Below are 72,089 nucleotides of genomic sequence, written 5' to 3' on the forward strand. Positions count from 1 at the left end.
TTCGAGCGTTTTTGTGTGAGAATGTGTATCGTAGCATATTTCGGTTTCTCAGCGCACGAAAGTACACTTTAAATAGATGGCCAGCACCAAAATGCGATCCCGAAACTCGATTTTGAGCATTAGAATGTTCAACGACAGCTTGTAGTGCGCTGCAAACATGCTAATGCGGACTCTCAATTTGCTAGAATTTCAGTGTTCTTTGGACGAATTAATTGCGTATTTACGGAAGTACACTTCAAATACATTGACGACACGCAAATGCCATTTCCCGAAACGCGATTTCGAGCACTCGACTGTTCAACGGCAGCTAGAAGTGTGCAAAGACGTTTAAAAGTACTGCCCGTTTGTTAGAATTGAAGTATATTTCGGATGAATTAATTTCATATTTACGAAAGTTCACTTTTAATACATTGACAAGATGCTAAAACTACATACATATACGTTTACAAGGGCTGCCCGTTTTCTAGAATTGAAGTATACTTTCGATGAATTAATTTCATATTCCTGAAAATACACTTTTAATACACTGACAAGATGCTAAAACTGCATACATATTTTTTCACGTATTTGAAAAGTGCTCGAAGTATGCTTTAAGTGAGGTATTTTTGGCACATTTTAAAAATATATTTCGAATACCAAGCATGAAATTTCAGGAACGTATTTTCTGCATATTTTTAGTGAATTCATGAATACAAAATATGTTTCAAATACAATTTAAATAGCCCACCGTATATTCGAAACGTATTAGTTTTTGCTAAGGGTGGGTCCGGAGAAATTTTCAGTGTGAGCTTTTCCCCAAGAGCTATAGTAACGAGATTGTAGCAATTCCTGTTTTGAACAGCTTTACTCGGAGGGAAGTTGAGTGCTTGCTTGGGCATGTGGCTTAAGTTTTAGAGACGCCTCAAAAAATTTGGCCGATGTCAAAGAAGACAAAGTTGCGAGTGGCAGAGGGCTTCTGGTCAATCCCGCGCCATGGATATGTGCCATAAAGCCTGAGGACATCATCATCATCATCATCATCTGGCATACTTCTGCAAGCAATTAGCCTAAGTCGTCTCTTCGTGCAGCAGCGGCGACTGCTACCCGCCGAGACACGTCTGGCGGGAGGAAGCTGCCATGACACAGCTTGCGACCCGCGTTTGACCAGACGACGACACTAAAGACGCATGCCGCGCTGAGAAAGTGCCTGCGGTATTTTCTCACGCTTCGCTCGTTGGGGATGAGCATTTCCGGCGAAGGACGCCCGGAGGCAGCGACCGACGACGGACGGAATCAAGGGCGTCCGTTCGGGGAAATAAAGGGACGGAGCCGAAGGGATTGCCTGTTTCCGTCAAGCGCCGACCACCCCGCAGACAACTCGATGCCGCAGTTGAGGCCCGCGGCGTCCCAACGACCACATGTGTTTTCGGTGACACGGAGTCGCTTGCAACCCTGTTGCTGCACTGCCCGAATTCGCAGCGGACTCTCAGTTCTCCTCTCCCGTTGCCACGGGCTGACTCTGCAACGAGTGACTCCACGTGCTACAGTGCTGTGCAAATTTGACTGGTGCCCAAGTTGGGGAAATGTGCCTCGCGTTTGATTGGCCCCGCCTGATGGAGGGGCGGAACGTTAGGGGATTTAAGGACGGTGCTGAGTGCGAAAGGACGCTCTGGGCCTTGCCAAAAAGGCTCATCCAGACGCTCAACGTTATGAACTCTTAATTTTTGATTCTTTTCTCTTCTGATCTTCATTATGTAAACAAGTTTCTTAAAAGTGCGATTAAACCCCCCTGTCTTTCGTTTCCCAAACTCCGAACCTTCAGATTTTCCTCAGGCCGACGACTCAACACGCTACCAAACGGAGCCCGGGTTCTAGTTATCCTGTGCGCTTCGACAACTGGTGGCAGCGGTGGGTTGCTGCTACACGCCTTGTAACAAATGGTTGCCAGCGGTGGGATCTGGAGCCTGGGCGACCCAACAACACAGACAGGGCATGCAATGCGAAGGCAAGAGCATTGCAAAAGCAAGAAAGTGAATGGTTCTTAAGGATAGCAATATAGGTTCCAAAGAAAGGCAAATGGAGTAGTGGATGGAAGAGAGAAGAGAACTTTGTCGAGGAGGTAAAGTGGCCGCAGTTGGCACCTGACAGGGTTATTTGCTTAGGTTTCGTAAAGGTCTTTGTCCACCAGTGGATGTAGTTAGCATTATGATCGCAATAATCTTTTAAGGGGCTTTGTTTCTTAACACTATTGCGACGTCTGGAGGAAAACTATGGTCCTAACTTGTAATACAACAAAGGGAAAGGAATTTAACGTACCATCCGTTAAATGCTGTTACGATCAAGTTGGTCTGCGAGTTGGTCGTTGTCGTCGTCCGTGGTTCAGAATTTCCGCGCACGTTAAAGAACCATAGGTAATCCAAATTATTCATCAGACCTCTAATAGGCGTATTCTACCGTTCATGGCGTTGGAAATCACATATTCAAGAGCCCCACACTTCGTCCAATGAGCAAATGTTTTGCAGCTTGTGCAGGTATTTTAGCTTGTAAGTTTAACGCAAACATACAATGATCATTGTTCTGTGGCAAGCTGCCACAGCAGACAAAGCAGTTGGATGACAAAATGCGCTTAATAAACATACACAAGTCGAGCTTCATTCAGAACGCTTCCATGAAGCTGCCTAATCTCATAAGCAGGTCTCATGATCACTTGTGCAGGCGAATACGGGCTATAGCTTCGAAGCGCTGTTTATATTAGTTGGGCACAACGGGCTTTCCCTGTGTGATTAGGTCTGCATTTAGTTCTTTCCCGCCGTAATCTCTTTGTTGAAGGTAATTCTATTAGCATAACCAAATCCGATGCCCCTAAACAGTGCTCCGAGTTGATTGCCTGGCAAGCATTCAAACGCGTCAGCTACTTCAAGTTTAAGCCCCGCTGCGCATGCTGTGACGTTCCATCTAACTTGGGTCGTATCTGTGAGATCAGGACTCGGCGGCACTTGTGAAGTGGGTGAAAATGTTTGCAACTAAGCTTGCTAGATTCACCTCGGCGGTGGTAACCCGCCTCATGTGCTAGAGGCGGGGGTTTGATGCCAAGTGTCTCCGGATGCCCACCGGTGAGAGAGTGGGTGGAACCTGGTCTGGATATCAGGTTCTCTTGGGTAGAATGCTTATAAAAAGGGCCTATGATATCTCTTGATATTTTTATAAAATTATCTGTTGCGATAAAGTTCTTTGGCACAAGCCGTCCTTGCGGGAAGAAAATTAATCATCGTTATCATCCGTAGCACCACAGCATCCGCGTGCGTGACACACACGCGCTCCCTCTCTCACTCTCTCTCGTTCTCTCTCTCACACACACACACACGCGCACACACACACACACACACACACACACACACACACACACACACACACACACACACAAGCACACGCGCGCACGCACATGCACTACAGGCGCACACACACACGTACGCGCAAGCGCGCGCGCACACACACATGCACACACCCACACACACGCACTACAGGCGCGCACACACACGTACGCGCAAGCAAGCGCGCACACACACACGCACGAACGCGCGCACACACACACACACACACACACAAGCACACGCACGCACGCACACGCACTACAGGCGCACACACACACGTACGCGCAAGCGCGCGCGCACACACACATGCACACACCCACGCACACGCACTACAGGCGCGCACACACACGTACGCGCAAGCAAGCGCGCACACACACACGCACGCACGCGCGCACACACACACAAGCACACGCGCGCTCGCACACGCACTACAGGCGCACACACACACGTACGCGCAAGCGCGCGCGCACACACACATGCACACACCCACGCACACGCACTACAGGCGCGCACACACACGTACGCGCAAGCAAGCGCGCACACACACACACACGCACGCGCGCGCGCTCGCGCACACGGTCTTTCGCTGATTGGGCAAGCAAGCCTTACGCCTTAAAAGGCCGAGTCCACAGCCTTCTGCAACCTGCTGCATTCGGCGTTCGATTTCAAGCCCTTCCTAAACCTGGCAAGCCGTTCTTAGCAGTAGAGCGGCCTTGTTTGACCCATCCTGGTCTTTAATTTTAATTATAAAACTATGAAAATACTGTAAATCCTGAAGAAAAAAGCGAAACACGAAGTCTCTATGCCATTTCTACAAATGGGGTCAAGTTCAACTAAGCGGAAATTTCCCGTAAGGTAGGGACGATCGATGGCTAGAAAGATTAATAGTAGAAGCTTACCGCTGCGCAATTAGCCACTGTGCACGGAAAAGTTTTCGAAGAGGAAGACAGGGGAAGCGAGAAGTGAGTGCTGAATTCGTGATAATCAATTGCAGGCTTCACTTAGAGCTATAGGCTTTACTACACTGGAGACGGGGAGGAGCATCACTTAAGGCTTGGCCGTGCGCAACCAAACCTTCTACCCTGTTACCCATCGTCACTTTCACCCTATTGGCACACTTTGTTTTTTGAGTGAGTGCAGGTGTTATTAGGGCATCAAGCTCAAAAAACTGAACAGGCCAAAAGAGGGAGGGAGTGAGTGAGTGAAAACCATTTATTGTCCAACAGAATAAGACTACCTCATCCAGACCTACCCTCAGTTGAGGGAGGAGGGTCAGGAGAGATCCGGACGCATGGGGTAGTCGCGTCAGATGCTGGCCAGGATCTCTTGTATCCCGGGGGCCTCTTCAGCCAGTGGGACGGCGGTGAGCTGGAGCTCAGGGTCCGAGCTCCGAAGCAAGGTCTCCCAGGCGTCTCTACAAAACTATAAGGAGGAGTAAGGTTTGTCTTTAAGAGTAGAACACGTAAACGCATTTCAATAATTCAATCCAATTAGTCTCCCCAACATGCACACATAACATGCACTCCAATTTTGTTTCTTACTAATTATCGTACATAATAAAAAAAGGATACTATAATGGCAACTTACACACCAATATATCATTCAAACGCACGCATTGGATTGTACAAGTACAATGAACAACCCCAGCAGATGCCTTTAATATCACATGATTTAATTTACCATAGCATATACTCAAAATTAAGAATATACTGATCAGCACATGTCTCTAAGACACTTCACTAACTGAAAGATCTCAACACATTCACTATGTCCCCTCCACCTTTATTCATCTTGAACCAACGAGCTTTCGTTAGCTATGGTAGCTATACACATTGCAAACGGAAGTTATTGGTTAGATTCCCACTAAAACACAAACTAGCGCAATTTTCTTTTCACCTAATGTACTTTCTTTGGCAACAGAAACCTCACTTAGAAATTCACGTCAGTCAAGAAAATTTCTGACCGGTTTCTTACTTTCAATATTTTTTTGCTTCCATCGTTATTTTTCCCTTACGGACACTGTCGAAGACGACGCTGGCTTTTTTTGCGACACTGCACCCTTATGGCTATCTGTACCAAATCCTGGCCAATCCTCCAGCGTGGTTATGTGCCATCGTTTTTGAGGTAACAACAACAACGCTATGGCGTTAACAATTGCAATCAGCCGGCAGCATGACAGCTAAATAACAACTTTGAACTCTGTAATACAAGATTTGACGCAGCCTTCGCCATTGAGTATTCTGCTCGGCAGGCATTACTGCGCGTTGTCGCACCATCTCCTGGGTTGGAAGCTATGGTTCTTTATACAGCAATTTTACATCGAACAACCACAGTATGGTGATAATGAGTTGACTGAAGCATCCTTTTCCAGTCACGTGCTTCTTTTCCCAGCACTCAGGAGATCACCAAAAAGAGCCCAGCGTGAAGCTGTTGTATTATGCAAAATTTTTGCGAAAGCTGTATCGCAATCGCCGCCGGTGCTTCTCTTTAATTCGCAGTCTAAAGCCAACTACATTGACTCGCTTTCACTATTGCTCTTCACGTTCACTTAGCTATTGCTCTAGGAGTATAATTTGCCTGCTTTCACTTCTGTTTATTTTTCTTTAGCTACTATGGACTTCCTGTTTCCTGATACAGTTCTTTTAACAAATTTATTACTTTTCTATGCTCTCTTTATCGCAGTTTTCTTTCCCTTGTATTCATTGAAGAATTGAAGCTTGGACAAGTTAGTGACAGTTCACTTGCCACATAGCGCTGAACTGTCTCCCTGTGGCCGTGTATGCTTAGCACTATGTGGTATGCGATTGTAGCGCATGCATCATATTTTATCTTTCAATGTAGAAGCGTATTTCTGGTTTATGGTTAATGGGGCTTAACGTCCCAAAGTGACTCAGGCTATGAGAGACACCGTAGTGAAGGGCTCCGGAAAGTTAGACTACCTGGGGTTCTTTAACATACACATACATCGCACAGCACACGGGCCTCTAGAGTTTCACCTCCATTGAAACTCGACCGCCGCGGCCGGGATCGAACTCGCGTCTTGCGGGTCAGCAGCCGAGCACAATAAACACTGAGCCACCACGGCGGCAGAAGCGTATTTCATTTCAATGCATATGTATTCGAAGTTTCATCTTGCAATGTAGAAACGTATTTTCTTCCAAAGCAAATGTATTCGAAGTTTGAGTTCAAATTGTTAATCATTAGGTTTCGTTTATTGCTGCGTGTTTTGTAGGACGTGTGAATAGCGTGAATGACGAAAAGCGGATACTGTTGGCGCGAATCGTAGAGGGCAAAGACTGGCACGGTCGAGAGGAGATACAGCTGCACAGTTTGCGATGACGTCGGAGTCAAGGTGGGCGTGTTTAAGGCGGTCAAAGGAGATCATGTCTTCCCGGCCGACGACGAGCAAACGAAAGTGCTTGGGAGCACTCCGGAGCACCTGGAACGGACCATCGTATGGTGGCCGTAAGGGTGGGCGTACGGCGTCTTGTCGAACAAAGACGTGAGTGCACCGCTGAAGGTCGGGGGGGGGGGGACGTGGACATGACGAGAATACTGGCGCTGACGTGTTGGAACGACAGTGCTCATAGCCCTACGTAGACGGTAGGCGTAATCTCAGACGTCAGCAGGCGTCGGTGGCGAGGGCTCGCAGAATTTGCCAAGGACACTGAGAGTAGTGCCAAACGTTAGCTCTGCTGCACAGGTAGACGAGTCGCTGCGAAGTACGGTGCAGAGACCAAGCAGGATGAAGGGTAGGCGCTCAATGCGTGGTGAAGGAAAAGCGGACACCATAAGTGAAGCTTTCAACTGCCGGTGAAAACGCTCAATGACACCGTTAGAAATTGTGTGGTAAGAGGTCATCTTGATGTGATTGACGCCGAGGAGTCGAGATAGTTTGGCAAATAACTAGGAGTCAAATTGACGACCGGGATCAGTCGTAGTGATGGAAAGGAAACCGCAGTGGCGTATCCAGAGTATGAGAGCTCTTGCGATCGACTCCGCCGTTATGTCCAGAAGGGGGGTATCGCTTCAGGCCACATCGTGAATCTGTCAATGCAGGTTAACAGATAGCGGTGGTTTCAGAAGGGAGTAAGAGGACCGACAGTATCTCTGAAGCGGGCGTCCACAGACGGAAAGGGGCCAAGCGGAGTCGCAGTGCGTCGATGCACTTTGCTTTCCTGATAGCTGAGGCACGTAGGCGACCAGCGGCGAACGTCGACATTGATTTGAGGCCAGGCATAACGAGCCGTGACGAGGCGTTGTGTTGCGCGAATGCCAGGATGGGTCAAAGAATGTAGGGCACCAAAGACGGTTCGCGGGATGGTGGAGGCACGTAGGGGCGAGGGCAAACGGTGGAGGTATCACAAACGAGGAGAACGGCGCAGTGAGGGAGCAAGACGTCCTCCAACACCAGAGAGGTGTCGCCCGTGCAAAACTGTTGCAGCTCGGAATCGGCTCGTTGAGCAGCAGCCATAGCCGTGAAGCCGACTATATAAGGGGACATGAATGACTTATCCATCATCATCATCATCATCATCAGCCTGACTACACCCACTGCAGGGCAAAGGCCTCTCCCATGTCTCTCCAATTAACCCTCTCCTTTCTCAGTTGCCGCCACTGTATCCCCGTGAACTTCTTAATCTCATACGCCCACCTAACTTTCTGCCGTCCCCTGCTACGTTTGCTTTCTCTTGGAATCCACTCCGTTACCGTTAAGGACCAGCGGTTATCTTGCCTTCGCATTACATGCCCTGCCCAAGCCCATTTCTTCCTCTTGATTTCAACTAAGATGTCATTAACCCGCGTTTGTTCCGTCACCCACTCCGCCGTCTTCTGATCTCTTAACGTTAGACCTATCATTTTCCTTTCCATAGCTCTCTGCGTTGTTTTTAACTTAAGCTGAACCCTCTTTGTTAACCTCCACGTTTCTGCCCCATAGGTGAGTACCGGTAGGATACAGCTGTCGTATAATTTTCTGTTCAGGGATATTCGTTCAGGGATTCTGTTCAGGGATATATAATTTTCTGTTCAGGGAATTCTTAGCCCCACCGTTCTGTTATGCCTAACTGATTGATCATGCTTTGCAGTTCTTGTCCTGAGTGGCTTAGCAAGCCAATATCATCAGCGAATTTCAAATTACTCAGATATTCTCCATTAACTCTTATCCCGAACTGTTCCCATTCCAGTCCCCGGAATACCTCCTGTAAGCAGGCAGTGAAGAGCATTGGCGAGATCGTGTCTTCCTGGCTGACACCTTTCCGTATTGGAATTTTATTGCTGACTTTATGGAGAACAATAGTAGCTGTGCAATCGTTATAAATATCTTCCAATATTTTCACATAACACTCTTCTACACCCTGATTCCGCAATGCCTGCATGACAGCTGAGGATTCCACTGAGTCAAATGCTTTCTTGTAATCAATGAAGGCTATATATAGGGGTTGGTTATATTCTGCGCATTTCTCTCTCACCTGATTGATAGTGTGAATGCGGTCTATTGTCGAGTATCCTTTACGAATGCCTGCCTGATCATTTGGTTTAGTAAAGTCCAAGGTTGTCCTGTTTCTATTAGCCATTACCTTAGTAAATACCTTGTAGGCAACGGACAATAAGCTGATTGGTCTGTAATTCTTCAAGTCCTTGACGTCTCCTTTCTTATGAATTAAGATAATGTTAGCGTTCTTCCAAGCTTCTGGTACTCTCGAGGTCGCAAGGCATTGCGTATACAGGGTGGCTAGTTTTTGTAGCACAATCTCTCCTCCATCCTTCAACAAATCTGTTGTTACCTGATCCTCACCAGCTGCTTTCCCTCTTTACATTGCTCCTAAGGCTTTCTTTACTTCCTCCTTCTTTACTGGCGGGATGTCCCATTGCTGTGCTCGACTGCCTGCCTCAGTAACTTGATGATTACATTCGCTACTGTATAGATTTTTGTAGAACACTTCTGCTAATTCAACTATGTTATCCATATTGCTGATGACATTGCCCTGTTTGTCTTTTAGCGCATACATCTGGTTTTTGCCTATGCCCAGTTTTTTCCTCACTGATTTTAGGCTACCTCCGTTCCTTAGAGCATGTTCGATTTTCTCCATGTTAAACTTTCTTATGTCGGCTACCTTGCGCTTATTTATTAACCTCGATGGCTCGGCTCCTCTGCCGATAGCTCTGCCGATGTCTTATCCGCTAGTAATAAAATCATGCGACCATGAGTCGTGAAGTATACCTCGAATATTTTTTTTTTCTGAGAACATGCGTTCCTCAACTTTTTCTGTCGATGTTTCATGTCCAGATTATTGCGGACTCGAGTGCGACGTCATTTTAAGGAGCACAACATGTTATATTAACACTGTGAGATAGAATACTTTCCTTTTGATTGCCATATTACATTTTGTTAAGTGACCGAAGTTAATATTAGAAGAATCCAGTTAGAATCCTAAACAATCTTGTGAGATTCGGAGACGCCTTTAAGACGCCCAACCGGGCAAAGAATCTATGTTCCCTGTGACACCTGCGGCGCTGGCCGCATTTGTAGGGCCACAAGCCCGAGGGTAACCGCATTTTCGAAAATGTAAATGTTGATACATATATATATCGCTTACGGTGAGCTATGTTGCCTCTCAGTAATTAAGAACCTTAACAGTAATAGCTAAAAATTTAACCATTCAATATTAGTATCATTGTTGTAGATTGTGGGGCTTAAATTGGGGCGATAAATCCGTTCTCCCCTTTTAAGCGCGGCTGACACAGTTCAAAACAGCGCGGCCCCCACCCCGTGGTCTTGAGCGCTACCGAGCGCACGCCGACCACGGCGGGCCTTGCTCTACGGGAACAAAGGAACGACACACTGGCTGACACAAACAAGGCATTTATTGCTATAACAACAATAACGCCAGCTAGCAACAAAATACACTGAGGAATCGAGGATGTCCGACTCACCAGCACGCTTACGAGCGAATGTTCGCCCACTGTAGGACAGAGGGAATATCTCCGAGGCCGGACGGGATGAGCTGAGGGGAACATGTTTCCACACGAGGACGCCCGCGGCGAAGAGCGGAGCTTTGCGCGTGAACGTCCGACACGCTTCCCGGTCCCGAGCAGAAGAGAGAGAGCCTTCCCCCGCGCGCGAGCGGCAAAACACGCCATCCGTGGCGCTGCTGTCGCTGCGACGCGAGCGCCCTCCCCTGTTAGTTAAAAGTAACCCCACTAAAGGGAGTGCGTTGCGGGGAAGCTAACCACAGGGAACTAGTGAGTTGAGGGAAAGCGAACGCAGGGGACGAAGGCGTCCCCACATCCCCCCCCCCCACCTTAAATAGACCAACGCGCCTGCAAGTTACATGCTATGGAGGAGTCTCTTGGTCTTCATGCGCAGTAGGCAGGTCGTGCAGCGGAGGTCGCGCCGACAGCTTGCACGCAGTCTTCCGCGGTATTCCGAAGGCGGCGTGAAGGTGTCCGCTGGGACGGCTCGCACGGCCCGCGGACTACGTGACCGCAGGCCCGCGAAAAGTAGGGCCGGTTGACCACTGCAGGCCAGGATTCTGCAGTAGTCGCCAGGGCAACAGCAGCCAGAGGTGGCTGCTGTGTGGTCTCGCCACGGCTGCCCCGGATGGATGCAGCGAACAGGATACAGGCCGCTCCGTCGCAGCAGGCGGCAGCGAGACGATGTGCACTAGACAGCAAGCCGGAGTGGCTCCGCTGGGTCTGGAAGATTGCCAATACACACTCCGCATGCCTTTAACGTAGGTCACGGGAGGGGAAACGGCGTACACAAGGGCCTCGTGGCTCAATGCTCAACTCGATAGCAAAACGTGTCGGGCGGCTGTGCAACGCAAAGTTCGAGTGAACAAAGTCCTTTCTTGAGTTGAACGAGAATGCTCGGTTCACGCGAGGTTAAAAAAAACGGGTGGGGCAGCAAAGTGCGCCCCCTCTAGCACCACGGTCCAGTGGTCGTGTCACTTTTGACAAGGTGCAGGCAGCTATGAATAGCCTTAGGCCTCACTATCATAGTGACGGTCGACGACCCCCAACAAAAGAAAGACCCGAAACGGGTTTCGTGCGCGCAGCCGCGAGGAGACATCAGCGTTGTGGGATGGTCCTACCCCACTCACTGCACGAAGCAGCTTCTGAGTGATCGGCGCCCACCGTATCGGACGGGTCGGTACGCCCGATACCAAGCTGCAATACCAGCGAGCTCGTAGCGGCACCCGTGGCTCAGGCCACCCGGCTCCCGGAGCCGTGACTCCCAGAGTCGAAAAAGAGACAGCGAGAACATATACAGAAAACTCGGACCACCCACGCGGGTTCCGTACTCACTCGCTTCGGGCTCGGCAACTCCGCGGGCGCTAGGCCTAGCGCTACCTCGATGCGGACCAAGTGGTTCTTGAAGAAACTCCAGGAAGAAAAACTTGAAAAAACAAAAACATGCTGAGCATGTCGAAAAGTTCAAACATGCTGCAGCGCAATACACAGGACAATAGAAAGAACACAGAGACAATAAACAGGCTTAAGTCCACAATTAACATGAAAACAAGGCTCATAAGGCGAATAGCTAACAAAAGACGGGGAGTCAAAGAGAAAGATCTCTGCCGAAAGGTTCAGGCTTTCGTGATAAGCAGAATAGTTTACGCTGTTCCCTACCTCAAGCTAGGGCTGGCGGAACAGAACAAAATAGATGGGATCATAAGGCAGGCATATAAAGCAGCATTGGGGCTGCCCCACTGCACTCCTACGGAAAGACTTCTTAAACTGGGGATCTACAACACCACCACGGAACTATGCGAGGCACATATATTTGCGCAATTAAGGAGGCTTGCGACCTCACCCCCGGGGAGAAAGATCCTGAGCAACCTAGGATTACATGATAGAATTCCGGAAAGAAGCGCGCAGGCAAAATTACAGACCAAAGTTAGAAAATTACTCACTATTAAACCACTTCCAAAAAACATGCACCCTGCTTTTCACGAAGGCAGGAGGAGAGCCAGAGCAAAGGCCCTTGAAGCCAAGCTCGAAGGCTCGGAATACACAACCTATGTAGACGCGGCGGAATACGAAGGAGGCGACTCCTTTGTGGTCGTGGCCGTGAACGACTCGGGTGAAACATTAACGGCCGGTTCGGTCAAAACAAAAAACTCAGGGACAGCGGAGGAGGCGGCTATCGCCATGGCAATGGCCAGCACCAAAGCAGTCACCATAATTAGCGACTCCTAGGTGGCTATCAACAATTTTGCGCGGGGTATGATCTCCCAGGAGGCAGAACGAATATTAAGACATAAAGACTGGGACCAAAGAGAGGTGGAACTAATATGGGTGCCGGCACACTCGGGGAACAGGGGAAACGAGTTGCCTCACAGTATCGCTCGAGGTTATGTCAGCCGAGCAGTGAGCCGGGTTGAGTCCCCAAATTTCACGAGAGATTCATTCATATCATGAATACACCAATCAGTTTAAACTGGAAAGGAGGATCTATCCGCCACCAGACAAAAAGCTCGACAAAAGCCAGGAGGTAACGTGGCGTCGGCTCCAGACGCGAGCCTTCTTTAGCCCGTCGAGACTAGCACACATGTATCCAACACAATACAACGCTACTTGCAAGCAATGCGGCGAGATAGCCGGATATGACCACATTTTATGGAGCTGCAAAAAGGCGCCGCCACCGGCGGACCTACTACCAGTCCCTTCTCTAGAGCGGTGGAAGGCTATACTGGCCAGCTCAGACCCGTTGACGCAAGTCCGGGCCACTGAGTGGGCTCACAAGGTCGCCAAGAGCCATGGGCTCGAAGCCACCTAGTATAATGCCCACTAGGGCTCAGTGCTGACAATAAACGTTTTCCAATCCAATGCCCTTTGAAGGCAAGGCTTTTTGAGGAAAGGAAATGCCGTAGTAATTCTCTGTCATCTCGATGGACATTCGAACAGCATCGTATAGGAAGGTAGGTAGTGGAAGTGAAAGAAGAAAGATGAAGCGTAATGAAGAAAGAGAAAATTGTATTTCAGGAAAGGAAACCGCGCAGTAACTGTCTCACATATATCGGTGGACATTCCTCATCCATTTGTAGAGGAAGGGAGTAAGTGCGGGTGAAAGAAGAAAGAGAAAGAGAGGCCGTAATGAAGAAAATGAAAATTGTATTTGAGGAAAGGAAATTACGCAGTAACTGTCTCACATATCTCGGTGGACACCCGTCATCGACGATGAGTCACCCCAGGGGCTGGATGTAACGCCGTACGAACGGACGGGAGTATGAGCCATTAAAGGCTTTCGCCTTAGTACCCGCCACTGCGCCTTATTCCTTAGGGAGCTCGGCTGTCGAACCACAGAACGCAGCTGTTATCCCGGCCGCTATGGTCGTGTTTCGATCGAGGCGAAAGACGAAGCTTGATTAATAACCGACGAGGATAATCTACGAAAATGGAGAGAGGGTGCGAGAAGTGGTGTGCATGCACCTCTTCCAAAATCTTAGATGGTGCCGGTCTCCACTGCTACACAACTGTATTTAATAGGCAGGCATTTTTATTTTGTTGTATATTTGTTACAAAAATTCCAGTGATTCATAGAAGATATAGGACACTGTCAGGGTTTAAATTAGCTGCGCGTCGGGAAACAAACAATATAATGAGAAAAAAATTGCATGCACTGGTTCCGAGTCAGCCGGTCAGGGTGTACCGTTATACCAACGTATCATAAAAATGGTTCATACGAAAATTTATTTGTCCAACGTCTAACAATCATTTTAATTGTTCCACTTGGCATATCACGAGCCGATGTCCCAATATTGTTTTGACGGTGTCAAGCTGTAGAAAACATGGAGTTGAGATTCCGAATACACAATATTCAGTTCTGTTCAAGGAATGTTCGAGAGATGGTCTCTTGCTGTGAAGCTTCTGGTGATGGGATTTTTGCCGACAGATTCATAACATTCAACTGCTAGCTGAAGATGGCAGCTAGGAGCGCCTGTTTGCAGTAGGTCAAGCGGTCATACGAAATTTTGAAGTAAATGACGATATTTGTTAAGACTGCAGTGGTGAACTTGTACTCCATTCCACCCGCCTTGATAGCTTGGTGACTATGGCGCTCAGCTGCTCACCCCAAGGTCGCGGGGTCGAATCTGGTTGCGTCAGGCGCATTGTTCAATAAAAGAGAAGTATAGAAACGTCCGTGTGCTATCTACGATGTCAATTCATGTTAAAGATCTCTGACTGGTTGAAACTGATCTGTAGTCCTCCACGACCCCTATGTGTAGCTTGGGCACGTAAATCTCACATACCATACCATGCCGTGGCTAGCTTTTGTGTTCGGTTCTTTTTTTCAGGGAGGGGGCGCTAGCGTATTTTAAGATTCTGCCACAGCTAGCAGCCCTACATGATAAAATGACGAGTTCAGGCATTAGTTTTCCACTTACCACAGCTGTTCGCGTAACCGGCGTCCCGAGCACATCGGCAGTTGAATGTGCGCGCTATTGATGGCCCTCCAGTTGTTACGGCTGATGACATGAGTGGGAGCCCGTGTGCTCTTGTTGCTTGGTTGGCCTATAGAGAAAAAGATCGAGGTGAGCTTCGTCATCTTCATTGAAACGTGAACGTGAACATGAAACATTATGTTTCCCGTAGAGATTTCGCCGATGTGCTCTACCAGCCCCAGCCGGTTCCTGTTGACCAAAGGTGAACCTTGTTTCTCGGCCTTTACACATCCTCTACCCTCTCCCTCATACCCAATGCGTTTTTTAAGTGAATAGCTTCACTAGGCTAGCCATAACCGTGTATGGCGTACGCCGTGATGAATTTTAGCCACAACTGCGCATGCGCGAGTTCGCCGCCTGACATCACTGGAGAGGCGCAGGTGCCGGTGGACATTCGCCGTCGTTCGCGCGCTCTGCACGTGTTTACCGAGTGTGCATATGCGCGCGATCGACTTCCTCGTATGACGCTACTTGCAGCCGCGTGTTTACCGCAGTTACTACGCATGCGTAAGGAGGGCTATATAACTCGCTTGCCTACACCGCTATCGTGGTGCTCCCAGTGCATTGTGCGCAAACTGCGACAGCCATGACGTCAAACAAAGCATAACAGCAGCTTTTCGCTTGTAAATCCAAGCCTAACCAGAGCTAAGCCACTGCCATTTTTTTCCGCTCGACTTGGCCATGCATTTGTTGAGTTTCAGAGCAATTTATTCATTGTTCAGTCGACAAAGAGCATTACTAAAGAAGCGGCGACTCATCAATCAACGCCGCTATGGTAACTTTTCCTATTTCTTAAAAATTTACTAATGCGGCGACTCATCATTTCAGGGGTCAGTGGCAGCGGAAATAGCGGCCACAGTCTGTCAGTAAGCCAGTGGCAGGTGGCCCACCTGCCCATCGCGCTACGAACAAATTTACTATACTACATATAAAAACTTAGTATACAGTAAAAGCTCGTTAATTCGACACTGACGGGACCGCGAAAAATTGTCGAATTATCCGAATGTCGAATTATCGAATGAACAACAAAAAACAATGTTTGCCGCAACAAGACGTATACCTTTATTTGGCAAGGAAATCTGTAATCACCGTCCGCTTTTTCGAGCGAATTTGAGCGACTACGATAGCTCTAACAGCTGCCAGGTGCTCCGCGGCACACGCGCCGTCAGGGATTTGTTCACAGAAGTCCTCCCGCACGGACAAGGCTTCTGCGGCTTCTTTCACCGTGCACTTCGGCATTTGGGGCAACTGCTCACAATCGTAAATCGTCGTCGTTGTCAGCGCCTGTCACTTCAATTATTTCATCCTCCGTCAGCTGACAGGACACGAAGGCGAGGCGCGCAGGCCCTGCGCGCTACCCACCGGAAAGCAGCGCAGGGAGGAGGTGAAGGGAGCGCCGCTCCCCGCTTATCTGTTTTTTCAACCAGCGTCCGCGGGGACGGCGTTGTTGCTGGGAGGGGCGTCTTATCTTTCCTCTGATCTTTTAACTCTCCTCTTATCTGCACGGGGACGGGTGTCTTATCTTTTCTCTATCTTTTTCTCTGATCTTTTAACTCTCCTCTATCTGCACATGGCAGCGGTGGTGGCTGAGCCAGTAGGCAATCCCTTGCAATTTCCTTTCACCCTTCTCTCAGTCGCAACAAAACAGCAACAACAAGTAGCGCAGTAAACACGCTGACAAAGCGCGCATTTACCAAAAAAGGCGCCGTAAATAACCGCGATAGCGACTGCTGCGACACAACAAAGCACAAAAAAAAAAAAAGACGCCAGCCGCTTCGGCCGCCGCTAACTCGCTTCCTCGGATGGATGGACAGATGGATGGATGATATGACCATAGGGATGGCCTATCAGCCGTACAGTAGCGCCGCTCGTGGCAGTGTTTTTTTCTTTTTGCTCTCGGCACACCGGCTTGGCGGGCTGCGGAGTGAAGTCGAATTAACCGACGCACGGCAGAATTTGTTCGAATTAACGAGAGTTTCGCCCCATAGACTCCTATGTATAATTGTAGGGACCTCGCGCGCGCGTCGAATTATCCGATTTGCCGAATTAACGGGGGTCGAATTAACGAGCTTTCACTGTACTACACATAAGAACTTAGTATACTACCTGGAATACTCTGGCATACTACCTGGTATCTCTAGTACCTGTATAACTTACCACTTTGCTGCAAACAGCACATAACTACCTCTGAGAGTATATTGCTTTCGATGGCCAATTTAATAACACTTGCACTACATATCCTTCGCGTTCTGCTCAAAACTGGACGGTACCTTTCGTACGAACGATGTTTGGCCAGCAAATGCTCGCACATACTCTGCCCACTCCGTTAAATTATCTTCGCCAAAATAAAGTTAATATTGAAAATGTTAATAAGAAAACAATATATTGATTTTTTCTCTCGCAAATGTAATTTTTTTCTGGTTCCCTGGAGTGTGTTCCCCCTATGTCTTTTCGTATTTTTGTGGGTTGTTGCTATGCAGCATTGCTGTTATTCGCTGATCATGTTTATCATTCACATTGTGGCTTAACCTTTAACACAGACGCAAAAAAAAACAGACCTACGCGTAGTAAGAGCTGCAATGTCTGTAAATGTAGTGGTAAGAATGTTATTGCCGACACCTCGGTAATTCCATGTAATGCGGCCCGAGCGCCGTCAAGTGAATTAACGTTCACTTTTTGTCTCGGGTCCCGCATTTGTTTCTGAAATATAAATAAACTTCAAACTTCATATAATGAACTTGACTACGCCAGATCGGATATAACAAATTTTCGTGTTACCCTCGGATATAAAGAACCTTACTATGACTTCTCGGATATAAAGAACATGAGTATGCAACTCGGAAAAAACGAGCTCTCATGTTTTAACCTCGACCGAACTCTCGTGTGTGGATCTCGGAAATAAGGAACTTTAGTGAGTCATCCTCAGATATAATAAACTTTCACCTGCTAACGCATTCAAGCGGTCAAATAACGAAAGCCTAAGGGTTTTTTTCTTTCGTAACATCTCTGTTCTTTTACAGTTGGCAGTGCAATGCAGAACGTAAATTTAGGAGAGCGCAGCAAGTTATGGGAAGGAAAATGGTAGGTGCAACGTTCAGAGAAAGGAAGAGAGCAAAGTGGGTCAGAAAACAAACCCGGGTTTATGACATCCCAGTTGAAATCAAGAAGAAAAATGGGCTTGGGCTGGGCACGTAATGCAAGGGCAAGATAACCGATAACAAGAGAAGGCAGGCATAGCAGAGTGGCAGAAAGGTGGGTGCGCGGATGAGATTAAGATGTTTGCGGTGATAGGTGGCCGCAGCTGCCACCGGTCAAGGTTAATTGCAAAGATATGGGAGAATCCTTTGTCCTGCAGTGGTCGTAGTAAAGATGATGGTGATGAGGTGGTCATCATCATCAGCCTGATCTTTTTGCACCTAATTCAGGAAAAAAAGTCTCTCGCGTTTATCTCCGATCAGTTCCGTTCTGGTGCACCCTGTCAGCCAACATTTTCTTAACTAACCTGGTCACCAAAGTGTCACCCATACTCTGTTAAAGGTGCGTCGAACTAGGGACATTGACAAAAGTTTTTCACTGCGACCTTCCGGTTATGAGCGAATGCACTGTTGTTGTTACAGTGAAAGCTCGTTAATTCGACCCCCGTTAATTCGGCAAATCGGATAATTCGACGCGCGCGCGAGGTCCCTACAATTATACATAGGAGTCTATGGGGCGAAACTCTCGTTAATTCGAACAAATTCTGCCGTGCGTCGGTTAATTCGACTTCACTCCGCAGCCCGCCAAGCCGGCGTGCCGAGAGCAAAAAGAAAAAAACACTGCCACGAGCGGCGCTACTGTACGGCTGATAGGCCATCCCTATGGTCATATCATCCATCCATCTGTCCATCCATCCGAGGAAGCGAGTTAGCGGCGGCCGAAGCGGCTGGCGTCTTTTTTTTTTTTTTGTGCTTTGTTGTGTCGCAGCAGTCGCTATCGCGGTTATTTACGGCGCCTTTTTTGGTAAATGCGCGCTTTGTCAGCGTGTTTACTGCGCTACTTGTTGTTGCTGTTTTGTTGCGACTGAGAGAAGGGTGAAAGGAAATTGCAAGGGATTGCCTACTGGCTCAGCCACCACCGCTGCCATGTGCAGATAGAGGAGAGTTAAAAGATCAGAGAAAAAGATAGAGAAAAGATAAGACACCCGTCCCCGTGCAGATAAGAGGAGAGTTAAAAGATCAGAGGAAAGATAAGACGCCCCTCCCAGCAACAACGCCGTCCCCGCGGACGCTGGTTGAAAAAACAGATAAGCGGGGAGCGGCGCTCCCTTCACCTCCTCCCTGCGCTGCTTTCCGGTGGGTAGCGCGCAGGGCCTGCGCGCCTCGCCTTCGTGTCCTGTCAGCTGACGGAGGATGAAATAATTGAAGTGACAGGCGCTGACAACGACGACGACTTACGATTGTGAGCAGTTGCCCCAAATGCCGAAGTGCACGGTGAAAGAAGCCGCAGAAGCCTTGTCCGTGCGGGAGGACTTCTGTGAACAAATCCCTGACGGCGCGTGTGCCGCGGAGCACCTGGCAGCTGTTAGAGCTATCGTAGTCGCTCAAATTCGCTCGAAAAAGCGGACGGTGATTACAGATTTCCTTGCCAAATAAAGGTATACGTCTTGTTGCCGCAAACATTGTTTTTTGTTGTTCATTCGATAATTCGACATTCGGATAATTCGACAATTTTTCGCGGTCCCGTCAGTGTCGAATTAACGAGCTTTTACTGTATTGTGACTGTAGGGAGGAGGAAAGGGAAAGTGCACGGGCCAGTCCACTGGCTCAGGCTGAGTCACACTCGCTACCGCGTTTAGACAGAAGAGAGTTGAATGATGTAAGGAAATTGAAAGACGCCCGTCGCAACAACCACGTCCGCCCACGGCCGGTCTCGACGCGCGCGCTTTCTCGCTCGCGCGCGTCGAGACCGGCCTTCTTGTTCTCTTGAAATCCACTTGTTGAGGCTGAGAGAAGGATGAAAAGGAGAGCGCATGGGCCTGCCGGCGGGCTCGAGCCAAGCCACCACCACTGCCACGTGCAGATAGAGGAGAGTTAAAAGGTAAGGAGAAAGAGTGGAAGAAGAGTTGCGCGTCGCAACAACCGCTTCCGCTGAGGAGAAGACACTGGCTGAAACAAGAGATACCCCAGATCTCCCTTTCCTGTATCTAGATGGATGCTCGGTATTACATGCCGTAATATCTCGATTTCTGCATCTTGATTTATGCTAGAACCTCAATAACTCTAGAGTGTTACCTAAGTAACGTTACTATTTTTGTGTTTCTACCCCTACTACTCTTTACTCTCTTTTTGCTCTCATTTCGAACTAAGCCAGCAAAGAGTTGGTCCTTGCATCAGGTGGCGGAGCTTCGTGGATTCCGCCATATCTGGGTCAGCGCGCCGTCAAGCACAGGTCACGTCCTCGGTGAACATCGCAACGCTCTCATTAGGCTTTTGTACGTGAGCGTCCAGGAGGCGCCGCGCACGGTCATGGTGGTCCGTGCTAGCAAAGGTGTCCCGGACCAGCTGGCGGAAAGTATCCCAGCTATGGATGTCGGCCTCCCTGTTCTCGAACCAAGTCTTGGCGCCGTCCTGGAGGGCGAAATACACGTTCCGAAACTTCCGCGCAGGGTGCCATTGGTTGAAATCGGCGACGCGCTCAAACTGGTCAAGCCAGTTCTCAACCTCTTCGAAAATGACGCCATAGAAGCTCGCTGGCACGCGGGGTTGCTGAAGCATCAAGTATGAAGCACTAGCCTGCGCCATGATGGTATGCTCACCAGGTCGATGAGTGCGTGCCCCTTTGTGGAGAAGACCAAACTCTGGGACCAGTCCCAGGAGGCGGCGGCTGCTGCGGTGAACGGGCGTGCAGACAAGTGGTAGCTGGTCGGGACTCGATGAGCGGCTGTCTGGAGGGGTCCTGGACATGGGACGTCGAGCCCGACACCTCCACTAGTGTGACATAGCAGTTGGTACAGGTAGCGCTGCGTCGAGACGGCAGAGGGACGCCACCATCGAGAAGATGCGACAACACACCGAGATGGCCAGGGTGGAACGTCCAGTTTCGTCTTCTTCAAAAGCGTGGCGCACGAGCTGCGTGCCGAACAGCCGCCGAGCGGCTATTGTAGCGCTGCAATATTTGCTGGGTCCAATACTTCGTCAAAAAAAGCTTCATCCGCATCACTGAATCGGTAGAGAGGTGCAACTATTTGCCGAATTTCAAACACGACCTGCAGAAAAAAATCGCAGACCATACGTCGAAACTCCTGTCATCCAAAAAGGCTTTGTCACTTGTATGCATCTGTAAGGGCAAAAACCAAAAGAACACTTGCGTTTTCAATGCATGTCACGCAAATATTCGAGATACACGCAAGCCAGAAGAGCTTCAACAAAGTTACCGCAGAACACGCACGGTGGACATCTTCTAAATGAGAATTCAAATGTTCCCATCAATTAATGTATGCTTCCTTTAGGAAGGCAGTGACGGAAATGCTTTTTTCAAAAGGTAAGAGGAACGCAAATTATTTGTGATTATGTTGTTGAAGCATCAGTAATTTCAGTTAGGGAAAAGTAGCTACAGAATTATTTTTTTTTTCCTTCACCAAAAATAATTTTCTGGCTGGTATTTTTATCGAGCGGCATGTTCGCTCTAGCATCCCCACTGAAACTTAGCATTCGTTCTCACTTTCTAATAAGTGACAATAACAAAAATTATTGAACTTAAGATTACCGGCTTCGCGCATTACTGAGCAAAAGCTGGCCGGCATTAGCTGTCGTTTTTTTCGCACTCGCGTTTTGAATTTTTAGGACAGCGTCAGAGATCTGAGGGGCAAGAACTACGCGTGGTCACTTAGTCACGGGTGAGCGCTGGCACCTTCTGACATCCGATAATGACAAAGGTAGCACGAGACACTTGCATGGGGGAGGGGGGGGGGGACACACCTGATTTTCAGCGAAATAATGCGTCGGTATCAGGGAACACGTTTTACGAACAGCTTCCTTTCTAAATAATTTCCACTTTTAAAACTCAGTTCCTGATGTTAATCTGTTCCTATTGTGTGTCATACGCAGAGTCGTTTAGAAAAGTGGAAACAGAAAAAAACAACTCTAAAGTGACCTAAACAAGATCCACTGAATTCCTAAGTTTGAGGGAATAGGGACGGGAGGAGTTAAACAAAACACTAGGTACTGCTCGCTCGCGAAATACTTTTCTATTAAGGAATATCTCTAATTTAGTACTCTATTGATTTTAAACCACGAGCACCAACTACTCCGGCAAGAAGGTCTTTTAAAGTATACTAGACTTGCAGCGCTTCAATAAACCATGCCTCCGCCATTCCCAACATAAACGCATCATCCATTGAAACAAAACTACGAGCAATTTATGAAAGCAATCTGATAAGTAAAAAGAAAACTAATTGAAGTGAGACCATTTTGATTGGTATTCAAGTAGAGGGCGACATTATACAAAGTGTATTTCCGAGGGTCCCAAATTAAAAGAATGTTAGGTTTTTGAATTAAAGAGAAGTTATTTGCTACATGGCGATACCAGTTGTGGTGGGCGCTAAACGACCGATGAATCCTGTTAACTAGGAAAGTGATTATCTATATTCTAAAGGTTAACATTTTAGCGATTACCGATAGGCACCAGGTTGCAACTACAGATTTGCAGCCGGTCGTCAGTAATAGCCAGGTCAGTATCGAGAATTTTGAAAACGCGATTACCCTCAGCACTGTGGTTCGAGAAAATTTTGTTCTACCGACTAGCTACGTGCGCTAGAGCGGCTGCTTTTCCTGCATGTTTTCTAAAGCGCATCTGTTTGACAGAATGTAGCCAAAATCAGTTTAGCCGCAATGGCGAGGGTAATCAAGTTTTGGAAGATCTGAAGACGTATATGGCTATTACTAGCCGCCAGGTACAAATCTGATTGTAATCAGGTGCCTATCGGAAAAAGCTAAACAGTTAACAATTGCAGTTTACATAATCACTTTACTGGTTAGCAAGATTGACCTGTTTTTTTTTGTTGTTCTTGTTACGCCCACCCGCACTGGTATCACAATGCCACAAAAAAACCCCTTTTACCTCAAAAAAACCTTATCTCTAAAAATTTTGCACCGTCTAAAAAACAAAACACCCGGTATACTCTTGTAAAGTATCTTCTAGCCATCAAATAGCAAGCTCCTCTTGAAAACCTGACAAAATCCGCTACCCGCGAAAGGTTGTCGGCGTGCCTGTAGATAAGAGTTCCTCAAAGAGCACAACTCCCTCACAGGGAAGTAAAATATAGAGTGAAAAAAAAAACATCTCAAGTGCGACCCTCAAGTGGTTGTAAATCAGTCCCCTGACGAAAAGTGAGCGGAAGACAGCGGTGCACTCGGATCTATAACAGCGAGAGTTGGGTGTCAAGGAAACACCGTGGGCGGCTCTTGACGGACGATCTTGAGCGCGAAGATCGCTGGCGTAGCCGAGCATTGAAGTACAATTCGTCGTGTTTTTCTCACTGTCAAGTGCTGCCTTTGTTTAGGATGCAGAGTTTCAGGAAGAAAGAATGAACGAAAAGCGAGTCCTTGGAACTCAAAGTGTGAGTGCGAATAGTTCGGTGCTATAGAACCCATTTGTTCCAAAAATTTGCCGGAAACATCAAGGGGTTTGGTATACTGGACAAAAAGTAGAGGAAACCGGAGCCTACATGTTGCGGCAGCACACATTAAAAAACAAAAGGTGCGGCGCAAGACAAAAGTGACTTGGAGGCTGTGTAGTGCAATATAAATAATAGAATTTAAGAACAAGAGACGTGAAATCCGGAAATACTTTTTTGTTAGAACGGAAAGAATGGCAGGACAATGCTGAACTGTTTCGATACTTCCTCTCATGGACTCGCAAGTATTTTGTTGCTTTACCTTGTTTTCTACCATAAGGCTTTTCCCTGGACAGAAGCCAGTTGCAGCAGGGGTGATTTCCGCCCCCAATGCCCATAACAATACTAAACAACGGTACATAAAAATGGTCGTTTCTGCGTATACTTCGCGTTTCATTTCTGAACTAAACTTAATACACCATCCCTAGTTACATTTTCTTCCACGCTACATTGAACATTTCTTATTTATTGCTGTAAGAGCAATCTTACGGAGGCAAAAACAAAACAAATGGCACGCAGCGGGGGTTGTGGAATTTGCCGTTGCTGTAGTTTCGTTTAGAATTGTAATTTTATGGGAGCTTGTAAAACTGAAGTGTTCCGAAAGTACTGAAGTGCAGAAACCCAGAAACTTGTGCATATTATACACCTAACGTGGGGCAAAAAGAAACAGAAGAACTTAGGATGGTTACCACTGATAAAATCAATTTCAACGACAGCTGTTGAGGCATTTTTATTTCCCGACAAAATCAGGTCAAGGATTGCAGATTGACGTGCAATTACGTACAGTTATTGAGCGTTATCTTAAGTTTTCCGGACGCATTCGTTCATTGATTCCTGTGCTGTTCACTCCATTGTTCCTGGCACGCCTATCCTCGAGCAGAGTTTTTCGCAGCACGTGGAATGATAGTCGCGATATTTGCTTTCCAGTTATATGCATTTGCATAAAGGACTACAAATTAACGAGTTCTTTGAGATGGTCTGTTATTGCTGTGCACGCTCCTCCTGAATTCATTTTTTCTCAGTATTCGTGCGGGTGATTGACCTTTACTGGACATTTGATTGCTCTAAATATATGAATGAATGCTCTACGACTTATCGACAAGGATACGTTGCAAGCAATTATAAGAACACTGCCAGAAACGCACCAAACTAAGTGGAATTATTTAGTATCGAAGTGACAGACAGTGTGAAAAACAGGGAAAAAATGATTGATTTTGTCCGTACTAACAGCGTACTTAAGACAGGCTCGCTTTGCAGATTTCTACCTTGCTGTATCTTTCTTCATTTTGAAAGCCTGAATGAGGTTCTCCACAAACAATGGTGGAATATTATAAACACTAGTGATGATCAGTAAAGTCATTACTCTTGCATGGTGATTCGAGCTGCGCGTATTAAGACGAAACCAACCGACTGTGAATTGCACTGCCAATGCTCGAAGGAGGGAGTAGCAATAAGAATGTTTGCACCCCAGAATTTAAACGTATATACCGGTTCGAGGACAGAACAGTTTTCACGCGTAATAGCTGCGTGTTCCAAGTGGTTGGTTAACCAGTGTTCAGTGTACAGACATTTTGTTACCGTCCAAAAAGTACCGGATTTATGCTTCTTTGAATGCGCTGGTTACGATTTTTGACAAAAAAGAAAAAAATCTTATCCACCGATATCATGTCACCAGTCAAACTGAGTCAGTATCATGTCAGTCAAAGTATGTCAGTCATGTCTCAAAATATTTGGTATAATGCAACGAATAAAGTTTACATAGAAGCAATATATTATTTAAAAAAATTCAAATTCCGATCAATGGGTTTATCAAACCTTCGTATATCATATATCATGCACACTGTTACTGCTCTTACTTGATGTTATTCGTGGCTATTACAGCGTATTACTTTACCTCATGTAAACCTTCTTCACGAATCATAAATGCGCAGTGAGGCTTCAAACCAAATAACTACCTCTAATTTGCTGCACAAGAACGTAATGTTTCCTCTAAACTGAATATTCTGCCTTTGTTTGCTTAGTGCATTGAAATAAGCCCTTGATCAAGCGCCCGCCGAATCCTGAAACAAACCTTGACAATAAAGCACTTGTTTACGGAACAGCAGCAATCAACACGTGCACGACCAGAAGTAATACTAATTTCTTAAGGCATGACCAGCCCGGTTATGCCCACTAGAGGACAAAATATTTTCTTTCTGACCTCTGATGAGGCAAGTCAGGCAAAATGCTGAATTCAAAATTTAGCTTCTATAATTTTCGAGCTATCTGACAACTGCCTGAACACACTCTCGTGAAATTTTCTAAGAAAGAACAATATCTGCTAATTCAGGAAATTAGCGAACAAAATTTTTCAATAGTGAAATTTTCTTCTTAATAATTACATTTGCTGCATTCATTTCACATCAACGACGGTCTTTTGCTTTCTAATTTTGCTAGTTTTACATGCTTTTCCTTGCACAGTAAATTTGTACGCGTATTAAAAAATTGCATACTTCTTTAATTACCGCTCCGACCACTGCGTTGTTCGTCTTTCTTTTTTTATTCAGGACCGCGGTTGGTAATAAAAAAGAAGGTTTTCAGGTGCCCTTTAAAAACGTTGGCTTGTTTAGTATAACAGAGAGTTCAAAAAGTCAGAAAGAACATGCTTATGAAAATTGTTAGCAAACCAAGGTATATTTTTAGCACGTTCAGACGAAATGCTTATATTTCCGAGAAAATTGACCCAATGTTACGTTTGCCAAACTTTGTGCCCATTGCCAGGAATCTGTTTTTATGCTGTAAAAGTGTGTGCGGTTTTTCTAACCACCATCAGCAATAAAATAATCACAGCTCTCCCAACAAGAATTTAACACAAGATGCTTTAAACACGCTACGACGTTAATTTTTTGTACCATAAAAGCGACTTCAGCTAAACCTCTGCTAATCGTAACTTTTACGCACCCTTACTTTTTTCCTTCACGGCAGAAGTATGTCAACAAGTATGGAAAGTTGGGCTCGGTGGAAGTGGCACATAGTTCTTGCAATAATTTTTCTTACGTGCTTGAATAAAGGTCTCATACATCTCATACACTTGCTTTCAGTGTATCATGTAATGTTGCCGATGTTAAGGCCAATAATTACATCCAATATAACTTTCTTGAGTACATCAATATCCCTGTGCACGACTCGTGGTCATATGCCATCTATTCCTGCAGGTTCATTGACTGGTATTGAACTCACAATGTAGCACACATTTTCTGCCAACGAAGATAAGTATGCGGTCTTCAGGCATGAGGCGGCCCTCTTTTTTTTTCTGGTTGTTGGTCCTGTACATTGTCCCTAAGTTTTTCAACCCCTTTTATAGAATGATCAGTGAATCAATCTACGAGTTAGTATTTCTTTCTTCTCTGAAGTTTTTTTGAATTTTTCATCAACACCTTGCCTCCGTTTTTTAATCTTGACCTGATTAAATAACTTTCATTTGGCTTTTGCATTTACCTGCCTGAAAATTTTCTACAGGATATAACTCTTTTAGCTAACATCAGTTTTGCCTTTACCTTTTTCAACATCGAGTTGTCTGGATCTTATTTAGAGCTTTTGCAAATAGGCTGTTCCTGAGTGTGGAGTTCTATTGTTTATCAAACAATGTAGATACTCTTTGAATTCCTGAGGTTTAAAATACCCTGCCTAGATACTTACATGTAGATACCCGACAGCTCCTTAACTAACCTCTCATATACTTCGGCATGCCTATAGCACATCAGTGCAGTCAAAGGTTTTTTTTTAACTATGTTACCCAGGAACACAGTTTTGTTGAAAAAAAAATAAGAGAAACCGCCAATGTGGAGTAAATTTGTAATAAGAGAGTAATTGCACATTGGTCGCACTTAAAGAAAAGATTTGTTGCTTAACTTTCGCATTTTATCTTCATAGTTAAAACAGAATCTGTATAGCTTTTCTTCGTAGCCATAAGCCTGCGTTCAGGTTGATGCCAGAGGCTGAAAACAGTTTTCTGTGCGTTTGAAGTTGCATGTCTTTTTCGTTGCATATGCTATTCTCTTTTAAGTAGGCTAAAGGCATATAAAAGTGATCGGCTACCTTCCGTAGGATTACTCCAGCAGTTTGTTTGTTGGTGTATACAGTTTCCTCAAATTTTCCCTTCTCATTTCATTCTTGTAAATTCCTCAATCGCATTTTTTAGTCCACATCATGCACGTGAATGGAGATAAGCAAGAATATCCTGATTTCGTTCCTTTCAAATATCAGTACTGAAGGCCGCGACAGCTAAGAGATTTTCGCTGTCGACATTCTTGAAAAATACACTATGCCGATGCCAGAGGGTGCAAGTAACATTTAACACGAAGCTCCCCGTCTTGGTATTAACAGTCACCTTGAGGTCTCCAGCAGAATCTAGACTGTACTGACTAATTTCTATCTCTGTCCAGACTTGAAAAACATTATAATTTCGCCACCTTTGCGTATCTCCTAACAGGAACTGTACTAGTTATAGCCGTCCCAGGTGTAAGGGCAGCAAGCTGACAGCTGTAGATCGGTATCACACAACTTTCTAGTGTTAGGAGTCTCGGCCTGCTCTCATAAATATGAGCAGATCTAGTTGGTTCCAACGTTTTTTTCTCTCTTGGTATTTATCTAGATTACGGTAATCTAAGCTACATAATTTGGGAAGTTTTTGATACCTCTGGAACACGTGCCTGCCATTATCGAAAAGACAAAAAATCTGCGACATTTTATAAGATCTTATCGAGGCCCGCTTCATGCTGCACTTGAATCATATTGGCACCAGAACATTTACTGACAAAAGCTTTACCATTCCTGGTCCACAAAAAGAGAGGGCTATTCGTCTTTTCTGCACTTTTGGTTTTCAAAACAAGCTGTTTGACTTTTTCTCTCAGATTTCCGTTTATAAAAATATCAACCGAAAGCAATGCGAACTCTTCTCAATTCAGTTATGTCTTGTCTTAGTACTAGTAAACCTAACTATGATCGCCAGAGTCGTTCCCTCTCGTGCTGTCAGTCTTTTTACAGATTCAATTTCCTCTTCATCAGAAATCGGCAACTGTAGCTTTTCACTAAATCTAATATATATTCGTTCGCTATGTGTCTGTTGTTCTCCCTTGTTCTTTCGACGGTTTCAGCTCTGGCCTTTTTTCTTCCTGCATGTTGTACCGGATGCATGTCTCTGGGTATGGGCTTATTTGTAATATGTTGCTCAGGAATTCGGGTACTTATTATAGGTCTTGCGTTGTGCGTATGCATTGCAGTTTGAGTCTAACACAGTCGTGCCTGTCCTGTTGTGGGATTGGCGGCATCTCTTCGTTGTTAGGTGGAGTTCATTTATTGAATCCAGCGTGCTGCGGATTAGTACCGACATCAGCTTAAGGCGCTGATCGGAATGCCGGGGTCTCTGTTATATACCTTCCGTGCCAGGACGATAATTTTTTTCTTGCAGGGAGCGTAGTACGCGATTACCCTGATTATGATAACCTGAATTAGCTGCAGGGTATTAGCCGACATTAGTGCAGCCCAAAACTCCGTACGTTTCAGTCAGCCACGTGTCGGTTTCGTTACCTCGAAGGTCGCAATAGGAATCCGCTGGTAACCAGTCATGGGGCTTTGCACACATTGCAAATGCTCGCAGTACCAGTGCCACTAGAGATAGGCCTCATTCATTATGCGTCCAAAATCCGTGAGCCTCAACATGAGAAGGTCGGTCTTGAGAGCTCAAGAAACGAAGGGCAAGCTAGAGCAGACTCTTAATGAAAAAACAAAACTGTCGGGCATGTGAGGACGATTTTATCAGCTTAAGAAATAGAAGCAGTATCGAAATAAGTAAACTTGTGGGATTTTGCCTCACAGGCTTAAGGGCATCGGCTTCAATCTCAGCTACAGAAAGAAGCGCCTAAAAACGAAAAGGCATCTGATGAAGCGCGGCAGGCTTAGGAAGGCTGACTTTGCTTGAGCATTGTTTTATTTACTTGGAATCAAATGTGGCGTAGGAAAAAGAAAGAAAATTGCTTTTTTTGGAGGCAAGACTAACAAGCCAAATAAACATACAGCTTCTAACTCAAGCCCCAATGGGCATTGAAACTCCCTTGGACGTCCTATGGACGTTCAGGATGTCCGCAGGACCTCCAAGAGAGGTTCAGTGCCCATTGGGAAGTAATATTTATTTTTGATACAGTCTGCTAAGTTTATTTTCGTGTTTATTATGAACTGAGATATAAACATTAGGAGGTGAAGGCTGAAATGAGCCGAATATTTTCACGTTCCATGCCATAAGTTCGAATATTTCATGAAAAAGCGGACACACTAAGAACTACGACTATACAGTGGACGCCTTGAGCTATATGTAGCGTTTCGAACATCTTAAGTGAGAGTGACACTAAACAGTTCTGAATATGCTAAAGACGGGAGTTATGAAACGAACTGATAAAAACAGCCTACCGTTCAGAATGTAGCCTGTTCTACCTTCAGCTTTACGTAAAAGACCATCGCACTCTGGCCTCAACCTGCACTCCCCCTTATTGATCCAGAAGTATGCTACTACATAGCTACCTCCTGCCTATTGTCGTGCAACTTCTGGCTGTTTTACAATGCAGATGTCAATTCGACCACCGTGGAAGCCATTTATTGTTCTATTGGTTTTAAAACATATTTTTGTCTTTCAATAAAGATACACTAAGCCGAAGGCATCTCGCAACAGATTTTTTAGGCTCTCCAAAAGAAAGAAAGGCCTCCACATGCAGCATACTTTGGTATTGCGCTTGGTATTGTCTCTCAAAAACTCTCACGGGCTGAACACACGCACGTAACGAACGGAAAGCAATAGTTTTATGGGGCCAACGTAAGACAGCATCGGTTTGTGCAGAGATGCCTAAGAGAAAGTAACCTGCTTTAAAAGTGACAAGAAGAATATTTACGCAACGACCAATACAGTTCCTTTCATCTCGTACAAGCTCCACACCCGGGCAGAAATGCATTCTTTACGTAACCGCCATGTAGGCGTATTTGATTTTTTCCTGGCCCGACGGTTGGAGTTGCCTTTGCAGACATTGACCGGTACATCAAGAGCGCTTCTCATGCGGTAAACCTTCCTATTCGTGCGGTAAAACCCACTTGCAGCCGTTTTGTACCAAAGCGATACCCTAGTGGTACAGCGTCTGCCACGCTTGTTGGAGGAGCAGGGCTTGATTCACGGCGCCGCGGGGTACTCACCAGTTTTGATGGTATAACTTTTTCCCCTTGCTAGCGTTGGGGTTTTTAGGGGCGACGTAGTTGGGAAAGGGCTCTTTTGGCTTACACCCTTCCAACGTATAGTTGATGCGTCGAAGCATTAAATACGCCATATGCGGTAAAGCCCATGGCGGCTTGAGCCACGGTGAAGCTGGTGGCTGAGTAATTTTGCTACACCAATATTAATGCGAAGTGCTATAGACGGCCCTCTAAGCAATGAGATCTGAGCTGTAGTGAGTGACAGACTCCGCATTAATCCTCACCAGTCACCAGGGAACCAGTTGTAAGAAGTCGGAATATGAAATCTATGACCGTCATATCATACGCATAGAAAAATTTTAATCTGCTACTGATGATGACAGCGAACTTTCGTTTAATCTCGGCTGATGAGAGAGCCGAGATTTTCCAACTATGAACTCCGATATCATGTATGAATGCAGTGCTTGCTGAACTTTGTTAAACGCTCCCGTGTCACCCCGTCACGAAGGCAGTTTGCATGAGCGCATGAATACTGCTACACAAATGGTTCGCGTCCCGATGCTGGACACTCCTCCCCGCACATACCTTTTGCGGCAGCGTGCTGTGCAGCGTAGGAGTGAGCACCGTGTTTAAAACGGCTGTAAAAGAAAGAAAACAATTCGGGGGAGATTTAAGAAATTAAGGGTAGGACGAGATAGCGTTATTGGTTCCCTTCAGCGGCCTCGCATCCTCTTTGCGTATCACTTCACGGAAACGGCGTTACTATTGCGAAAGCTTTACTAGGCGGAGTTGTGTCACGAAAGCGTGTCCGCAAAACATGTCCGCAGTTGTGGTGTCATCAGAAGAGGTTGTATCAAGTGAATGGCTGTGATCGATAGAGGACAGTGTGAGCATGATTCACATTAAAATGTCGCTAAGATGATTAGGTAAATAATCGAACTTCGAAGCTTCGTAGGTTTGTGTTGTTATTTCCGGCGATTCGTACGCAATTTTGCGTCCATCATTGTGCCGCTGACGAAGCTACTTGGCGGGACCAATTACATATCTGGCTGGTCGGCCGAGTGCGACGAAGCGTTCACTACCCCGCACCTCCACAAAATGAAAGGGGGCTTCTCCACAAATGGTACAGGGCGCGGTGTTCACGGCAGGCGACACAAAACGGCGAGCAGAACGGCGGGCAGCGCAGGAGACGGCCAGTCCAACCCAAGCGAGCTCGTGCAGCGCGGCGGCACTTCGTCTTTTATCGACGCTTCGTCGTCGTCGGCGCTCTGGCAGCGATCGGCCTAGGCGGATCAGGCGCGGCCGTCGTGGTTCGCTACACCGCCAATAATTGCAGTCAAATTGTCGAAATTTAATGTGGAAATAGCGCGGATGGCAAGCAATAGCAGGGAATTGTACAAAATGAGTGAAGCAATAAAAGTTCGAAATGGATTTAAACGTGTTAGGTGAATGAAATCCAATGTAATCGATTAAAAACACATTGATTTGGAGTAATTGATGAAAAAATAGAAGCAAATTTAATCGAGGGCTGAATGATTTGGATGGGTATATAGTAAGTGGACACAAAAGCAATTAAGGCATCGAATTTGAACAACGAAATGGGCAATCAACCGTCGACCGATAAGGTTAAACAATAGATAATGAATCAATTGATTCATAATTAACCAATGGACGAATATTTATTCATTTGAGAAAGAATTTGTGAAATGACCGGTAATAATTATTTGACCAATAAATAATTGACGGAATAATATTTAATTAAATGATCAAATGTAATCAATTAATCAGTATATATTCAATTGGTGAATAATTATTCAAAGTAACAGTAATTACTGAATTTATCTGTAATCAATCAATAAGGAGAAACGAAGAGAAGCGACGAGTGCTGAAGTGGCGTCGATGTTTTCGCTTTCCCTAAATGCGGGTCGCTGCAGTGATCTATAGTTTTTTATTTTTATTTTGATACTTATATCCTGTTTATCTTTTTTGCTATTTACCACAAGTCACACAAGAGCTCCCTTTAACCTTTTCGACCGAATGATTTTTGTGCAAAGGACGGTAAATTGTCGCCCCTGTAGCACGCTGGATGATATCGATAACTGCTTTATGCAGCGCCGTCAGGCTATATTCTTCTGGGACGTATTAAACCTAAAGTTTAAGAAGTACATAGAAATCATTCCGTACAGTGTTTGTTTTTGCCCGTTGGCAAGAATTTTGCTGTACCTTGTGGTGAGCTTGTGGTGATGGGGCTATTCTGTCTTTGAAACAGCGGCATGACGAACCGCCTTGCCGAAACGCCAGTTCATTTACTGCACTGGACTATCCTCCTACCTGCCTACCCTATTTAGATGCATGTGTGTGCCTCCCAGACTTTTGATGTTTGTGACGGTGGTGAAGTTCGGGAGGTATGGCGGGCTCGTATTATGCAGTCCGCTGACTTCAGGCATGAATATGTTGGGTTTTTTTCTTGTTTAGGCTGTTTGACATTGCAGTAAAGAAAAATCAGCAGGCAGAGTGAAACTTACACAACGGTGTGACTATGTATAACAGGTTTGCGGAATGCGGCCTGGTTAAGCCTGTTTTAAGGTGGTGAAATTTTATACAATAAAAAAAAACTTCCTCAGCGGTCAAAAAGTAGCAGGCGCATTCTATGATCAAAGGGGCGAGGGGTAAAGCCCCGGACACTTTCCCTTTGCTTTATTTTATTTTTAAAATTATTTTCCATGTGACCACTAAAGGAGGGCCATAAAGGGGAAAACTGCCCGGCGGCGTCGGCTCCTGTGTGAAGCCTCTACCTGCAGGCCTCTACCTGCTCGGTAGTGTTTTGGAGAAACTTGCCTCTCTCCACCTAACACCTGTCAACCGCCCTCCTCTCTCCTTGTAAGGGACAGGAGGGAAACGCGTGACGCAGATTGACTGAGCAGAAACGAAAATGTCTAAGAAGATTATTGAGACAACAGCAGGCCTAAATGTAAAATATGTGCACAGAAATGAGTCTTGCGGAAGCTATACTTTCCAGCACTGCTCAAGAAGGGCACCTCGGGTCGCACGACCACCACCAGCGGTGTTGTTTGGAACAGCCACATTCCAGTGCAGTGTACCATAGTTTATCTGCAGCGCCACTGCGTCTGTCCTGGTATGAAGACCTGCAGTGATCGAACAATGCGACGCATTTCGCGTAGTTGCGTAGACAGAAATGGAAAAGAATCATGATTGCACTAGACTGGTTCTGTGAAAAACAGTAGGCTTGGAATGGAATGGAACTAGAATAGATTGCTGACTGATACAAGAATGCTTTGGAATTTCCACCAAATAAATTCTATTGATCGCCCTTTTAAGGCCCCCTTCAAGAAAGTACAACGAACATTCTTCAGCGGTCGAGGGGTAGTGCGCCCGGCTCATGACCCAAGGGGCAGCGATTTCAACCCTGACCCAATTTTTCTTTTAAACTTGAGCGGTTTACTTTCATAAGAGGCAGTACAAAACGGTGGTGAAATGACGTGAAGTCCCTGTATACAAAGGAGGTATTCCGTAGTGACGTCTTCGCTGTTTTTCTGTGTGATCTTCATGAGATGTTTCAATTAACCGCGCCAGGTGATGTGGTTGAGACACCAAGAACCTCGCGATCAATCCCGATTATCTTGAAACGTTAAGGCCAACAAATACGGTGGTTTCTCCGCTCAACACAACCTTTGACGCTGACGCGGTAAAAAAAAAGAAAAACACGGTGTGCTCTATTCAAACTCTGCGCGAAATTATTTGAAAACTTTTCAATAACTTGAAAAGCGATTCGTATCATTTTGAAGAAATTGAATTTGCAGTATTCGATTCCTTGAGCTGATCGAATAGAAGGGCGTTTTATTCGCTATGTAAATTTTCCTAAGTGCGCGCAGCCCTACGCAAAATTTTCGCTTTTTAAGGCGGAAGCCTTTAATTCCTCATCGTTGTAAGCAGGAGTTGTCGACAGAGAATGTCACGCTTTTCAGTTGGTCGAAACGGTCGTCACGTCACAGTGCGCGAATTTCAATCGGCGCCAATTGTACTTTGGCTACTAACCATGCAACCAATTAAGGGGTCGTAGAGTGATGCTCCAAGTAAGTTTGAGTTTAGTTAATGGCTTACTTAACTAATCAGTCTAATTAACCTCTCTAGTCCGACCAGATAAATAAATAAAACCAAGTAAGAAATTTGCCGAGCTTGGGAATCGAACCCCGGTCTCCGGAGTGCGAGTCGAGCACGCTTCCACTCCGCCATGCCAGCACGATGGTTTGGAATGAACAAAGGTGCGTCTAGTGAATACGGTGTCTTCGTTCACTCCCATCTTCCTCCCTTCCCGTTACGGTTAGGTTTAGGTGTCCACTGAGATATGAGAGACAGACACATTTCCTTTCCTCAGAAACCAATTTACCGACGAGCAAGGCGTAATTATCCGCGTTTCAGATTGGTCCAAATCGTCGTGACGTCACCGCGCGCGAATTTTGACGGGTGTCCACCAAAATATGTGAGACAGTTACTGCGCAACTTCCTTTCCTCAAATACAATTTTCGACTAGTGTCTACTCAGATATGTGAGACAGTTAATGCGTAATTTCCTTTCCTCAAATACAATTTTCATTTTCTTCATTACGGCCCCTCTTTCTTCTTTCACTCACACTTCCTCCCTTCCTGTACGGTGCGGCTCAGGTGTCCACCGAGATGACAGAGAATTACATCCCCATTTCCTTTCCTCAAAAAGCGTTGCGTTCAAAGGGCAACGCATCGCGCCGAACGGGTGGTGGCGTTCCTTGGACTCCGTGGCAGCGCTACAACACGCTGTCGCGTTCCACTTGTAAAGGCGAAGCTTAAGCGTCATTAATTGGCAGTTAATTAATGCACCAACAAAATGTGCAGTGAACAATCACGTAGCAGAATGCAGCACTCAGGCTTTCGCCTTTCAGCACTTTAGCCGCTAAAGTTCCTCGTAATTTTTTTCACTTGCACGCACTCTTGCAGGAATTCTCATTGATAAAACTTCCCACTTCGCTAATAAAGTACTGTACAAGCAGAAATCCGTAAGGCGACAGGAAAAGCGGTAAACACTCCAAAACAATACAGAGTGCCTAGGAACGCAGATAGGATGAGCGTTCAGGAAAAATGCAACTGACAAAACTTAATTTGAGGATTATTTGCTTCCTGGGCTTTTGGCTCATGAACGAAAAATGTGGTCCGTGGTACTTCGACAACTTGTCGTCAGCTATGAGATTCACACAGGAAGATAGGACATTTTTAAGCGTTAGTTTAATCGAGACTTCGAGCAGAACGTCAAGGCTCGAACACCTTTGTCTCGACTGTGTTCACCTTCATTTTCGTCCAGTCACTTTTATTTTCATAGGTCGTCTTTCCAGTTTATTCTCGAAGCATAGAGCTACAGTTGCCTTCATGCATGCATTGAAAGTTGGTGATAAGGGACTATAATGCGTGGTTTCTGTTATGCGAAGCATATTACAATAGGTAACCCAAGCCCTTCGTGACGGTTACACGCCGTGCACACCACGTGACACAATGACGTCACGACAGATGAGAGACGGGGCTCCAACTTGTGCCGTCGCTGCGGTTGCACGCCGTGCAGACCAAGTGGTATGGTGACGTCACACCACGTGACACAATGACGTCACAACAGATGAGAGACGGGGCTCCAACTTGTGCCGCGGCTGCGGTTGCACGCCGTGCAGATCACGTGGTATGGTTACGTCACACCACGTGACACAATGACGTCACAACAGATGAGAGACGGGGCTCCTACTTCTGCCGTCGCTGCGGTTGCACGCCGTGCAGACCACGTGGTACGGTGACGTCATACCACGTGACACAATGACGTCACGACAGATGGCAGACGGGGCTCCAACTTATGCCGTCGCTGCGGTTGCACGCCGTGTGAATCACGTGGTATGGTGACGTGACACTCCCGCGCATTTCGAACGCGCGTTCACACTCGGTGTAGGTGAAACGCTCGCTCCACCGGGCAGGTGGACGCGGCTTCCGTGGCAATCCAGGCGCTCACCCAACGCGCGTCTCGGGGTTAGTCGGCGTTCCGCTGTAGCCATGCCGTTGTCTTCCCCCGCGACGAAGGCTTCTAGTGGTTGTATTAAAATGACCAAGTATTCAACCAAGGAAAGCCATGTATTACCAAGCCTAGCCATCAATATGCTTCGCATCTGACTAGGTTTAACCATAGCTAAGCCTCAGCCATTTTTTTTTGTAAATATTGACAGACAGCTAATTCTGTGCGGGAAGCATAAGAAGCATAATTCTTTGGTTCAAGAGAGACAAATATAAGGCGCTGCTTTTAGTTTCGAATAACCAGCAAAGAAAATCGCCCTGAAAAACTCTTGCAAACTGCGACAGTGCACTCCCCCACAGGTTTCGCTCGGTGCTACTTGTCACAGCAGCGTCACTGTCGGCATTACCTCCTTCACTGAAGATTTTCAATGGTCTCTACCAAAGGCAAACTGAGGCTGCTTTAATTTAGGGTTAAGTTGTCTCAAAGCGTGGAGGCCGATGTGCGAAGGAGTGACGCCAGACTTCACAGCGCTTTGTCGCTTCACTGAGCGAAGCAGTCGCACAAGAGCCAAATTAAGCATTTCATTGCGCCTCGTGGCTGACAGCAGTGAAAGCTTGAATTTTTGCTTCATTTTACAGAAAATATGTAGGTAAGTAGCTGAAAGTGACCCCTTTGCAGTTTTTTGACGCATTCATAAAAATTCAGGGCTCTTTTTGCGGCGAAAAAAAAGTCTGATCATGCACATCTATTCACTGCCAGGGGTATGGGCCATTCTTACGGAAGCAACAGCAACGACAGAGCAAAGATTTCACTTAAGGCTTGAAAATGAAAACAAGCAGATTATGCTTGCATGGCTGCAGCAGACGGTCAGTATAATAGCTATTATAAAACGACTACCAAGCCCCGCCAGTGCAGCGGATTGCTTGGTCACGGATAGAACCTGCCAAATCTATTGACATGACTACCATCCGCACTCGTGCGACGCCATAGATTACGATAAATCCACCATTAAAACTTCCTTGATTCTCAAATGTTGCCTGCACGACCTGAAACGTCATTTACAGCGGTCAAACTCTTCGTGGCGAACGTTTCATTCAATGTGACACTCGGGCTTTTACATTTCTTGGGATCGCAAAAGCTGATAGTGGCTAATAATTCTTGTGTGGCGCTTCAGTAGAAATAGAAGGTTTGCTCCCCAATAGTCCAAGAACTCAATGCTATACTTCTCGTAAGAAAGCTTCAACTATGCATCATCTAGCTCAAAGAGACCATCGCTTGGCAAGTGCCCCGAGATTCAATGTGCTCTTTCGCTGCAATAAAACGTCGTAGAACGATACGCGTGATCTGGTTTCCAGGGCATCACAAGACGAACCTTGATCAACCCAAACTTGATACTGTCCAGGAACGTTCTCGCTAACTAGTGGTAACGAGAAAGATTCTGATAGCAAACTCCTTATGGGCAGTCTATAGCCAAGTTCCTGTGTCACGCAGCAGGTCTGTGCACTTCCATTGGTGTTCCATTAGAGGAAGCAGCAGACGAAGCTTCAGTTGTTACGGCATATGGAAGTCTAGAAAAGGCGACGAAGATTCTAAGTCAACCATCCTACTTAGTTGAAAAGAGCGCGTTCAATCACTGGGTTGCTATTTCCACCTCAGCAGAGCTTAGCACTCAGGTTGAGCTCATTACGGGCTTAGCCTCGCCGACATCAAAAGAAATGCGTCTGAACTTTCCTGTTTCGCATTTTCAGCTCTGTCACATTTGCATTTGGCATTTTCAGCTCTGTCGTAGTCATTCCGTTAAAGCTATATCCGATTCTAATATGTGTGCCGTTTTTGCTATCACGTATTTTTTTATTGGGAGCTCCTTGCTGCTATACAAAAATTAAATGAACGCATTGATGCTACCCTACACAGGTCTCCTTGACAAAACCGTGCGGCTGTTACAGAAGCAAACGAAATCTTTTCGGGTATCTCCGGTTGTGACAACAAAAGTGAATACTAGGAAGCAGGAACATAAAACATTTTGCTTTTGAGAACCAGAAAACACTAAGAGGGCTACTCATGTTTGCGGGAAATCGCCTCCTTGCATCATTAAGGCACCCATTCTTTTCTGCTTCTCAACTCATTTTAGATTTGACAGTGCAGCACAGTGTCGCTGCTGCATTAAAGTTATACAATAGAGGGGATCCAGCGGGTTACGGCACGACAGATACATGAACATCACCGCCGACATTCGCAAAACTTAGTGCACCGAAATGCACGAACTCTACAGAGCACGTACTTACACTCGCTGGTCTACAGCAGCCGACAGACTTAACACGAATGACGCAACGCATCGCATGGACTGCCGTCAGCGCCACAAAGCGATAGTCATCGGGTGCGAGATAACGCTGTCAGTATGTTTACGGTGGGTGACGATGGTTGTGCGAACCGCAGAAGTTTGGCACGCAATTTCTGGTTCCTGCAGTAACAAAAAATGCGAAGAGCGCTTTCGGGGGGTCACACTGGCGAGCAAAAAGCGCAGAAACACCCCCGTGACGAGCGGGCTGTCCACGCGGCGATCAGGCACAAGCGAAAAAGCAGTCAAAGCGAGCTGCGCACCAGCTATCATCAGCCACCGTAAACATGCCGAGAGCATTATCTCGCACCCATGACTATCGCTTCGTAGCGGTGACAGCAGTCTAGGCCACGCGTTTCGTCATTCGTGTTAAGTCTGTGGGTGGCTGTAAGTCCTACGCTGTGTACTGTTTTTACTTTGATGCGCTTCGGTGCAAACACGTTTTCTCGTTTATTTCAGAACACTGGAAGCCACTGCTTGGCCCAAGCAGGAATTCTCGTGGGTCTTTATAGATTTAACACAAGAGGCATTGCATGAAGAATGCGGTATGAAACCTGGAAACAGAAGACGCGAAAAAAATTAAAAATTCTCTCCACCTGCAGACATATAATAGCGCACCTCATGCAATTATTTTCATTTTGATGAAGTTATTTTAGGCGTGACTTATGGGTATACAGTACTCAAGGAATGGAACTTAGCAGGGTCGTTTAAAATAGTTCCCCACACGAGCTACGAGAAATTCAGGAAACGAATCGAATAATAGTGAGCACAGTTATTTTAACAGTACCTTTTGCTGGGCTAGTTGGTGTGACTTGAAGAGATTAAAATTCTAACCAGAAGTAAAGATAGATTAGCTCGCGAACTGGCAGAAGCCTTTTTTATCAAAGAGAGGGGTGGCATGTGCGTCAGCACCACTTCTATTTCCCTAGGAGGAAGTGAGCACAGATTGTTAAAAAATACGCGATTATGAGAAGTTATCGTCCGTGTGTGTGTGGGTGTTGTTGCCATGTGGGAAATGCGCATGCGTTCACCTTCTTCGGGCTATATATATGCTATATGTGGCTTTCAATAAGCTTAGTTGGAGTCAGCGCCCGTCCTGTCCGTCTTTCTGTGTGGTTTGTGTAGAATTTAGCGCTGTTTTTTCTTTTCTGAACACAGTTATTTTACTTGCGGAAAGGGTCTTCGCTTCTATGAGCATGTCACTACTGATCGGTACAAAATCTACGTTAGCCATCTGTTCTAAAGGAAACCATACCTTCGCGTTTAAAAAGATTGAGGGTTTCATTGTCATGTTTCCCTAATTTAAAAAAAGGACCGAATAAGTGCTGCTGCGAGATATCCTCCAGGTATGATCTACTTCTTGCTCCAAAGATGTTAAAATCAGAGGTTGAACTTGTCAACGTTTCGTCCTAGAGGCTGTGCCCAGGTATCCACAAGGAAACTTAAAATAAATATTAGAAATAATAAGCTTTTTGAGACAAGAGATGATTCCTTCGCAATTGATACAGCTGCAGAGGCGGACGTCATAATACATGCGAGAGAATTTTATTATCACCGTAATGAAAAAAAACTTTCAGTTTTTTAGTTTTAGCGACCATGCGCTGCGTTGCAATTAGGCAATTGTAGCGCGCTGTCAAGGCGCAAAACATCTGTTATTAAATGCGGAAAAACCTAATTGCCCTTATCGCTACGTTGGCAGGAATTTTATCAGCCCAGACGCATCGAAGGGGCGCTGGCGGCAGCGGAGCCCGCGTAGTCATGCCCTCTGAGTGACGTAGCTCGGAGTGACGTAGCTCGGGGCATGACACCCTTTCCACTTTTTTCTTTTGGCTCGAGTTGCGGTACGCAACGCGCTGCTCGAGTAGGCCCGAGAGAGATTGGCGTGGCTACGCGCGCTCTTCAGCCGGCGGGAGCGCTTTAAAGGTGTGTGGACAGCCGAAATTCCTCGCCCACTTGCGCCATTTAATTAATTAATAAAGCGTACTTTTTTGCGCCTTTGAAGGAGCATAATTTCGACAGAAAAAAAAATAATTTTGTTCGGGTAGAGCGCTTTCAGTTACATTCGAAGATGTCATATGGGTTATAATTTTTAGAAGGCTTCTTCGATAACAATCTTGTTACCCATGTTTAGGATATAATATATCTGAGAAGCTTGTTTGTGTTTTATGCCGAGCCCAGAAACAACGGACCAGAAGAGCTAGCGATACATATATCTGGAGAGCTCACAGTGTTGGTATGGTTCGAGCGTGGCGTCAGACTGGTTAGCAGACTGGATACAAGCGCAGAGAGGAGCAACCACTGGTCAGTGGAGGGGCCCGAAGTCACTGCACGTATCGCTTTTTCGTATCGAGGAAATCGCCGTCCCAAGGCTTATAATCCTTAAGGTTTTAAATTGAAAACAAAATATAGCACGTTGATTGTGTTGTTCTACAAAAATCCACTGCTATTGTACGGGTTCTTCTTTTAGCTGATAGAAAGGCGACATGAAAATTCTCAATCTATCGTGAAGAAAAACTGCCTGTTGTGTTTTATGCTGAGGCATTCCACCCAGAGGCAAGCCTAAGCGGCCCCCTCCGTCGGCAACAAGAACGTGGATCAGGGCACAAAGAGAGCACAAGGTAATGTGCCACATAAATTTGCATATCAACGGCATCCAAATATTCAGGCAAACCTGATAACTGATGTCATTTTACCGCCTAGAAACACTCCCGCAGCCCAAGCTCGAAATAGTACAATGAAGAGTGAATGGCAGATGCTGGTGTACTTTCAAACACAGAAAAAGGCATGCCGCATCTTTTGTTATTTTGAATAAGCTGGAACTTCTCACGCGTAGAAAGCGCTCCACCGAGCCCTCTCCACCCAAAGCGCTAATTGAAAACTGCCGACAGACCAAGCGCGCTAGCTCGAAACTAACGAGAAAAGTTAGACTGCTACGCATCGGCACAGCTTAAGCTCTTCTTGGGAATGGGCTGTGACTTCCATCTCACGCCAGAAAAAGAAGTCCAGAAAAGTGGGTTGCATTTAGGGCTTGCCTTGTAATTTCGAAGAGTAGTTGGGTGGAGGGATTGCAGGCTTCCGCGAATTCATTCTGGCGTTGATGCTGCAACTCTTTCATTGTCGCTGCACAAAGTTCTACCTCTTGCAATTTCTTTACACTCCCGAAAAGCAGGCTCACAGTTTTCATGCTGGCACCGCTACTCCTCTGTTTGTTCGTGACGTCGAGCTATCCTTAAGCAGCTACTGTTGGAGAGTGACTGTTCCTAGTATCATCATACAGGCGCACAGGGAATGCAGCGGAAAGCTAAGGAACTGAAGAAAAGGGGCTGTTCCAATATTTATGGTATAATAATGATGATTTAAGAGATTTCCAACTATGGGGACCAAGATACAGCGGAACGATCCCGACAAGAGCACGCTGTTTCGCAGCTGTTTATTGTCTGTACGAACACTTTTATATATACACAAAGAAACAGTTTTTCAGAGAAAGACAAAATCTGCTAATTATGTGTTCTTTCTGTATGTATACTTGTCTTTAGTATCAAAACATCTTTTAGCCGGCGTGTTGGCTCAGTGGTCATGGCACTCGGTTGCTGACCCGAAAGACGCGGGTTCGATCACAGCCGCTGCGGTCGAATTTCGATAGAGGCGAATTTCTAGAGGCTCGTGTACTGCGCGATGTCAGTGCACGTTAAAGAACCCGAGGTGGTCGAAATTTCCGGGGTCCTTCACTACAGCGTCCCTCACAGCCTGAGTCACTTTGGGACGTTAAGTTCTCATAAACCAAACAAAAAACATCTTTTCTTGCTAAACAGGGCTAGTCTTGTCGTGATCCTTCCACTGTGTTTTGTTGCCCTTGCACTGAAATCACTTAAATTAAAAGTTCATTCAAACTTTCTATTCTCCGTGATAATGACGCGTAAGCTATTTCGCTTTTATTGATGATCAGCGCCGGCGCAATGATGTTCAAAAATCATTCATCACTAGTTTTCGCATACGCTAGCGAAGCCGTGTCGCCGCAAATGAAGCTTCAAAGTATTGTTCACTATTAACGGATGAGGCCATTGCTTGAAGACATTGGATAATTTCTTGCGTCGTCGCGAAATTTATCGCCTCGACTACAGTGCGTCAGAAATGTAATACTAACCACTCACTACAACGTTGGTCTCCAACTTACAATGGTCAAGTCTTTTCCGAAAGCACACAATTATAGGCCTTTGCTTAGAATTGTAACTTACGGTCTTAGGGAAGTAGCGGCTTTCAAAAGGAAAACACAGCACGGATCAAGAACAAATCATCCGTAGCAGCACACTTTGGACATCAGCTTTTAACAGAGCGAGCTCTTAATTCGAAGGCTCCCGGGGAAATTGTGGTTGTTGTCGTCATACTCATCATCAAAAAAGAATCCTTCCACCCCAGCGTGTCAGTGAGGAAGGGTGCAGAGAGCAGACGGGGTCCAGGGGCATGCCGCACCGAGTCGCACCTCATGGGGGAGCAATTACGGGACCACCTCGAAAGCGTAGTCAGTTCTTTTCTCCTGGGGTAAATAAGTTTTTCGTGAAAAGTAGGTTAGTGTTTACAGAAATTTCGCGCTTTTGCAGCACACCATGAAGACGGGGGAGAGGGACCCCGCTTGAGTATCGCGTGCGGGCTGTATTGCTGTTCTGTGCCTAACCATAATAGCAAGTTAGCTCACGCTGATATTGGAGTTTACCAGTTCCTTCATAGGTATTCAATTTTCTTTCTTCAACTCAGTTATGCGGTAATATCTGAATGTGTAGATGACGCACATTCATTTTACATCGACGTTATAGTGGCACGCATCAATGCATGTAGTGCTGCGCATTTCAATAAATGGGTCACCAGGTGCACAAAGAAAAGCTATTCGATTGCACGCTCAATGCAAACAGTGTAGGCATGAGGATTTTGCAGATGGCGGAAACTGACAACTAGCTATATCGGTGTGACATCTTACAGAGATGTTTATATTCTGTAACTTCCACAAATTTCTTTGCCGATAGACTTAATATCCAAACCAGAACACTAAGCTGCAAATGTGTGTTCGGATAACGCCTCATCTGCCCCCACTTTACAAAGATTGGCGAAGTTCGTCTAAGTATTACGACATGTAGATGCGTACCCAAGGGATGTCGATGGCACGTGTTGTGTCACCTATATGTTCGTGGTCCTCGGGCTAGGCGATACGCATGCTCCGGCTGGCCACTAAGGTTAGATCGGTAAAGGTATGCACCTGTCAGTATGTTTCCGTTATGTCGCACTGTTCACTTAGGAGGCACATTTACATGCATTATACAACGTAACAGGAGCGTAGCCTCATTTGAGATGTCCAAACGTATTCACCGATCTGTGGATTAGTCTTAAGTTAGCGTAAAGGTGGCAAAAGCTCTCAATGGTAGTCAATGAGAACATGCTATTCCAATAAAAATATATGGAATAAGAGAACTATTTCACTGTTTTTGTGATGGCTGCACAGTTCTCGAAATAACCCTTTAATATCATCCCCTAAGCAAGCGGCGCATTGTGTTTGCGCATATATATATATATATATATATATATATATATATATATATATATATATATATATATTTTTCCGTTTGGCTTTCATTGCACCAGCCGAAAAGTCACATTGGAGTCAATGCTGCTGAAGAATGGGGTGCCACATAAAACAAATGATCATTCAGGTTGTAGCGCGTGAAAATTTTCACATTTGGCTCCATATCAATGCTCTCAGCCTAGTAATTGAAGCCACAAGCTCTGCTCAAGATATCCGAGGATGTCCAACTGCCTATACTATATAAGGACACTAAACTGCGCAAAAAGCCGCGACAAAAGAAGCAGAAGAAATGAGCGCTAGTCCCATGTGCTTTTTCTTTTTTCTCCCATTCTTTTCGAGCAGTTATTTATTGTCCTTATAACGTGGTACCAAAGAGCATCTCACCGCATTCTGGCTACCTATATATGTTGCGCGGTGCATCCAACGTTCATCCCATACTGCGCTGCATGTAAATGCAGTGGATAATAGAATGAAGGAGTTGAGACTGTTGAATCTGGCGCTACCACATTGAACCGGGGTGACAGGGGAGCCAACACTAAAATTACCTTGGCGCATCATAGCCTCAGTTGCTTTTGCGCCATTAAAATCAATATAACTATAACTATAACTAAACTTACCTTTGCGCGGAAATCACCCATTTGCTTTGAGCTGTAGTAAAGGCATAAAAAAGATAATAGCAGACGGCTTCACCTAAAGATACAGTATTTCACTGCTCGCAAAGACTGTTGACAGCGGAGGCATTCCCGAACATTAAACTGCAGTAAAGACGCAAGCGCGGTGTGAGTACAAGAGCAGATCTACACACGGGAAAACATGAACCCTCTGTTATGCACAACGGCATAAAGATGCCGGGATAATGAAACATAAGACATTATGGGGGAAAGCAAATATGCAGTACTGAGAGGCATTTGGAAAGGAATAATGGTGTCGGGGATTACTTTCGTGAATGCAGTTCTCTGCTTAAGGGCAGAAATTATGTTGAGATTAGAAGTAAATAAGATAGCTGTTGGAAGATTACCACTAGATGCCCACGGCAAGACCACAAACGAAGCAAAACAGGGCGATATGGCCTGCGTATGGTTCGAATCACGGGTAGCTCAGAGTAAAATATTATATGAAGAACACCTAAGGAAATTGGATGATAACAGCTGGAGAGCTAAGGTTTTTAAATACTTATACAAAAAGAGCGTTGGCTCACAATGGCGGAAAAGAAGTAGGAAACTAACCGGTAAGTATGTAGGACAAAAATACTGAAAAAGAGCATTAATCGACGGATTAAACACGATGAAGGTAAAACCTGGATGAATTCCGCAAAAATAAACATAGTGCAGAACTACACAAGTATGCTAAACTGTACGAGTTGGAGCATTTAGATTTTTCGAAACGTAGCGCGAAAAAATGAATATACAGAAGAAGGCAGAAGCACGACAGGAGAACTTGCAGCACTGTATTGTACAAATATATCGATGCTAGAAAAGACAGATCAATAAGGAATCGTTCTATGATAACCCAAGAGGCAGTGCCCTACTCTTTGAAGCTAGGTCACGGTGGTAGTAAATGCGCAAGTACCAAGAAAATAGAACGAAGACGATGTCTCATCTAGTGTGTGTGGTAACTCTCTAGAAACAATTGAGCACTTCATACTCAATTGTGATGGTTGCTATCCAGATGTCGATACAGGCACAGTCACTCTTCTTCAGGCCCTAGGGTTTAGGGAGAACAATCGACATGAAAATAAATGTGCGATGGAACTTAGCGAAAAGCGATTGGAAGATTGGTGGGTCACAAGCATAGAGGTGACATAAGGTTAAAACGGTTGGGCTGAAAACTTTTTTAAACAAAAAAGCAAATTTTAAGACAATTTACACCTCAGGTATACAAAAATAAAAGAAAAAAATTTCAGCATGGTGGCAACTGCCACCTCTCCACTTCAAAGGAGACGTTCCTTTCTTCCATCTACAGCACATCCAGATGGCACCGGTGGCCGCTGTTTTACTGGAAGTTTAGCACAAAGAAGAGGTACAAAGTTAGCTGTGCAAATATATGTTTTATGTCAAGCATTATGCCACCAGGTGAGTTAACAACAGAATGGCACATTGAAGAACTGTATGCTGCTTATTTTTGCTTTTCTAACGATTCGGTGGTGGTATGTCACCTCTTCAGTGAGGCAATATACTGGTCGTTATGAGATTGAGCTGCCTTCTAAAGCTCTCCTTTTGATGTAATTTTGTTACACTTAGTGTATCGGTGCCTTTGTTTTCACTGCAATAGCACGCGTTTCGGCAGAAAGCAGTAACAGACAGATAAGGATACACGCCGTATTCCCAAAGAGAATCAAGCAGGGTTCGGTGGTGCTGCCTCATGATCCCGTTTTCTATATCCGACGGTCTACTTGAGGGCGGTCTGCATCACTGCAGGTTCTTCTGCCGATAGGCTTGCTAAGAGGGGCAGGTTCAGAGCAGGGGTCGAGTGTCCACCTCGATGACCTGTTAAGACACTACTCGAGTTTTAATAAACTTACGTCAATTGATTAAACTATTCAAGATTCGTAACACTGCCTTCTTCATTTGGTACATGTTGTTGGTGTTGCATGGTTTACAAGAGCTACCCTCGTACCATAGTGCTTTTTTTGCCACAAGATCGAGAAACATTGGGCATTTCAACTGTCAAAAAGCGATACTATCCAATGAAGCAAAAGTGCGGCGAAACATTTGGATGGACGTTCGCATGAGCACGGCTTCACACAGCACAAAGTTTCTCGGAAGAGCCACTGCGAACATAGTTTAACTTAAACGATTATTGATATTATCCCCCACCAAGTGGCTTTAGAGTCTTCCAGCATACTGCTTTTATGCCATCACCTGGAGTTTTCTCCTAAATTGTGCTTGGATTAAAAAAATTCAGTTTTTCAAGCTTTTTACATCCCTGAGGTCCGTTTCCGTTTGCTATCCTTCGTTTATGTGGTGTTCTTGTGCTTAGAGAGCTGCACTGGTACGAGGTAGGGCGAAAACGCTAGGACGAGACAAGGAACGCATAAAGACAACACCTTTGATATACTCTAGATTAAAACACAGAATCGAAGGCGCAGAAAAAGTTACTATTTGAATATAACGTAGAAGAACGCTCCCGCACAGGACACCTAAACCCCCTTTGAACGATCGGCTTGTTGTTTTGTTCTTTATTGTTTCCTCGCACAACCTGCAACGGTATTTTCCTCGCTTTTGTGTACGTACAATCGGCACCCACCAGTCGCCCTAAAATCGAAGGGAAAACAAGACCTCCATCCGAGCGAGTAAAGAACGATCAATTTCGGCTCCAGCCTCTCTTGAATACCCAACTCCTGTCCTTCCCTCTTACGCACCCATTTGTATCGTTGTTGCTGCTGCACACAGTAGAGCGAAGCCTGCTTTCTTTTAAGTTCTGTTTACGCTGAGTGTCCTTGTCATGCGCTTTGTATATTTTTCACTGCTCCTCACGCACATTGCGATTGGAAGACGGGCTCCCACCGACTCGCCTGAGTGGAGACATCCAAGAAATCGAAGCACAATTTTAAAGTAAGAAGTGGTAAGGCGACGAACGTGCCGAAGACCGAAATCACTATAGCTGCTCTTCAAATCCTTCAATGGAACGAAACTTTTTAAGAAAGACGTTTCTTGATGGTACGAGGAGAAATAGAGGAAATTTCACTCTGTCTCTTAATGCAGCGACGGTGGCTGTTGTATACGACCTGTCGCTGATTTTTTATGGTGCACATTAAAACTCCAAATAATACTTGAGAAATCATTGCTGTAGTGAATAAAAATGACTGTCACGCAGAACAATGGATTAAGGATGGACCTTATGCGCGATAAATAAGAAACCAAGATACCAAGTTAGCAAGATAACAAGAAACCAAGAAAGCACTGGCCGTAGATTAGTTCAGAGAGAAGAAATGCGCAGGGCTGAACAGTTTTACGATTTCTTAGGAAGAACCTCTGTGCATGTCAATAAGGATTGGCTGTTATGAGGAGAAACCATTTTTTGCTGTTCTTTCTGAAGATCTTTAGAAATATGAGACTGCTCACATATTGCCCTTATTGGCACTCTTTTATCTATCAGATCATCGCACCCTGGCCTAACGCGGATGGAGTAACTCTTCCGTGCAGCTCATTTGCTGTAATAATAAAGTATGCGTTTCGCTAGCACTGTACAAATGTTCACTTGTTAAAAGCAACCTTGAAAGAAATGCAAATTCTTCACAGCTCACATCGTACTCTGCGGCGCAAACCTTTTGAGAACTCAAGAAAACGAATTGCTTTGGTGTGTATTAATGACTGGAGGTTTCTGAGAATATTGCGAGAAGCACAATAGGGACCCAGATTTCAGTTAGAAATTGAGCATAAAGCTTGCGGGCAAAAATGAATGGAATGAAAAATAGGAGGGACTTTTGTAGAGAGAAGGGGAACTTGTTGCTCGGAGAGTTTCAATGGCCAATGAGTGGCAGTACTACAAGGTGCTACCGACATTTCGCAACAGCGGTATATTTCACTGTTTTTCGACAATTTTGCTCAAGCAAGGAGCTAAAGAAGGCATCGAAGGTAAGACCTGAGGACCTCTATATCTGTGCAGTGAGGCATTTGATCGCTCGGCTGTGGTGCGACGTACATACGTGCGTTTGAAAGTTACCTCTGACCAGGTACATGAAGGCCAGCGGCTTCCTTGTGTTATAATTTATTTTTCAGAACTCCGACGATTGTGATGCATCATCCAAGGCACACGTACCCTCAAGAGTTTCTTGACGGCTTATTTTAATAGACCTACATCCTTCGCGACCAAGGGATTTTTCTGCGCTTCTCTGAGCTGGGCCCTCCCTGACACAGAATATATCCAGCGTAGAGTGATTATACTCAACGAACAAAATTTCCCTTGTTCTCGCCTGGGGAAGTCCAGATGGGAAGTCGACAGAACCCGTGAAGCCGAAATCGTGAACCTCGTCTGCACAACATCAAGCGTGCTGATTTATTTCTCGCGAGAAGGCGGAGGAGCGACATGACCGATTACCCTAACAGCAGAGCTGTGGAGCCTGGTAACGTGGGTACAGGTGATTCTTAAAAGCACTCCACTTGCGCTGATTATAGAGAGTGGTGTCCGCTAGAAAATTCAAGATAACGCTCCAAGAAAGAATCAAGTGATCAAAGTGAAAAGACATGCAGTGCATGCTCCTTACAAAACGCGAACAGAGCGAAAAATAAACCACAACGCATCCTTCTTCAAGCATTCGCTCAGTGTTATTTTTCTGTATTCGTTCGCTCCACAAATAACTTGACTGGCTGTCTCGATCAGATATAATGTATTGTTCGCTGCGCAAGGTTTGCGCACAGAAACTTAACATCGGTGTGTAGAGCAAAGTGCACAACTTTAAATAAGTAACATCTTAGTGCATTTGACTATAAAGGACGGCTCCTACGAAAATTCCACTTTCTTGTCTAGTACCGTTTGATAGCCAACATTTCCTAAATCAAACAGAAGATCCGGCGTTTACACAGAGATAACAGAGAAATATTGCGACAGTTCAGGAATATTTTGCTATGCAATACACAGTACGGCAGCTTCTGCCACGGTGAGCAGCTAACAAAATAGGGCTAAGTAAGACAGATGGTTTCAGGATAAGCGGGATGTCGACAGCGACCATCCGCATGTGGCGACGGATGAAGAGGATCTACGGAAGACTTAGTGGGAGGGTGGGTTGTGAAGACTAGCAGGTATTAATGCCAGGGGGGGGGGGGGGGGGCTTCTTTGTTTGCAGTACAACCCTCGTGAAAGCGTTGTGCGACCCATTCTTGCATTTTGCATGGTTAGGCGGGTGGCAGACGTAGAGAACCCAGGCAACCAATTTAAGAACAGAAAAATGGGCTTCCTGTCTTCATGTCCTATGCAGCAGCGCCACAAAGGGACACGCATCTCGTTGAGGGACGACGCGCAACTTTTCCAACTCTTACCACTGCCAGCGCACCAGACTGTCGGCGTAGTGGATCTCGGTCGTCACTGGTACGCACAGCTTGCAAACAGAAATCATAGTAATCCGTAGCGCCTAGTGCATCGGCGCATTCGTACGACTCTCGATGGGCGGCACTGAATTTTTCCGGGGATTAGCTCTATTTATTGAACCCTTTCTATCGATATCCATAACCGGAGGCAAAGGAGAGACGCATGAAAATACCAAAGTGGGCGTTTTTTCAAACAGCGCGTCGCCCTTAACTTCCCACTCATTGCAAGGAGGGAGTGGCCGATCTACCATGAGTGTCACCCACAAAACATGTTCATCTAGTTGCATCAAGACACAGGTCTAAGTAGCCAGACGCTCTCGCAGGCGCGCCGGCTAATCCACAAAGCAAATAATTAAAGCACGCGCCGATCACTAAGACTAGGGTTTACGGTTTATTGGGGTTTAACGTCCAAAAGTGACTCAGGCTATGAGGGACGCCATAGTGAAGGGCTCAGGAAATTTCGAAAATGTTGAAGAATATTTTTCCACAAATCGTCCCGATGAAAGAGCTTGTTCAGAAAAGATTAATTCTGGCCTACCAGGAAATGCACCGAGCCCTTCATTTCACGCTTCACGGAGCAGCGCTTCAGCACATTTCCCCGACGAATAGCCGCTATAAACCAAACGCTTCTTGCAAGACAGATAGCCGGTTGGCCTCGAGCTGCTGAATGATTCAAGACTATTCAGCAGCAATCGCGCGGCAGAGCGCGGAGAAAAATGTTCCTGGACAAGCAAACATTCTTTCGTTGCAGTCTACCGCCACATAACTTCGTATCACCACCGTTTAATGATCCCGTGGGAATTGGAGGAAAACTACGGAAACGAATCAGCGCCTCGAGTTGCGCTCATTTTTCACGTGCACTTGAGCTTGTCTTCTGTAAGAACACGCAACCGGAAGTCACGTGGTGAGCGGGCCCATGGGCCTGAAAGCTCGGAGTAAAACTGGAACTTAACTACAGCACTCTTTTATGAAAGGGGCGTAGGTTGCCAGCACGGTGGCTGGTTCATTTGAGGAGGAGAATATTCGGCTAAATTACTTCGCGACATTATCGCTCTATTCTGCTATGTGCTTTTTTGATGCAGTTTAGACTTGCCCTCTGATTCTTGTTTAGTGGAGCCACTCACAACCGTGGGCTCATGCTGATCTCTATTCTGCCACCCTTAGAGCGTGCGGGGGTAGCGGTCTCGGACTCGAAAAAGATGCCCTCGACTCAGCGTGGCAAGCTAAGCGAAGACCAGCTACCAAGTGACAAGAGCTTTTTGATCATTCAGTGCCCAGCTTTCGCAGGTCGCAAGCCAGTTAATAGGCTGGAGCCAAAGGCTCGCAAACAAAACAAACTTTGTATGTAAATGAGACGATACAGAGAATTTCACAATCACTAGTAGAAGCTCACACAAAGTGATTAAGAAAACATTGCAACTCGTGCAAGGTTACGCTAGAGAGAGATTACAATACAAAAGAATTATTGCACTTAAAGTACACCAACTTAAGAGAGAGACAAGCAAGCAAAACACAATTTGTTCACTGGGTACTGCGATAGCCCGAAGACCAGAGGTTCACGACGGTGCCGTCCCGGGGACAGGCGCGCGCTGCCTCGTTGAATCGCGGCTGAGCGAGTGGTGCTATCCCGGGAATCGAGCAGGCGCACTTCACTGAAGCTTAAACGGCGGCTCGGGCTAAACAACAGCGGTCAACGCCCTTCTTATATAAATTTGTTCCGCGTCTGTTTGTTCTACGCTCCAAGGCAGGCGCGCACATACACATAGTATCGGTCGTGCAGTCCCCTCATTCTCGCGCCTGGCCCACGTCTCCACTGTTCAAAATGCCAGGATCGTCTCTAGGAGCAACGGGAGCTTTCCGGTGCCGCGCCACCGCTGGCGCGCCAGTGAAGAGGAGGAGGGCCTATCTTAGCACAAGCAAGGCTACTCCCTCTCCGTCGGTTTTGAGTAGAAACGTCTCCGACATTCCAGAAAAATCGAAGTCATGCTCGACACAATCCCTCGGCGCGTTGCGTCGGCGAGCGGTAGTGGAGGGGGCAGCTTCACACACAAAACTAGTCGCTCTCCGGGATTTCCTTGTCCTCTGTTTTACGACGCGCGCCGGCGAGAGCCGCAGCGTGGCGCTGTGTTTGTGTCTTTTTTCAAATTGCGGTGAATTTTGTGACAAATTCAAGCATGAAATATAATATAGTTCTGAGTTGTATTAAATTTATTTGACCGTGGATATACTCGCTCACAGGAAGCGCTCATACGTAGTACACATTCACATCAATGACAATTTAAGTCCTCTGTATCCTGTCTCGGTTGTTCAAATCTCCCAGCATTTCGTGTGACTTCCTCCATGCTTGCCAGATGGCGCTTCCTTGCTGTTGTTTTTTGTGGTAAAGTGTCCGCATACTCTTGCGTTTGTAAGCGGATGAAAGTTGATGAAGACAATTACATCCAAAGCACAACGACAGAGGCCGGCAGTTTAACACCATTTTATTTGAGGCCAACCAACAAACCAGTTTAACAGGTGGGCCGAAGGGCAGTGGTGTTTACTCAGAGGGGGTGTACTCATTCGAATATTCTTCACTAAACAATCACAGCATACTTTTCGTTATATACGTATGTTAATCGGTACTTGGCGATAGAAAATGAAGACAGGCTTCTATTCCAATTTATTATGTTGAGCGGCGTGCATTATTTACGGTAGTTTCGCAAGGCTGGTTTTCTTTTTCATCCGGATACAAGGACCGCGTGGCTGTATTTCCAAGACAGCAAATCTCGTTTCCTTCAAGAACTGCGAACACTAGTGTGTGTGCCGTAGCGGCTGTGTTGAATAGAACTCTAGACAGCCACAGTAGCACAGGCACCAGGTATAGATGGCTAAATAGTCTTAAGCAGTGGAAAGCGAAGCTGGTCTGTTAGCGCCGCGCCTGGTTGGAAACCGCTCGAGGCTGTTTTTTTTTTACGGTGACTATTTCCTTGCCTCCAGGCTTCACACAGACTGCGGACGGCTCTCGTCTCATGGCACTCGTAATGCTATCGCATAAACATAGGCAGGGGGTGCCGTAGTGTATGGCTGCGGAATATGAACAACTGAAATTTTCGAGAGCACCACCTTTTAAGACTCTCGGGTTTAAGTTCACTAGATAGGTGTCTAGGAAGGTTTGTCGTTTTTTTTTTAAAGCAAAACTCTTCAGAAAAGTGATTCGTGAAGGCATTCGCATCGGCCAGGAACATAACGGAAGTGTTCTCGCTTGTAACATAACACGCTGGCATTCTTTACTACAGAGTGATTCTCCTACTCCTTTCGTCCTGCAAAAAACAGTGATTAGACTTTATTTGCCATAGGGGCGCCTAGACCGCAGTGGTAGGCTTTGGATTATTTCGAACATTAGTATGTCCTGCAACAAGCTTTTCTCGGTACATGAGCGCTCTTCAGCAGTAAAATTATGAAGGACGCTTTGTGGGGTTCATCGTTTTTGTTCGTTAGCCCTAACAAAGCACAACGATTATAGTAAAACAATCACGATACGGGATGCTGACTACCGAATCCCATGTCGGCATATGCTGGCCATTCTCTTTGCAGAAAGAATTGAACAGTTTTTGCGGTCTCTACAAGTCAAGGTCACATGAACTACAAGGTGGTTGTGGAGCTTAATTTATGTCGTAAATAAGCTACACTATTTGGTGCGGTTCCGTAAGATAAGGAGACTTAGTACCGCAAGGGAAACGTAATAGCCTTCTTCGCCGTACTCCTGGGAACTTCACTAAAGTCTGTCCCCTTTTCTTTGATAAAAAAAAAACAGGAAAAGGCGGAGTTAGAACCTCCAGCAACCAACCCCAAAAATTAAAAACAAAAAATACAGATGGGGCAGCGGAAACGTGTTCGCATCGTGACGTCTTCTTTGCCCATCCTGGCCGCTTTTCTGGGAATCTTGCTTCGGGTTTATAAAGCTGGATCAACGTCTCTAAATGAGGTAACTGCATTTTAAAATATTTACGAGGTGAATATTTGAAGAGCCTCCACTTCACTCGTGCTCCTTGAGAAGTCATCCCAGAAAAGCCCTGTCGTGTTTACCTTGGGAGTAGAAACTTCCTCCGTCGCGAAGTTCCCGGTGGCGACTGAAGAATTATTCATGGCAATACATAGGCGGCTCTGCTCGCTGAATTCGCTCCTAGGATTCCATGCAGGGCTTTGCCCTTCGAGGTTCATCAATTTTTACGAGTTGTCGGCTAGGAAGGGCTGTCCCAAGCTCACGTAATTGGGTGGACACTCCCGGTGTTTTTGGCAGCTGTGAAAAAAAAAAATCGTAGGCAAAGGTCTAGTTAATTACCAATACTGCATTTTGTACTCTAGTGCTCTCTGAACTGGCCGCTGCGAATTTGCAGACTTGATAGGTAGGCGCTGTATTTTTTGGGCTGGTGGCATGTGGTTGTATCAATTCACACGCAGGAGAATTAGCCTGCCATGCACACGTTTAGCCAACAGACCCCAGTTGACTACTTCGTCGCGAAAGAGAGAGTGTAACAGGCAATGCTCAATTTAAAGAACGGCCAGATATGTTTGAGCATGATCTAAATCCTCCAGTTATATATAATTTGCCTGATCTTTGTCCATAAGAAAGGTGCGATGAGTTAACAATTGTACAGCACACTTTGTCAGAATAAATTAAATGAAAGCTCAATTCTAATTTACGAGACATCATCGGCCAACGGGGGAAGTTTTCGCATGCATAGCGCTATTAGCACAACTTGAGGATTTTTCTGTAACATCAAATAGGCGTAGCAGAAATAAGCGTAGCCGGGATCAAATAGAGCCACCGAGCGAGTAGCCTATCTTTACTTGCATATAGACTTAGTCAACTGCCTTCGATTCATATGGTATACTTTCAGCTCTAAAGTGGAGCACTTGCGGTATTCCTGAAAATAAAACTCTCTTGACAGGTGTGAACAAGGGTTGCCCTCATACTAAAATATTTACGGTGAGAATTGCAGCCTATTTTCTTAATACGTAAAATTGTTAAACGAAAGTAATGTAGGTGAGAACGCTCCAAAGTCCGAGACTGAAACGATACCTGCTCTATGAAGTACCCGAGAGCAGTTGAAACATAATATGCAGTTGAATTATTGGCAATAGCATCCTGTAAGATGCATTTAGTTCTAGCTGGTATTGCAAAATAATGGAGGTGCCATACTAATAATCTCATAAGTGAATAGACTGTGAGTACAAATATGTGAAATAAAGGTAAGCACAGCATCAAAGGCATGCAAAGCAATGATATCTGTACAATGGTTCACTGCAGACGCAAAGCACAAAAAAATGCTTGAAGGCAGATTTCCAGGATGAAACGTAGAAATTCTTAAATTGTTTCTTAAATTTAAGCAGTCCTTCTTTTGTTTAAATGACAACTTATTCCTTAATCTATTGGATGGGAAATGGATGATCACTTTGCTCATTTGCAGTGAGCACTTTCCTAAGATAAAATTACAAAGAGTAAGTCTTGTAAAGCTTTTTTCACAAGTGACGACTTTTATGCGTACCGTATTCGCAAATTTGCTTAAATTTTTAGTAAAAAAAACAGTTTTTTTTACAAGTTGTTCCACGGGTATAATACTATTACAAATTCGAAAAATATTAATAACATCGCTAAAATACTGGCTGAAACTTGTTATTTTGGCGATTAATATTGGAGGACATGCGATAATTTAAATTCAGACGCATATATACGGCTACGACCGATAATTCAAACGTTATTATTGTAGTTCATGAATGGGTAGAACAAGCACAACACGGTGTCGTGTTGAATACGGAACATGATTTTTGAGTATTATTATCTTGGATGGCAAATTTTCTGCCTGGCTTTCGATAGCAGGTAGCAAAATTTGAAATTACAGACTGGCTTAACAAGTAAATAATTGAAGGACGACATTGCTGTCATACAGAGTTTTCTCAGAAAGATGGGAGGAAAAATGAAGGCTGTGTTTGATGTCGTGCAAAAACTGCAAACTCTGTTCTAGACGCTCTAGACTAATTGATTTATATGGAGCCAGTTTTGTGGGCCATTGAAGACTTTATTGAGTGTAGAAATCAGTGCTCTTAGGCATTTATCAAAGTTTAAGACCGTTGTGTCTTCGGCGTCAAGTTTGCGTGTGTCCGGTTTTCTTTCTCGTCCATGTCTTTTTTTCAAGAGCTTCTGAACTCTGAACGACTGAATCGTGACACAGCGCACTGAAACGTGCATGTGATTGAGTATAGGCGACCAGATCAGTCGTTAAGGTAGATCTGAAACAGATGCGTACCTATAATTCGCATGAGGTCGAATAATCTCTGAGCGATCAAACTATTTCTGGAGTGGGGTCTTTTTTGTGTGGTACATTTCTAAAACGCAATAAAACATTTACGGTTGGACGATATTAATATGTAGACATTACATATCTATATTTAAATGTGTTGCATGTATGTTTGTGTACACACACGCACGCACGCACGCACGCACACACGCACACACTCACACATGCACGCGATAACACACACACAAACACACACACACTCACACATGCACGCGATAACACACACACGCACACACAGAGAAAAGAGAGAAACCAGACCCGAGAGCTCTTTTTCAGATGGAAGACAGAACACAGTAAACGAACACGAGATAACATTGTTTCAAAATGTCGGCTTGACGGCGCTGAATAATTTTCCTCCATTCTTCTCTTGATTAAAAAAAAAGTTAATGGAAACTCTAATGTCCCTCTAACGAGCATTTTGATACCTTTTATGTCAACAAGAGCTAACCACCGACACGTGTGCGCGCTCTAGCCCAGCAATTCCGGACAAAAGCATTTTTGAGGAGGAACCCACGTTTATGAACGCAAATTTTTTACAATACGATATGTCATTATAAGAATCAATACATCTGAAGATAACCCGATGGCAGTATTGTATTTTTTATTAACGTTTTTGCTATCGTAATAGCGTTCCCATTGGATTTATATTACAGTTTTAACTATTCGATGCGATCGATGGAAACACATTAAAAGAAAGATTTTGCTACATGTAAAAACAATGGACTATTACCCTCAATATTTCCGTCAGAGTGTCTTACAGTTTTCTAATATTTTTAATTTTTGGCCGCGAATGTTGGACATGAGCTACGTAATCGGTGCCCAAAGGGGCACATTGGTTACGGGGGTCGGAGTACTTTGGGGCTCGGGATCAATATAGACAAGCTAGCGTTCTTTAAATTGCGCTAACATTGCACAGCACACTAGCGTTTTTGCATTCCGCTTGCATCGAAATGTGGCCGCTGTGGCCGTGATCGAACCCTCGACCTTGGGACCAGCAGCCGAACGCCGAAGTTGCTGTGACACCGCGGTTGGTCGAAATGGAGACGCAAATGACAGAAAGGCTTGAATAATATTGCAAAGTAGTCCGGAAATTTTTTTAGATGAGAAGGGGGGGGGAGGCAAATCTATTTGTTTATTGAGTGTTTTCATTTTTTTATTTATCCATTTTTCCTTTGTTTAAATTTTCATCCTTCACTCTATCAATGAATGGTGCTTTGAAAACATTATAATGAAATCCGAACAGCGTAAACGTGAATACAGGAACATCAAAATATATTCTGCAAAACAGATACAGGCTGGTCATTTTGAAACTTTCCCGCTAAGGATTCCGCACCACCTGAAACTCAAGTGCACCAGTATTCATTCGCGTTCACCTAAAGTCTTCTCATCATCCTGTTTTCACTTTCAGTGTCTCGTTCACATATCATTCGAAGCTGACTGCTTATACACACTAGGAGTGAGCGAGTGTGTATTTATGTATCTGTGTAGACTGTTTAAATTGTGCTAAACACGCTGATGAACAGGGAAAAGCAAGGCATTGAATTCTGTTGGGATGGTTTTAGTTAGACAAAGCTTGAAGAGTAGCTACGAAGGCAAATCTAGCTCAGCCATGCCGTGCTTTGAATAAATAACGTCCTGGAGTTGAAGCGTCTCTATACCATCTGATCTGAGCGCTAACAGTTGGAGACTTGTTGGGGGGAGGGGGCACTGCCCTCTTATAAGGAATGCTGGGTTAGGGGAAGGTGTACACCCTCATTTGCCACCCCCCCGTTCCGGTATCCGTATACTGATGCGCTTAATGTATCACATAGGAGTGAGGAATCCAATCATGAGGTCGTTGGCACCCCCGCTGTTTTCCCTACGCAGCAACAAGCCAGCATTCATTACGAAGAACGAGATGGTACCCTTCCACGAAGAGCATCCAGAGACATTGCTTCGCTTTCCTTTGGTGCGGCGCAGATATATATAACTCACTTCTGTTTCGGTTCCACATAGACTCATTATAGCCCCTTCATAATTCTGCCTGTCGAACACCACCGAGACTGCAGGTAGGTTTAGCTCTTATTATAGCCTACGCGTTTGCATTCAATCCGCGCAACGCCCAGGGAAAATGCAAAGCGGTGTGGTTTTATAGCTTAAGCACTGCAGAATTTAGAGACATACGCTGGCTAGTGGCTTTAGACACGTCATTGAAGACTCTTTGAGAGCTGTAAAGCTGCTATTTCTGCCAGCACACAAAAAAAGAAAACGAAAAAAATTCCCAAATGTGCTCACACGCTTGGTCATAAAGCCATAAAACTTTGTGACATTCGTTTGTAATAACAGCTTCACCAAGATTTTGCGGTGATATAAATAGCTTGACAGGTTAGCGAAAATGAAGGCGCAAGATTGGCCTGCAACGGCTCTTTTCCTAACGAATGGGGAACGTCCGTCAGCTGTGCTTTGTCTATGGTGAGCACTTTGAGAGTCTTCGTGTTTGAGCATAAAATACTTACACCAACTGCGTCAAGACCAAGCAGGTGTGCTTCTTGAACTTTGGCTAAGAATAGGGTCATATCTGCAGGTTGTATAAAGACGTAACAGTGTACAAGCCCTAATTATTAGCTGTTTATGAAAAAATGCCAGACAAACTAACGCGAGTTCAGTTCCGGCATTCAGGATTTAAAGCACGATTGAAGCTGCTTCTTCGGCATTCTATGCTGAGCTATGCGGAAGCAACATTTCTATATTTAGACCACCATTCAAGATACATGCTCGTAAGGCAGCTGGAAACTAGGAAGAGCTTAGAATAAGTGTTGTTTCTGCTCCAGTAAGGTATGCTAAGTTATTAAGGTTCAGCGTCCCAAAGCGGCTCAGGCTATGAGGTACGCCTAAGTGGTGGGGTCCGGAAATTTCGACCACTTGGGGTTCTTCAACGTTTGAAGGTTTAAAGGTTTATTAAAACGAAATACAAGCGAGTTGTAAGTTTCATAAAAATGTTAGTACAGCAGGAGGTCCCAAAGTGAAAACTGTCTGGGGGACCTCCCATCAGGAATACATAAGAAAAGTGCACAAGTTTCGCAGAGGAGCTGGAACAAAAGTATACAATCAAGCTAAAACCTATTAGTGTAATTTGCGGCGAAGAATAAGTTACACAGTATTTAGCGCGCATCATTTAACAAAAAAGGCAAAAACAGCAAAGCATAAGAGAAAAAGAAATAACACAAAAAGACATCAGATAACAATGGGCATTGAATAAATGCAGATATAAAACAGAAGCAGAGAAAAAAAAAAGAGGTTCCAGGTGAGTAACAATATGAACGTTTGCTGTCAAAGTGGAGAACAGAAAATAAGATTAAGGCAACCTGATGTATGGCATGAAGCTGAATGGGTTGATAAGAGATGCTTTTTTATCAAAGTGTAGAAAGCGGGCTGCGAACGTGCGGATTTGATTGCTAGTGGTAATGAATCCCAGGTTTTGATGGCGGAGAAGAAAACAGTTTGTTTTCCATAATTTCTGTTCACTTTTGGTTGAAGCATATTGTTTTGTTCAGAGAATCTAGTGTTATTCCTATTAGCAAGGAAAGATGCTGAAAAACAGAGAAGTTGATTATTATCATTGCGAGCGCGGTAAATTATAAACCTAACCTAAGATTAAGGAGGTATTTCAACGGCAGAATGTTTAGGTCAGAGTAAATAGGTAAAGCAGGAGCTGTGTTTGGGCTGAAGGATAAAATTTGAAGTGCTTGATTTTGAAGATGAGAAATACATGACAAATGGCATGAATAGGTATTACCCCATGATCATAGGCAATAATTAAGGTGACTCTTAATGAAAGCATAGTACAGGGATAAGACAACTGGGCGTTGAAAGAAATGTCTAGTTTTATTAACACCCTTATTCCAAAGTAAATTTGTTTACTAATAGATTTGGTGTGTAGATGAAATTTTGGATGACAGGCAACCGTGATGCCGAGAAGTGTAACGGACTCGGAGGCAGTGATAATATGGTGTCCCATATAAATGTGTGGGCTCGGGATGACATGCTTTTGATAAGAGCGGAATATCATGAAAGTGGTTTTTGTAGTATTAAGTTCCAGCAAGTTTTTTTTTGACATAATAAAACAATATTCTGTTATACATGTTTAATATGTGTATTAGGTGTGTGAAATTGCTACTCTCAGTGATTAATGTCGTATTATCCGCGTAAAGTGTACATCTTGTGTTATTTAAGGACAAAGGTAAGTCACTGATGAAAATGAGAAAAAGAAGTGGACCTAAGATGGAACCTTGTGGCACTCCTAAATTAATAGTTAAAGGGTAAGACAGTGTTTCTTGTAGCTCGACAACTTGTATACGGTTAAGGAGATAACTGCGTAATAGAGCTAAAGCAGGCCCACAGATGCCGAGATATTCTAATTTAGTATACACTACAGTGTGCTTAATTGTGTCAAATGCTTTGGTGAAATCTGAGAAAACAGCACCGGCAAGCAACCCATTATGAATATATTGTTTAATACTGTCTGTGAATTCGATTAAAGCTAGTTCTGCGCATAATTAGTCCAGAATCCAAATTGCTCATCTGCTAACAGCTGGAATTTAATGAGGTAGTTCATTGTGCAATTAACAATTAACTTTTCTATTATTTTACAAAAGAAAGGCAATATAGTTATTGGACGGTAGTTAGTTAAGCATTCTTTGTCGCCTTTTTTGAATATCGGTGTCACCTTACCTTTTTTTAAGTTTCGTAGGAAAAACACCATTCCTAAATACTAAATTAATAATGGGACTAAGAACATTAGACAGCTCACGACCCCCCAGCTTTACTTTAAAGGAAGGAATTTCATCCATCCCAGGAGCGGTATTTTTTAGGCTAGAAATTATTTGAAAGACTTCGTCTGGTGAAGTAGGGCGCAAGTAAAAAGAGTGAGGGCATCGACGAGGGCCACAGTAACTACTTGAAGGCGGGGAACCGCGGTGCGAGAAGAAGGAATTAAATGCATTAGCAATGACGGTTTGATCAGTTAAAGCACACTCACCATCAAAACTTTCATTATGCTCGTTTTGTTTTCAGCGGTATTAAAGAATTCCTTAATTGTTACCCAATTCTTACGAGTGTCACTTCCATTTCTAAGTTTTTCATTTTGATAGTAATCTTGTTTGGAGCGTTTAAGTGCTGCGGAGAGAGTGCCGGAGTGTTTTTGATAGTGCTGTTTTAGGTGCACGTTAAATGGCTGCGTTTTAATCTTTTTGAGAAGGTTATTTTTTTTTTATTTATACAGCTTAGAAGGCTTTTGGTTATCTATGGGCTCCGCTGAACTGAATACCAATGAGTGATGGGAGTTACTGATGTGCATGAGGTAATTATTTCTTTGAGCTTCGCAGAAAATTTACTGAGCGCTTTATTAGTAGATGTTTCTTGTAGTATGCTATCGCAGTTAGTCTCAGCTACTGTCGCAACAAACCGGTTTCTATCAAATGTTTGCTCATAGCGTTTTCTGGGGGGCGTGTTATTAGGGCATTCAATTAACGGGAAAGTGTGATAATGCTCCGTGATATCGAAGTTGATGACTCCTGCTATCTGAGGCATAATAACATTAGAAAATATATGATCAATGAGGGTGCTAGAGCCTCGATGAACAATGCGCGTTGGTGATGCCAATAGTGACTCCTAGCCATGGCCGAGAAAGCAGTTTGTGTATACCGAGCAAGAGCTGTCAGAAATGTCAGTTATGTCAATATTAATGTCACCTACGATTACAATGTTCTTGTTTTCACGGTTCAGAATTTGGAGGATGACTTCTAGTTCATGGCAAAAGTGCTCGCAAGATGCGGAAGGTAAGCGATAGATACTACCATTGACAGTGTTTCTGTGTGAAGCGAAAATGGATTTGTCAAATTCTAACCACACTGATTCGCACTTCTCTATTTGAAACGTGATGTCGTGACGGCGTTTGTATGATATAACGTTAGAAATGAAGATAGCAGATCCTCCGTGTCGATCAGCTGACCTGTGATAGTATTAATTTTGATAGCCAGGAAGAGCAAACGGCCTATCATCGTCGGATGACAGCCATGTCTCAGAAAGACAAATGATTGAAAAGGCGAGATCAACAAGCGTTAAGAAGTTTACTAAGTCATCGTAATGTCTTGGTAAACATCGAGACTTAAAATGGATAATAGACTTATGGGTATCAGCTGAATTAAGGAGGAGGCTTTTAAAGTGGTCTAGTGAGAAGTGCATGATGATTATTGATATGTGGTGCTCCGTTTACGTGAAGACTGAGAGATCATCAACCTCAGAGATAAGGTAGACATCGCTATCCTGGATCTCCCTTGCCTTGATACGGCCATTGTCTACCCAAACAAACTGCCAGTTTTTCTCTTTTTTCGGAGCCAGTGCTTTGCCAAGACCTTAGTTCTCTAGGGTTAGGTGATCGTTCACGTAGATGGGATTGTCATCGTTAGCATCGACCTTAAATCCGATGGAGCTCATGGTGATGCGTGCTTTTCTTGTTAAGGAAATAAATTCTGCCTTTTGACGCGGGAAAAAAAGCATGCTATGATGTTGGTGCCACTTTCGCAACTTCAATGTCAGTGCTAGAAACTGGACAACCTATATTCAAGCCAATTTCTTCAAGAATTGCGACGCAGCTCTCACCCTGAGTCGAAGGAACTCCCTTAACCTAAACCTTATTTATCCTCGAATATTGCTCCTGTTCCGCCAATCATTGTGCTAACTTCTTATTGCAACGAGCAAGTTACTTATTTTCTTTTATCAAGTGAGCTTGCTGGTTTTTCATTTCCTCGTAGAGCTCATTCAACATAGTAAGGCTGCCTCGCAATTCGGACACTTTTTTTTTCAGTTCTTCACCATCTTTTTCCAATTCCGCATTGATGGGCATTGGGACAGTGAAAGGGCTGGTATGGGCAGCAGTGGTTGCGGCAGAAAAAGTACACGTGGAAATCAATGAAACTATCTAACCTGCGTGAAGATCACAGAATAGTCAGGGCTTGTTCACTCCCGAAACCTCGGCTGCCAAATAGTCGATCCTGTCCGGTGTCGATCCTTATGTACTCGTTCAGGGGGGCGGGAGGGCACGTTGAACGCCGGTGGCGCTATCGGCTGCTTAGATTATCGGTGAAAGAAGATGTCTTTTCTTGATGCTGTGTCACTGTCAGCTTTAATTCAAATGCGACCCAGAGTGGCAGGCAGTCTGTTTACGACCGCACATCATACTTTTTGCTGCCGATGATGCTGAACTGTGGTCGTAAGCAAACTGCCTGCCACTCTGGGCCGCACTTGAATTAAAGCTGACAAGGATCTTTTGAGATTTTGGCAGCCAAAAGCAACTACAACAGTTTTGAACAATCTGAATTTTGAACAATCTGAAGCTGCAGTCATTCAACAGAAACATGGTCGCGTCCCGCGTCGCACACAGCGTAGGAAAACATCGATCCAGCTGCTTTGGGCACGCATAAACAAACAGTACATGACAGCATTGAAAATGAGAAACTGACATACTTTTTTCCTCCGTGCTAAAGCTTGCATTTCTTAGGAGATTCAACTTATAGATTTTATACGACGTGCACGAAAGCCATTCCTTCAAAAATATTAGGGAACGTTTTCCCGCATAAACATTATCAGCCACAATGGAACAGTGATTTGGAGCTTGGCTATTGAACCGAAGGTTCCTGGTTCGAACCCGGTCACGGCGGCCGCATTTGGAGGGAGGCAAAACGTGAAAGGCATCCGCGCGCTATGCGATGTAGGCGTCCATTAAAGTGCCAAGGTGATCGATGCTATTGATGATGATGATGATGTCCTCAGGCTATTGGGAAGCCCTCTACAATGGAACTTCTTCCTTTCTTTTTCCTCTTTCTTCCTGTCCCTTGCCTCACGGCGCAGTCGAGGTGTCCACCGGGAAGTGAGGCAGTTAATGTAGAATTTCCTATCAATAAACAAAAGAAACCATGATAACGCACTACGGTAAACGTCAACGCCGCAAAAAAGGCGCTTTTGTCACAGTAAAAAGAGCCTAGCGTTTATTCTCCTTCTACGGAAACAAAACACGAAAGATCTCGAAGTAGGCGTCCCCATCTACGGTGATATTAGTAGGACTAGGTGAAAGTCTTTTACTTCGTTTAGTAGGCAGTCCACACTCGCAGTAGTTCTTGGGCGCTTTGAGAAGAAGAGCTCGAGTTGCAGGTCTAAAATTAGCCACCTTGGCTTCACGGCCAATGATTGAGACATAACTGGGACGCAAGAACGCTCATGCTAAGGCTACCTTCGAAAAAAAAAAAAAAATCAGCTGCCAAAGCCGCACTTGTGCCCATAAAACATCGCGTTTAATTTTATGCAGCAGAAACTTGCGGACAAAACATTTCGTACTTTGCCCTTTTCACCCGTTGCAGGCAAAGCGATGTCGTAGATTGTATTAAAGTGTAATCCTTTGTACTAAGGGATCCGATCAGCTAAAAAACCCTGATGACGCTTGCAGAATCCGTTTCTGCCCAAATGAGAGAAATGTGCAAAAGAGTAGAATTGCTAACAAGAAAAAGCGGGAAAGAACAAAGCCATACAACCTAACAGCGCATGCGTTAGCTTGCAAGAAGGAGATGTAGAGATCGAAAACAACACTGTCATATTTGATGGATGGGTCTTTGCTCAGGATGCAAAATTTTAGTTTCTTGATTTAAATATAGAAAGCTCAAAACTCATATTCAGAGAAAACAAATTACTCTACCTAATTTTGAGGAAGGAAACGCAAATGAAGGTTTTTTTTTTCTCTGAGAGCAAAGCAAAAAAATGAACCCTTCAAAATGCTCACCTAGGTCATCAAAATTTTGAGATGGGCGTGAGAGAGTTTCATACGGGGAGCCATCTTTTTAGATTTTGGTTGCTTCTTTCATTCTGTACTAAGGTTCTCTTATTTTTTGTCGTTTCGTATCCTTTATTTCCTGCCAAAAGCATCGGTTTCAATCTGCTGAACTACGAAGTAAAATGGCCAACCGAACGGTAAGAACTACGTTGCCTCGAGAAGCAAGGAATGCATTTCTACCGAAGCTTCCTTTTTCTATCTTGTGGGCTGTCTTTTCATCCCGCATGCAGTCTTGAATCTCTGACTTGTTTACATTCACTTTGCTTACACATCGAGAAGATTGACCGCCAACGTAGGGAAAGTTTCTGTGCATAGGAAGCGCCGGTGAACCTTCTGGCCTCAAGTTGCATGCTCGCTTAGACAGCAGCCTTAAGATAACCAAGGTGGCATCTCACAAAAGTGAATACCGAAGACGGTACCGAGCTGTCCTTGAAATTTTTGTTACAGAGGCTTAACCATAATTTCTTAATCACAGAGTGAACAACAAAGGGAAAACCTCAGAGCGCCTGCCAACGTTTCGACAACAGGACCTCCAGGGAATCTTTACCTGCACTTCACAATCAGCATTGGCGTAGGTCAAAACATTTTAGTTCGCTAGGTGCGTGAATGGCAAATACAGACAAGACACAATGGAGCGCGCAGTGGCCGCAGGCCTAGTTCTATGCACACAAGGAACCATAATGTTCCCCGACGCATACCTGAGAGCACCACATAGATGGAAACGTAAACAAAAGGTTTGATATGCACTAATCATTGATTCTGCATTGCTGACAAATATGAGGAATTCTGCTTCCCACAAAATCCTGTTGTGTTTAAGACGCGCCATAGTCAAGGTGTCTCGACAAAATTTGTCTAGCTCGAGATCGTTGACATCCAATAAAATCTCCATACATGGGAGTTATCGCACTGCTTCTCTGTCTTAGAGGGACCACCGAAGCCGTAATCAGAACCGGGAACTAGAGTTGTAAAATTTGCGGAAATCTTGAAGCGACAGCTTCACTCTGCTATTAAAGCCGAGTATCGTCGTGTTTGAAACATGACTGTTGAAGGTGCTGCCCAGAGAGCAACCTAGAAGGCAGGTGGGCCAACTGGGTCACGTGATAATACGGCGTCATCACAACTTGCCTACTGAATAGTGAGCACACTGCCCACCATTACAGGTGGCAGTTAAATTAATGATTGGTCGCACGGGAAGACCAACTTCGGCCACCCAAAGCCCACCGCTGGGAACACCTTCTATGGCAGGGCAGTGTTGAACGCTGAAGAAAACAAGGAAACAAGTGTTTTGTCCTAAAATATTGGAGCCAATAAAAATAGTAAAAACTAGAAAATGCGTACCATTTGTTGGCAGTTACGGGTAAAGTTTCAAAGAAAAATTATGTTATTTTTTAAATTCTTCTGCTCAATTATTCAAAGTTCCTCTTAAGTATGAATTCTAAAAAAACGATCTGTTTGCTGGCCCAAAGGATGTTCAGTCATCTGCGCAGTTCGAGCAAGTCCGAGTTTCAAGAATTTCGTGTCAGTACAGTCGGTACAGGAGCCACTCTAATGATCAATTGAGATCCGGGAATATCCTTTCAGAAACTGACTATAAAACGCTTCAGAAAAGAAACTCTCAAAAAAGCTGATCAGCAGACTTCTATAGAATTCTGCTTTTGTCTTTCACCCAATAGCACCAGAGTGCCAGAAGAAAATTGTGCTGCCAAACTAATATGCACACCTTTCATGCAGTTTTATTATTTGGAAGCCATACCAGCTTGATGTCTTCACGCTTCGAAGTCTCGCATCCTTGCCGGCATCAAGGCGCTGACTAGGCAGGCGACTCCTGCCGTTTGAATATAAGAGGCTGATGAGGCAAAAGGAAAAAAAAATCCCAGTACTTTCGGTGTGTGTGCGTGTACCTACTGGACGCGTTGTACTGGCGTAACGTTCAGGCGGGAAAAGCGGGAGAAAGTAATTTTATTGCGGCTACGGTAAGGCTAATCGTATACATTGCCATGGAAACTGAGGATCAAAAGAAAATGGGATGGTTTACATCAATGAAGAATTCAAAGGTTGTTGGAGAGCTTGACAATAACACAAACTTAAAATCACGCCAATCATTCAAAACGGTAGTTTTCTTAGCCAATGCACTAAGCTTGCTTTTGCCTGAAAGCAATTCAGATAAAAATGCTGCAAGGAGTTAAATGATCCGGTACATAATTGACTCTCACGTAAATTCTGCTCAATACGCTATGCAGGAGAGTGTTCTGACAGAATTCTTCATTTTTCTCCTATAATCTACATGCTTGGTAGTTAGCAGCGATGATTTTTTGAAAGATTAAAAACTTAATTTCTCTAATGTTGCGAGTGCTTCAAAAGAGGTACAAGCATTTTCCTTTTCCAATGCGGCAAAAGTTTTCTGCATATTTAAGAGTTCACGAGGGAATAGCAGCTTGCTTAAAACCTAGCGTTTTCATGCAGAACAACGCCGCACAACGTGATATCGCCTAAGCTGCAACGCGCTTAGAGCAGAAAATACAAGGCACAATGTGAGAACACAGCAGACGAATATTTCATGCAGCATACATTTAAGTCCCTTAATGAATTGACCAGTATTTTTGACTTCATGGGTGAACTGCATATTACTTTGTAACTGTTAAGAATAATATTTTTAACACAGCAACTCTTCACAATTGCAATTTTGACTGAAATAATTTTTCATTGTGCTTTTTAAGAGGTACTAATGCGTGCTCGTTTTTTTTTCACAACTCAGCATGCCGTGATGAAAAATAAAACTCTTTATTCTTCAAACATCTCATTTATTTCCCGAACCTCCCCTATCAAACCAACAACTCATGCCCAATAGGTGAGAGCCACAGCTATTATGACTCAGGAAGATACTGACAACTCTGACGAGCAAAGAAGAGTAATTACGCGATTTGAGAGCTAGTAACCTGGTAAAAAAAGCGTCTTATCAAATTTTATAACTCCGCGATCTATGAGACACAAAACTACGAAAGCCATTTATCACCCAAAAGGGTGACTTTACGCTCTAAACTCTCATTTGATGTCGCTGAAACATTCGAAACGCTGAGTTCTTTATTTTCCTTTCGAGGTAGCTATCGTAGTTCCTACGTGTTAAACGCGAGATATTGTTCATAAGCAGTCATTTACGGTTAAACCTTACAGTTGTCATCCGGTCACTCTAAAAATGTCAAAAGAACAGGGCCCGGAACGAGTTGCAGAGGACTTAAGGTCAATGGGCCCATTATCCGGATTTTACGACCAAGAAGATCATTTCCCCACAAGTCACGGCTCCGTGTAGCCTGCTACAGTAAGGATCAAGTAACTGCACTAGACACGTGTTGCAATAACTGGTAAGCTTGGCAGACTGCCACATGTGGCAGTGGATGGACGAAACTACAGAACCTAAGCGCTGGTTCCGCGCACGCAGCTTAACCAAAGGCAGTTAACAAAGTGGTATGACAAGGCAGGCACTCTCGGAGATTTAGACGGAAGTGTAAATCACGTCGTGGAACTACCAGCGGACTGTTGTTCAGTGGTTAGGCTGGTTGCAGGACGCCTAAACCTCACATAAAGACCTCGAACCCCCCTAAGACCTGACATCCTCTGCCTGCCCATTCTCCTCCTCAAGCCGTTCAGTTTCTCTGCGTGTACATTTTTCTGTCATCCTCTTCTAATCTCAGTGATGAACGCAAGTGGCATGAATGCTCACGTGTTTTAGGCTCACCTTTCTCGTGCAGTAACAGAAATTAGCATCTTAGTTAACATCTCATTTCAAGAGACTGGCATCCTGGAAAAACATTACCGCCTTAAAAGATAGAGTCCAACATTTTTCTCTCGCAACATGTTTCTCTCGTCACAATATCTATAGGGTACTCGAGTTTGGAAGAAACGTCCGTAAGAAATCCGTAAGAAATTTCCTGCATCACTGGCGAAACGATCACAAGTTATCGTTTCACAATCCCTTGGAAATATCTTTCACAGACAACCAACTTCATCATGCGCCATCGCCGTGAAATTACTAGAAAAGTGAAACAACCTTTGTGGAGAAAATTTTGATCTACTTAGCGTCACTGAAACGTTGAGAATAATATTATTACACTTTAATATCAATTCAAAGCGGGAAATTATAGTTGGAACAAACATTGTGTCGTTGCTCTGGAGCTCCCCCAAAACAAAAAACCAGCATGAGAGAGAAATCCGCTAGTGTACGTGGAAAATTGGTTTAGACGAAAGGAAAGGCGCAGTAACCCTCGCATCTCAATGGGCATCTCAACTGTGCTGTCATGAAGGAAGGACGGGATAATGATAGAAGAGGGGACGTATTGCAGGTCTCCGAATAATTTAGATCAGCTGGGGCGTTTTGATGTGCGTTGAAATCATACACCACTCGGACGCTTTTAAAGAAAAATAATTATAGGTAACATTCGCGCAATACCCAATAGCCGTCGTCCGCCGACTGCCGTCTATGGCTCGAAAATCCGAGGATGTCACAGCGGAGGTGAATGATGTCATAACACATGCAAGAGTGCACATGCAGATATGAAGGAGGAAACGTAAGTATTATGAGCCAGCACTCAAGTAATGTAAGGTGCATAGTTTTTACTAAATATACTCAATCATGACTTGTAGTCATAGTCATGACTCATGACTCACAATCATTCTACAACATAGCATGACTTCATTTTGCTTCTGCAACGCAGCATGACCGAGGACTTTACAAGCCTTGCAAGGCCAGGTGTACAGAGTTTGTAAGAAGTGTGCTTAGTAATGTCTCGTATTCATAGGCTTTGTGCAACATAGCATGACTCACCACATTATTCTTTTCGCATTCTCACACGTAAGCAGCCTTAAGTGCCTACGCCAATGTTTTGAGTTTCGCCTCTATCGGAATGCGGCCGCTGCTATTGGAATCCGATCTGACGAACTTGGGATCATAGGTTGTGTGTGCGGGTTTGTGAGACATTGATGTGTCGGGAAAGCTTAACTGTGTGAAAACTATAACACTGATAATCCCAGAGAGTACAGATAGCTGCCTCGAATACGTGGAAATATTAGACAACAAACTTTTTCTCCTTCCGTTCTCTCGCTATTGAGCTTGTGTGCCTTAAGATTTCTATTTGCGGCATCAAAAATGAAACAAGCGCGATATTCGCTCTTACCATACTTAGCTTTTACCGCGGCAGACTTCACGGCAAGTGTTGCTTAACTGGAAGACCTGGATTGTTGCGATTAACTTTCTGCATTTTTTTTTCCTTACCGATTTCATATGGAAGACAGAGTCTAGTAAGAGCGTGATAAATTTAGCTGGTATAGAGCTTACGCTTGCGTTCTACTTTAGTATTTCAAGTTAAGTGGCGTATTTCGACAAAAAAATTTCGTTTCTTTTTATGTTGTGTACTAATACTACTACGCTAGCACGTCATCGTAATAATTCATGCATTACAGATATCTTCCGGCATGACTGCGAGGCAGGTAATTTAGATGTCGAGCATAAAACACTACCTTGAATTTGCATCAACCGAATATTTTTTGATAGACAATCATCGGAAATTTTTTAAGCACGAATTAAATGTTTACTAGAATAGCAAAACATGTAATCAAGACGAACAGCCTTGCAAAAATTTTTTTCTAGATAGGCTCTCCATAAACTTCTGTCTTATCAAGTGTACAGACTCTCTATAGACAAATCCGAGAGAAGAGTCTATAGACAATACAAATGCTACAGACAGTCTCTAGACAATCTATACATTTATGCACATGCACTTCTTTTAGATTTTTGTCTATAGACAGTCCATAGACTATAATATACAATCATATATACCCATAGGAAGGCAGCAGAGTCTATAAGATGTCTGTAGACTGCTTATAGGCCATTTTTATAAGTGCAGAAACAACACCTGAATAAGGCGTCCTTCTAAGCAAGCCTGGTCCCGCCTAATGTCGTTGCCTGTAACGCTGGTTCTTAGTTTTGAACAAGTAGATGCCATTGGGGCAAAAAAATTACAGAAACTTTTCCTCCTCTAATCGTCATCCAACTTTCTTTTTCCTCCCTGATTAGTTAGAGCAAATACCTTAAAACTTTTAGGACTCGTTCATCGTCTTGTTTCTCTCTCTCATTTTGCGCTCCCTTTTTGAGGTCCTTCCAGAGATGTGGAAGGTATGAAGGTGACCTTAACGTTTGCCAGCTGTCGATGAAGATTATTGCATCAAAAAGGCTTCATAGCAAAACGCACCTGCAAAAA

Source organism: Amblyomma mixtum, chromosome 1, assembly GCF_055824585.1.
Source record: "Amblyomma mixtum isolate Tamu chromosome 1, ASM5582458v1, whole genome shotgun sequence".
In the NCBI taxonomy this organism is placed as follows: domain Eukaryota; kingdom Metazoa; phylum Arthropoda; class Arachnida; order Ixodida; family Ixodidae; genus Amblyomma; species Amblyomma mixtum.